The 55841-nt window shown below is 45.6% G+C and overlaps 1 protein-coding gene across 2 annotated transcripts; it reads left to right on the top strand.

Annotated features, from left to right (window-relative positions):
* Window positions 1-7940: 7940 nt before the first annotated feature.
* ADORA2A (adenosine A2a receptor) lies at window positions 7941-32385 on the top strand. 2 transcript variants are annotated; one of them, XM_057373846.1, is made up of 3 exons: window positions 7941-8189; window positions 22170-23024; window positions 30328-32385. In XM_057373846.1, exons 2-3 carry the CDS (start codon window positions 22675-22677, stop codon window positions 31286-31288), a joined length of 1311 nt encoding a protein of 436 aa, XP_057229829.1. In that variant the 5' UTR covers window positions 7941-8189; window positions 22170-22674; the 3' UTR covers window positions 31289-32385. The 2 variants fall into 2 exon arrangements, with proteins under 2 accessions (XP_057229829.1, XP_057229828.1); XM_057373845.1 differs by lacking the exon at window positions 7941-8189 and adding an exon at window positions 8573-8645.
* Window positions 32386-55841: the final 23456 nt, after the last annotated feature.

The following is a 55841-nucleotide window of genomic DNA, read 5'->3' as shown; positions in this document are numbered from 1 at the left end:
GTTGAAATTTCTCTGGAGGCTTTTAATAGTTTCCAATTATTGGATATGCTCAATTAGGATGGTTACTTGGGAATCAGTTCAGCTAGGAGGGCACAAATACATGTAATATACTCAAGTAATTAATCCTTGTAWCTTACAACATTTCAGTTTGATAGAAACTTTTGGTTTTATGTGTATTGTAACATTATTTTTTCTTTAAGTAGCACTTTTATATATATCTGAAGGTTTTTTTTGAACAGAAATGTGCTTTTTTTTCCTCTATATTATCTAATGGGAAGAAAGTATAACACTACTAAACAAGGCATAGACTAGTTTGCCTCCAGACTGTAAGTTCACTTTAGGTCAGTAATGATCAAGAGTTGTTCAGTGTATGTGAAATAAATCAGTGATCCCCTTCAATATTGAACAACTCTGCCGATCAAACCCAGAAGGGCATTAATTGGTACCCTCTGCCTCTGGGATGAGGGTACATCCAGTTCAGCTGTGAGGCAGAACTGACAGAACAGTGGGGTGATTTTTGGACTTGGTGAAAGAACAGAATTTTATTGATGCCTCAGTCTGACTTCACAGCACTATACTGGATAAGGACTAACCTTGTTTGAGATGACACTGCAGCCAGTAATAATATCTCCTAAATAGCTAATTTAAAGCTCACTTTCCATGACCTTTGAAGATGATATAAAAACCAGTGATTCTRAAAGCTCTTCTCATCCATCCAGCTTTTCTGATTTGTATCGGTTTTACTCTTCCTTGAAACACAACTGTAGTATGTCAGTCTGTGTATGGGTTTAGTAGTTCTTCTAGACAAGTACAAGTACTTGGCTTTTTTTTCCAGAACCCTTTTGAATAGTTTACACATGTCTTACATAGAGAGAGGCTTTGCATAAATGTATAGATGTACCTATATGCACACATAAATGTGTGTGTACTCCTGCAGGTTCTGAGTCAAATGGAACATGTTTCAAGAAGTGCTTGTGTCTTGAATACTTAGGCTGGTGTATTAGTGTACATATTTAAATGGCAAGGAGGAAATAACATTTTGTTTGCTTCTGGTTATAGCTGAGAAATACAGGTTTGAGGAGAATTTGGATGAGTTTTCCAATTGTATTTCACACTGTTTCTGGTTTGAAAGGCACAAGTTGGTAATCATTGAAACTCTAAAAAGTCAGCAAGCCTATGTTAAGCTAAACCTTTTGGAGGACCCAATATGCCTTCAGTTTGCAAGGACCACTAAAGACCTGGGCATTTACTTTCTCCATAATGTATTCTGTATGAGTATTTAGTATGTATGCCTTCAATTTGCCAATGTTGCCATGTTTTCTTCTTAATTATTCATGAAATAAAGGTTGCAAATAGCAGAATGTGTGTTTGTTTCCTTGAGTGAAGCTGCTACAAAAGGGGCTGTTTTAAGCTGTTCCTGGCACTGTGTTTTGTCAGGAGTGTTGCAGGAAGTGCTTGTGGAGGTTCCTCTGCTGTGGACAAGGAGTGTGTGAAGGGCTTGTGTGCACATCAGCTCAGGATTTTTTTGGAAGTCCTATCTCTCTTGGGATACTAGCAGCCTTTACAGAATCTACCCCTAAAGGGGTTTAAGTGATAAGACAGTGAATASCCCAGATAAGAGGGGCATGTTCAAGGCATCTGCTTAGCCTGTATTGTCCTAGAGAAGGAAATTGAAGAGAATATGTTCCATTTAGGCAACTTCTGTAACACATTGCAGAATTAGAATTACTTAAATGTTACTTAACCCAACCCAAGTCAGGCAATTGTGTGCTCACTCACCCTTTGTCTCTGAACTGTGCTGGAGAGAGATTGGGGATTTAATCTTTAGAMAGTTCATACTATTTAAAGCAGATGCCTGAAAATAAAATTTTCAGGTGAAATTAAGATTAGAATGCCTTAAATCTGGTTTGGTCTCAATCATCCTGGATGGTGACTGTTTTCAAATGCTGTATTAAATCACAAAAGCTAATATTGGAGTMATGGTTTTTCTGCAGTTAAATTCTGTGGAGGAGCTAGGTTAACAGTACAGAACTTCCTGCTAAAATTGTCATAAAGAGTTTCACAATTGCTTTGATTGACAGAAGAGACTTGGACTAAAGCACAGATGTTGCAGAGAGCTGGGTGTAGTTCTACAAAGGGCAGAGGGGCTCATGAAGACGTGTTATTACCACACAAAATCACTTTAAAAGRGACCCTTATCATTGAAAGTTAACTACTTTCTTACCTTTCCTTATTAACTGGGAAGTTATTTACAGCCAGTAGCCACTGGTAGAACTTAAAAACCAAACAAAAAGGGAGCTGAATTCTGTGCCCTTCATGTTGTTCACATTCCCTCAACTCCCTCACTTAATCATTTGTCTATGTTGCTTTTTCAGCTCTGTCTTTCCTTGAGCCCAGCATTCCGTATGTTCTCATATCTCAAACTGCTTTGTTTTCTTTTTTATGCTCAATACAAAGGTTGAGAGAATTCTTCTTTGAATTTGCTCAGAAAGTTGTGATGGCATTGAGGAAGCTCCAGTACCTTCTCTATGAATTACTGCTTGGTGCTGCAGCCTAGCACCTTGAATGGGGAAGTTGGCTACTTATTGTCTCTGTTCCTGGCAGCTGCAGATTAGAAGAGTATTTATTTCTAATTAAATATTTTTATTAGTTTCATTTCTATTAGAAGAGTTGATTTGAAACTTCTCTCATGCAAGCCTTTGTTCAGAAGAAAAAATTTGTCTATGAATTTTTAAAGAAGCAGATGAGAGACTGGTGCCACCAGTTGTAATCCAAGTGAAGATTTTTATTAGTCTTTGCTATTGCCCTCTGTGTCGCCATTGTTTAACCCTTCTTGTAAAACTGAATTTCTATGTATGAAATGCCCTATTTGAAAAATATTATGTCGACTTCTCTTAAATGGTTTTTGTCCTTCAGGATTTTTCTGTTCTTTGGAACTTCTTAATCCCATTATGCAAATAGGGTTGGACACAGTAGTGTTTTTTCCCAGTATTTTTGCTYTCAGACATTTGCATTGATTCTATAGTGTGGGACACTATTTGTGCTTCTCTCTGGGGCTGTGCATAGCTCACTCCCTTGTTTATGTCCTTTTCTTAAACCATTTTAGGCTCTTTCCTCACGCCAGAAGCCTAAAAGTTAAGCTCTTAAAAATGAAAGAAACTTGAGAAGGAGACATAACAGTCTGGAGACAACTTCACTGAGCTGTTGACAATATCATATTTTTCAAAAATAAATATCCCACAGAGCACCAAAATGCCACTGTGTTGAGTTAAGGCTGTATCTCCTTGGGGCCACACTCAGAGTCCCTGGGCTGCACAGGGGCACAGCCTGTGTGGGCATAGCCAGGGCTGTCTCTGCAAAATCACAGCTTTGCAGGGGCAGCTTTGCAGTTCGGGAGCTGCAAAAAATCCCCCCTTGAAACAGCTGCTCTAAGAGATGAATTGAGCTGGACTTTCATCTCTGCACAGAAGAAGAGTAAAGGGAAGGTTTGCTGCCGTTTTCCCCTTGGCCCGAGGTACAGCTGGYATTGGAATGGGGTGCTAAAACACAACCTCAACTTTACAAAACTCTGAAGTTGTGTCATTTTGTACCAACGCTTCCAGCGCACACTATTCCCTAGCAGGGAGTGGTGGGGAGCAGGGTCAGCAGCTACTTTTTGTCTCCAATTTGTATTGTGACAAAAGTGGGTGATACACAATGTGTGTTTTGTCAAGTTAAATAAGGGTTGCCCTCTCATTGCTCCTCAGAATAAAAGGAGAATAGTTCAAGTGAAGAAGAATTAAGTGACTTCTGCTGGGCCTTTCAACTCCAACAGTTCATTTATTGTGTAAAGGTAAGTTATATTTTAGCTGTTGCTCTGCAGCTCCCACATGATGATTCATGCTACCAGTTTTTCTTCTATTAATAGTTTACAGAGAGTGCTTAAATTTAGATTGAATTCCATCTCATAGTCTGTCATGCTGAATAGCAGTGAGAGAAATAAAGCCACAGTCTGTTTGGGCAGTGCCTTTTACGGAGAGTAGTCAACTCCTGACATGAAATTACTGAAAATCCTTCCTTTGTTCTTGACCCAAACTTAATTCWGACTGTTGGGGATATGGTTTGCATTTCTCTGAGAAGGCAAATCTTACCTTGACTTCAGCTTCTTTTCCTTAAGCCTGTGGTAAAAGCTGAACGCCTCCTATGCTGGAATTGAACAGTTTGTGCCAAGGCATCAGTCTTTGACACAAGAGTGTCCTTCATTATGATTTTAGCCACAGGCATTTCCAGCAAAATTTTGCATRTGTAACATTGTTAAAGGAAACACTCTTCAGATAATCTAGATTTTCCCAGTGTTGATTTTAAAAATGCAATCAAATATTTAATGTTGAACAATGTGAGTGAAATAATTGCATATATWCAGACACAGATACTGATTTTATATATATATATAAATTATCTACCTGTCTTTAATGTTGAAGGATTTGCTGGTGTATCCAAAGGACCTCAAGTAACTGTAYCTCATCCCTTCTCTTAGACTAGCAYGGGTGTCTTCCATTGCTTTTGAGGAGATTCAGGCAGAATAATTCAGTCTGGTTAGAAAGAAAAAGTCTCTCAACAGAGAAGAGTCCCCAAACTGATAAGGCATTAATCTCTTTCTAAAGACAGAAATTATAATAATTCTTCCAGATTCTGTTCTAGGCAAACTGATCATTTCCAGTCCTCCACATGGAGACCTCAGTAGCTGGGTATGGTTTTCTGTTTCCCAGGGTGGCAGGCTGGGTTTGGTTCTGAGTCTGTTCTGTGTCTCAGGGGCATCTCTGACATGCCCAAGGTGTCATTCATGYAGTGCCAGCAAAGAGAAGGGTGAGTTTCAGTAGGTATCAAGCGTGAGGTTTTTATTTACTTTGCTCTCACCTTTCTGAAGGAAGTACTTCAAGGATTGTTCTACACAGGCCTTCTAGAGTTTAGTGCTTGAGCTCACTTGCTAAATCTGAGAAGTGCAAATAGTCTTATCACTACCTTACAGCTGYCCAAAACTCAGGAATCTGGCTTGTTCAGTTAGACAGTGAACAGGATATTACTGCAGCTCTGCTTTCCAGGAATGAGAAAGCCCTTCTTGGCTCTATACAGGAGAATCAGAAAATTTCATTTCTGTCCTTGCAGTCTTGGACTCYTTTCAACTCCGAGCCAGCTCTGAACGGGTGGCAGTACCTTCCCATGGCTGCGGAGGCTGTGGAAGCTGTTTGGTTTCCAGGTGGTTTCAGCCTGTCTTTTCATGTCATCCCTTCTCAAAGCGTGCTTGGGCACAGCAGTTGGAGTAATGCTGGTTTATTCTCCAGTGACCAAGGGAAGCTGAACTCTCTGGTGCTGCCACCCCTGCATGTATTATCAAAATGAAGGAAAAATATAAAAGMTGCTTGTATTCCTCAGTGTCAATTTACTGTCATTGGCCACTGGTGAGGGAGGGCATTAAGGAGAAATACCCAGAGGTGAGGACAATGCACGTGGAATATGCACAAGAACTGTGGGCTGAYACTTGACAGAGACAATGGCATAAAACCAATAGAAAACCAATTAATTTCTTAGTTCAAAAGAAAAGCAACAGATCTACTCAGATCTTATTATAGTAATGGCAGTTRCCCTATCCAACTGCTGAATAGGACATAAAACAGCAGCTGCTCATTATAAACACAGTTACTGGTGCAGAAGTGAGAAATGAGCGTKCAGAAGTCATAGAGGGTCTGGCCCAGTTGCTCTGGGAGGTGTAAATAATGATTTTTAACATCTTGGATCACTGAACTCCCAGCTGCACAGATAAAATCAGTAGGTGACAATGTGGTTGTGATATGCCATCAAACTGGAACGGCCAGTGAGGGAAAGAACCAGTGGCTGGTGCTTCTGGTAACAGAATGCTTTTATGGARGGAAAGTAGCTTCTATGAAACATTGGAAGCTGGTCAGGGAGCCGTTATCAGCCAGTAATTGGACATTTGCTTTGGATCTTTTATGACTTGCTAATTTAAAAGAAAATCAACGTAGTCTATGTCAAATAATCTTAAAATTGGTTAGCTTCAAAAATCAAAAAATTGCAACTGGGATAAGAAACATCCACTGGTGCATTTCTGGAGWCCTTCAAAGGTATGGTGATCAACCTTTGTGACTTGGGAAACTTGTGAGGTGATATATTGAGGATAGGATGGTTGGAGGACAGCCTGACAGTTCAGTGAAGGGGGTTGACTGCAACAAATTTGGKTTTAATGTGTTCAGGAATAAAATARTATTTAKAAACTGCATCCCTGCTCCTTTAAAGTGTTTTGATTTCCAGCTTTCATTGATTTCAGTGGGAGAGAGTAATTTGGATGGCYTTGAGGATCTGGGCCAAAGAGTGAGGCAGCCTCTACATTACAGGAAACACTGCCCTGGAAAGGAGCAACACTGAGCAGACGCAGCACAGCCTGGCAGGCAGCTGATTCTGATTTGTCCCTCTAGTTCAAAAACCATGCACAGCATAAAATCTCGTGGAGTATCCACTAGGAGTGGGAAAAYACTACCACTTGGACAGGGAAAATGTGAGGCCATTACATGAGCAGTGTCCCATTCCTAGTGTCAGTATTTTTCAAAAAGCTCTGGTAAACATCGTGTAGGCAGGTGGCATTTCTGAATCTATCATTTATGCAGCATGTTTTGATSAGGCTCCTAATTTTCTCATCTCCCACTTTTGCTTTTTCTCTTGGCTAGTCAGTGTATGTGTTCCATTAAAATAATTTTATATTACTGTGGTAAGTTATTCCAGCCTTTTCTGTAACTTCCTGGGAAAAATGACTTTTTTTTCTCCCCAGAGGATTCCCATTGTGTTTGGAGCAGCCTTCACTTTGCTCTGTAGTTGCCAGCTGTGTGGCTGAGACAGCCCATGAACTGGCCTGGCTTCCTGACTGGGGTAAGAATGGAGGGGAGGGCAGCTCAGGTGCCGGCTRCTGCTGCCAGTGCTGAATTTTTAATGCTTAGATGCTCATAGGTTTTGAGGTTGTCTCTGAAGGGGCTGGTGCCACTTGGCTGCTACTTCCTTCCTACTGTCTTGTTACACCAAAAAAAATGTAAAGCGTCGTTCATGCTGTTGCTGCTGGGGAAGGCAGGGTGAGCRGTGCTGTGGGTCAGTGGTGTGGGAAGGTTTCTGGCCAAGGTAGCAGGAGCAAAGCSTCTCTGGAGTGGGGGATCCTGGAATAAAAACTCACTGCACGGCACAAGCACCAAACCTGTGGCAGTCCCTGCACGGAGAAGGCCAGGCAGGCAGTCACTGAGATGGATCAGTCTGTCATAAGCTATGGAGTTGGTGGGCAGTGTGGAGTCACGCTGGTGGTTTTTCCTGTTTGCAATGTCCACCCAATAGGAGCACGTACATTAATTATTTGCTAAGAGGTAAACTCGGGAAATAGAAATTAAAAAAAAAAAAAAAAAACTTAGAAAAGAGCCACAAAGAGCAGGAGATCAAATTCTTGAGAGGTTCTTTCCCTGCTTCAGAATTGCTYCGAGATGAGTCATGGCTGTCCCCAAGTCCTTCGGAGGACCCGGAGCTGGCTGGGGACAGGCACAGCCCCGGGGACACCGCGGGTGGGAAATGTGCTGTGTGCTGGTGGGATCCACAAGGACCTACCCGGTGGGAATGTGAAACTGCTCTCAAATAGTCAATACCTCTGCAGAAAACTCTTAAACACTTCCAGAGTAGCAATGCACGGGAGCTCCTTTCCGTAGGCAGTAATGGCAGCTAGGCAGAGAAGGGGGTGAAGTTTCTCTGTGTGCAGTCTGGCCCGGTGTCCCCGCAGCWCTGCACGGTGCCACCACAGCCCTGTGTGGTACGGCTGCAGGCTTCGACTCGCTGGGTGGGTTTTCCAGCCTGGAAAGAAGTAGATGCTTAAAATAATGCAGTGAGAAAGCCCTCCTCTCCTCCCCTCCCCTCTGCCCTCTCCTCTTTTCCCTCTCCCCTCTCCTTTTCCCTTCCCTTTCCCCTCTCCATTCTTCTTTCCTTCCTCCTTTCATTGTATGCAGATCAAGCCCAGTCAAAGCCCGCTTCTGTCACTTGCAGGTCCCTCACGACAAGCAAGGACTCTCAAGCAAGCACCTTCTCTCCTCCAGCCCAGCTGAGGGGATGCTGCTCCGGGCTCTCCGTGCTGGCACCGAGCCCCGCACCGCCGGATCACCGCCGGCCGCCAGGTAAAGATGCGGGACTGCCGGGCACCCATCCCGCCGGGGCTGGGAGCGGGGTCGGGGTCAGGAGTGAGAGTGGGAGCCGTTCCCGGTGCGGTTCCCGGGGCCGTTGCCGGTGCGGTTCCCGTTCCCGGTGAGGTTCCCGGGGCCGTTCCCGGTGCGGATCCCGGTGCGGTTCCCGGTGCCGTTCCCGGTGCCGTTCCCGTTCCCGGTGCCGTTGCCGGTGCTGTTCCCGTTCCCATTCCCGGTGCCGTTGCCGGTGCTGTTCCCGTTCCCATTCCCGGTGCCGTTGCCGTTGCCGTTCCCCCTGCCGTGCCCGCCCCGCGCAGCCCCAGCCGCCCTGCAGGGGGAGCCGCGGCAGCCGCGTCCTGCGCGGAGGCGGGAGCGGAGCGGAGCGGGGCAGCGCCGGCACCGGCACACGGCTCCGGGCGCGGCCGGAGCGGAGCGGAGCCCCGAGGCCAGGTGGGTGATGCCGGTGGGCCCGCGGGGAGGGGCGGCGGGGGCCCGGGGTGCAGCTCCCGGGGCGGAGCGGGATCTCCCGGCCGGGGCGGGTTGCGGGGCTCGTCCCGCTGGAGCATCCCGAGCGCGGCGGTCCCGACCCCGCCAGCCGCGCTGCGCTTCCCTCACGGCTCCGCTTCCCTCACGGCGTCCGCGGCAGCCTCGGTCCCTGTCCTGCCTGTCCCACCAATTTGGAAAGTGACCGCACGCTGCCGAGCCCCCAGCCCCAAGACGGGGCGATTTTGCCCTGCCACAGCTTTCTCCTGCCCGGCTCGGATGGTGTTTCTCCCCTGGAGCCGGTGCTTTTCACTCCGAGCTGATTCCCAACTGTCAGTCCCTCGACACACCCCCGCGCTCCAAGATGTTTGCTCCGCGGATCTTCCCTCAAACATCAGGTGCTGGACTTTGCCTCCCTGCACCCAGCCCTCCGCCGGCCCTTCAGCAGATATTTGTGCTTAATCATAGARTAGTGATTCCATAGGAGCACCCCTCATCCTTCAAACTTCTCTGTAGTGCTTTCAAAGGAGATTTCTATGCACTTCCCAGCCGTGTTAGGGGGAAGAGGGCAGGGACTGAGGGGACGGCTTCAAACCAGTGTGGTCTTGTCCCATTCCTTGCCCCCACAAGTCCCAACTCTGCCTCATCTCTGCCGAATGGCTGAAAAGAGCTCTCAGCGGAGTCCCTTTGCTGTGGCCGGGAGAGCTCAGCCTCGGTACCCTGTGAGTGTGTCCATGGAGCTGCCCCTCACAGAGGGGCCTGCACCCCTGTACAGGACAGGGAAATGGGCTGCACGGTGTGCGGTGTCTGCAGAGCTGCTGGCAGGATGAGGATGAAGGCTTTTGGCCCTGGCGGACAGGGCTCCGGAGCCGTCTGGAGKGAGCAGCCCTGACGGAGTGCCTGAGGCAGCAGGTGCGGTCCCATTCCCGCTGTGTCAGTGCTGCTGTGTGCTGCCCTCGCCGGGGATGCTCCTGGCAGATTTTCTGCATGGTGGTTTGTGTGGTCTAAGAGTCACGGTTGCTTTACTGCTCTTTTGTGCCCTGGTTCAATGTAAGTTTGGGGRGTCTCGAGTCCACGGGATTTGCTGTCGCCTGAAAGGAGGAAATGTGGTTCAGCACCTTCTTCAAAACCGCCTGGGGCACTGAGCCCACAGAGAGACRGGAAGGGTTAACTTAAAGAGAACAACATGACTCACTTGGTAAATAGTTAATAGAATTGCTGTAACTACTTAAAATTATTTTACTAAGCAGATGGCCGACTATTAGATAACTCAGTCTTTGGATGTATTTGTTTTCAGGTTTCTTATCAGGCTTGTAAGTCTCAGACACGTGTAACTCAAGAACTAGAGTAATTGATAATTCGTTCTCCTGCATTAGAGAAAAAACTAACAGAGAGAGAGAGAGAAAGCATGGTCAGCCCCTGCTGTTGCAGACACCCCCGGAGCATATTGCCCAAGTAGAAAAAGATTAGATAAAGTGACCAGCAGGACTGTGAGAAATATTTCAATTAAATTAGGACTGTGGAGGAAATACCTTATTTTGAATCTCAATAAAAGAAGTCAATATAAAYGCAATCACGTATCACAAAAACCTATGGAAATGAAATCCTGTCTAATGTGGCAAATGGATTAAATTCTGAATTAACYAGCAAAGCTGTGAACCTCTGAATTTGTAGGGAAAACATGGGTACAAACTGCAAACCTGTATGTGTGTACGTAAAATTACAATTACCTATTCCAGGGTGTGAAAAAAAATTTTAAAAAGGCAATCAGGTCCCCTTTTTAATGCTACCCGTGTAGTACATTTGTAATTTTCAYAATCTGTGTGTTTCCCTATGTATTTTTATGCATAAAAGAATAGAATCAGCATCACCCTGTACCAGGTCATGGGCTGTTGGCCCAGTAATGATGTTTTTAGCCTCTGTCCTACCAGTGAATGCAAAAGGCACTAAAGGTCTGAGCTGGAAAGCCTCCTGCTTTCCATGTTTGCATTTCTGTATTTACTGGTATTTTAATAGGATGTTTCCATAAGGGCTGCTGGTGCTATTGCGTTTGGGTATAATCAACTTTTGGAAGCTATTCATCTTTCTTGTTTAATCTTCAATAATGGACCTCATGTAGAATGATGTGGTTAAATTCTCTTAAGAACTACTGGGAAAAGCTCAGCCCAGCAGAAGGTTTAGGGAGACTGCTTTGAATCTTCACTCTTCCTTTCAGTCCTGTCCCAGAAGGGTCTGGTTCCCCTCTGCTTTTGAGCCTGGCTGCTTTTCCATCTTGTGTGGAGGGAAAGCCTCCCCCTTCACCACTTCCTTTCTGCTGGCTGACTGATGGCTGTATGATTTCTTGTCTGTACAGGATGTTTAAGGTTTCACAGATTTCCCACCGTTTTCACTATACTTCAGCTCTYCACTTTGGTTTGACACTTCCACCCACTGCAGATGGGACGAGGCAGAGTGTGGGGAAGGTCTCTGAGTTCTGCACAGCTGGGAGTGAGGTGTTCTCCATCCAAACACTGCTACCAGCATCACTCTTGRTGTCCTGCAAAGTTTGTCCTTGTCCTCAGCTTGAACAGATTCCAGCTCTGCTCGTTCATTTCCTCATTTGATCTGCATTGTGATTAACTCCCAAGGTTGTTCTTTCTTGTGTGATTTCCATCTGAAAATGGAGATGGGCTATTAAACCTTCAATTTTTGTTGGACTCTAAARTAAAAACCAGGAAAGAGATCTTGAGCTGTGAGTCAAGGAATCAGGGCAGATTCTCACACATCAAGGGAGGGTTATTCCCTTTCATCAGGTCTGGTATTTGGGACCAAAATGCTTGGTTGCTTAATGGACCATCTTCAGGTTTTGCATCAGCACACCTGAACAGCCTTGGTAAAGCTCCTTGAACAAAACAGCACCAGTTCCTTGCCTCTCTGCTCATTTAAAAARTGCTGAGGAAGCTGCCTACTTAATAAGATGCTTTTGTAGCTAAATATTRAGAGCTGGTCTGTTGGGGTTGAGAACTGGCAGCATTTTGCCTTGGGAGGGCAGGAAGGTCTGGGCAGATGCACAGAAGGTGATTTAACCTCTGAAGRCTTCAGTTCCTTCTGTAGAGTCACAAGATGCCCCTCCCTTCACAAAGGTTGTGTCTGTATCAGGAATTGGTTGTATTGCACTTTTTTTTTCCACAGTAAATCTCTGTAGATCAGAATGGACAGATGGCACACGGAATTCTCAATTATGAAAAATACCCTCAGGAGGCACTTGGAGGTCATCTAATCCAGGCCTGTGCCCAAGGCAGGATCTGCTATGGATTTGCCATTTCTGATATCTTTGTCCATCCTAAAGACCTGCAGTGGAGAATCCTCCCTTTCCTGGGGTGCAGAAACACCCCAATGTCCAGCTTAAGCCTCCTTTGTGTTCATTCTTCATCCTGACCACAGTGGGCARCCCACAGGCAATCAGCAAAGAGCATTTCAAAGCACTTCAGCAAATGCAGGTATTTGGAAAATGTGAGTGGGTAAAGGTGTGAACTCTTTCACTCCTCAACCAGGGTCCTGTTGCTCTTGCTGATAAGGATATTTTTATTTTTATTTTTTGAAAAGGTACACATTTCAACCCCAAATTAAGTAATTTTGTTACCACACAAATGTAGCTGTGGAAGGCATGGTTTAAAAAAAAATGACAGCTACAAGACAAATTGTATTTATCTTAGATGGTAAGTCAGGGGTTGCATGCAGTAGGTTTATCACTATCTGACAGGTAACGAGATAAAGTCCAGGTGTTACACAGGGATRTGGAAAGACCTGAAACAGGAATAAAGAATACTTTACAAAGCATTTTTGGGGAACATTTGCAAACAATGCATCTGAGACAATGGAGAAGTTAGAAGGGAGGGAAACTTCTTGTTGGGATGGTTGAGCCAGGGACAAGGGGGAGGGAAAGGCACGCAGGGGATGAGGGAATCTTCCTGTCCCTCTCTGATACAGGGAGAGGAAAGGGGGGTTTTCCTGGAGCTTTGGAGACGTGCCGGGTGACATGCTGGGCTCCTGTCTGTGTGTTGATTAGCATTTGTGATTGCTCCCAGTTGCGGGGGGAAGGCACTCCGGCACTCTCCTSCTTGCAGATGGCTGGTTTATCTGGCGGCAGGCTGCCATACGGCATTCCCTGTCTCCCTGTGCCCGGTGTGTGGCTCCCAGCGACAGCCGTGGCCCTTGTTCAGCATCTCCTGGGGGTTTGGCTGCTTGAACCTCTCCGGGGTCACATCTGAGCATCCCCCGGCAGCCCCTCACCCAGCGGGGCAGGAGCGCTGCTGAACGGAGCCGAGTGCATCCCTTTGGGAATGGTGAGGCTTGCAGTTTTCCCTGATAGAAGTTTCTTTCCTCATTTAGTATTCAGACCTCAGAGTCTCCTCCGTTTTTCTCCTGGCTTGGTTGGAGATGTTTTGGTTTGGGTTTGTACTTTTGTGGTCTCCTCTTCCTTCTTGCCTCTCCTCCCCCCACCCTCCATCCTCTTATTTTTTCTTACTAGGGCCCCATAAGTGTTTCTGCTCTCTCTGCCTGTTCTGTAATGTTGGCCTCTTACCCAAATCCCCCTTCTTGTACTGGGAAARTCATCTACAAACAGCGCTATCATTTTGGTTATTGAGTTTTCCCCAGTAGAACAGGAGTGTCAGATCCTGGTATGAATCAGCTGTTGAGCTTAAGGACTTAAGGGAAGTAGGTGGTTAAATACCATATTGTGTGATAATAACAACTTTGGTTTCAGTATGAGGCCCATCTACTTGGGCACAGACTGGGATTTTCCATAGGAAATATTCCCCAGGATGAGAGACAGCTAAGAGGTATGTGGCTTTTTAATAAAATCTTCAGAAGAGAGACACGTGATTGAAATTGATTTGAATAATTACAGTTTCCACATACGTCCAATCCACAGATCAGTGCCCAGGTTCAATGGGATGGTGGAAAATCAGACTGACCTGGGCTGGCACCAGCACCCTTACAGCTCCTGGAGTGTGTGKGGAGATGTACACTGACTTTTAAAAAGTTGCTAAAATATTCTGCAGCCCAGATTTTGGCAAAAAATGGACTTGTGCTAATGGCTACCTAGTCAGGGGTAATCTGTGACTCTTTCTGACAATCCCAAAACCCAGGCCTTTATAGCTGAACCTTTTAAAACTGAGGAACCTAACTTTGTCAAGCACCTAAAAAAWTTATGTTTTCWTTTATGTCATCCTGTCTTATTCTTTTATGTCATCCTRTCTTATGAAATATTGATCCAAAGTCTGATTGACCATTATGATTTATTTAGGGTTTTTGTTAACTTTCCTACCCCACTGCTGAAGGGAAATCTTTCTTTTCCTCCATGTAGCCACCATAGAGCTGAGCTGTGTGATTACAGCAGGCAAGAGATGGACACAGTCCAGTTGGGAGGAACCATCCTCTTTAAGGGCTCAGGGGTCTCTGTTTTGAGCACCTCCCTGAGATCCATGCCTGCTTCACGAACATCTTTTGTGTTTGGAGTCAAATGTCACAGTCCCTAAGGAATTTGCCTTAGGGGTCGTTTTTGTTTATTGTTGTTTGGCAAGGTGTGAGGATTGTGATTGTCATGCATTTGAGAAACGATTGCAAGTTTCTTTACAGGTGGAGCTTTTCTATGATGTCTGCTTGTGCAGAGACTCTAAAATATCTAAAATTTTCAAAGGACAGAAGGGCCACTTCCTAAGGGTGGTGGAGGTGCCTGTTCTGCTCTCGTTGCCCTTCTTCTCCCTCTGGACAAGAACAGCAGCTCACCAACAGCCACCAAATGCAGTGAAATGTTTTCTGAAGTGATTTATGAATGGCTGCTGGTGCCCAGTGTGATGGTTTGATGGAGAAGGAAGAACCCTCTGGTGAGCAGTGTCATTTCCCAGCAGCTCCGTGCTCTCCAGCCCAGGCTGGAGCTGTCAGAGCAGGAAACGTGAGAGGTACGGGGCTGTCACTGGGRCGGATGTGCTCTGACCACAGCTCAGGGGCTTAGGAAATGAAGGAAGGACTTCAGAGTCCTCAGAACACCAGCTCAACACAGACACTCCAGGATCAGTAACAGTGACATTGGAAAGTTCTTAATAAGTCGGATTATAATCAAGGACTCGGGGAGAAAAAAAGTYCCTTTGAGCAGCCCTAGTGTGGCTGTGGCTGGCTGTGATAGTGGAAATGCAAGTCACCTCTCAAGGGTGGCAGCAGTGTGGTGCAATTCACAGCAAAGAGGAGAGGGAGTGACAAAGTGAGGGCATTTGGCCTCGRGGCATCATCAGAGCATCAACTCCTTATCCACAGAGGGTGGCAGAGTCCTAAAAATGTGTCAGATAGCTTTGAGGCTGCGACAGAAACACTGACAGGATGGTGAGGCTGACACTGAGCAAATAAGCATTAGCAGTCAGAAAAGTACCTTACAAAATGGRTGAGGGAAAGTTGCTGGAAGCAAAGGGGACAGCACATTTGTTCTTATGGCTTTTGCCTGCTTTTGGGATGAACAGTGTTGTACAGTGCTTTCCTCAGGATAGGGGGGACAGCTGGGGAAACATTTTAAGATGGAGAGAGATGGAAAGAGTTCTTTCTGGTGTAGACGGATGTTGGTTGTCCTGCTACAACAGCTCTCCGTGCACTGTGGTGAGTTTTTGTTTCACCATCAGAGTTCATGCAAACACTCCCAAATCCTGCAGGACAGTGCTGGAGGGAGCAGGGATCCCAGGGCATGGCAGAGAGGAAACCTGTACTTAGAGAAGGCAAATAGGATTTGGGAACAACTGGATAAAAACGCAGGAAAACGAACAGATGTACCCAATTCTCAACTGCCTGTCTGGAAACTGCGTATAGAAATGAGAGGCAAAGTCACATCTGGAGAGAAGCCTACTCCAGTATTTTAAAATAGACCAGAATGGATGCATTAGCAACATAATAAATATCTTCAGAGTAAATTCTCCTCTTGCCTGTATTCCTCAGTGGGTCACCTCTTCTTTATATTCTGCTTCCTCCTTTCTCTTATTTCGTCCTTGAAGGAAATGCTCCTCATGTGTGAGCACAGCTGGCTTTGGTAGGGCTGGGGGAGGCAGAGTTTGCCTTTGAGTTCTTCTCTCACACAGGAAARGAAAACTGGCTCCTCAGAGACACCGTGGATGATATTGGCAGTAGTAACTTGTTTCTGGCCRTGGTACATGGTTTTAATTATGCTTTTTTGCTTGTCTGCCTTATGAAAGCCTATGAAAATGCTCTATATTTTTTTTATTTTTAGAAATGCCGCCATAGATAAATGAACATCAGCCATCCTGGATAGAAATAGTTTTCTCAAAAATCCAACCTGTTTYGGTGTCTTTTGGCAATGTATCATGATGCCTGCTGCCCAGTGAGACTTTGCTGAGCACAGGGGAGCTTTTTCCSTTCTGTTTGTTTGATCTGGCTTATTTAACTGCTGGTCATTCAGCCTTACTTAGTTTCGCCCTCCCTGGCTTTTTGTGACCATTAGAATTGKAATAATTACTGTGAGGTTTTTCCCTTGCTTTTAAACATTTATAACATCCACTTAGGAAAAAAACTATGGTCAAATGTGTTCTGTTCTAATCTTCTCTTCCGTTACCACAATAAAAATTAATCCACTTCTAGCACTTGGTGGGCAGGAGGCARAGCTGCAATATTGGTTTGGGATTAGCCATTCCTGTCAGCCAGCCCATCTGTGTTATGACCTTTCCTTCTTGTCCAGTAGAATTTCACTTTTGGGGCAGTTTTGGTTTTGAATTTTTTTTCTAATGGGCATAAACAGGAGGAGAAGAGAAACACAGAMCAGGCTCACAGGGTGTGGTTTTGTCACGGTTTTTGTTACTGTCACTGATGCAGYGGTCTGGGTCTCTGGTGAATCAGTCCAGACTTTACACCCAGGTTTACCATGCTGGTTCCTGGAGTACAGCCTCCTCTTTTGGCCTGGACTGCACCAGGATGGAAATGTGAAACAGAATTGTTGCCCCTCTTTCCCATTTTTAAACTGAAATACAAAGTTCACCAACAGTGCAGGTCTCTGAAGAGCCATTCTTCTGCCTTTCCCAAATACGTGGAGGGAAGGTTTTAAGTCTTGGAGGGCTGTTGCTTTCCTGTAAGAGGGGATTACACCAAGTTTAGCAAAGCTGAAGCTCTCATTTTACYCAGTATTTCAGGAGAATTTGCAAAGCCTATCCATAAAGCTTGTTAGCCCACTGTAGGGTTTATATTACAGCAGACTTTACTTCCCAAGAGGAGAAAAAGTCTGTGCTTCCAAAAATCCTTGGCGCTGCATTTTTGCAGTCAGAGCATCAGTGGCTCAGCTGATATTTTGGATAAAGTCTGAAATGGTGCTCTGGAAGGGTCACACTGGCAYGTGGAGCCCCTTGATAGAATAAGAATTTCCACAGCTCCCTGTGTTGTGCCCTTGCAGGGATGTCCACACAGGCGTGTGGAAGGCTGAGGGAGTGCTCCAGGTACCTGAAAACCACCACCATGGTGTGCTGATAATATTGCCTGCTTTGTTTCACTCGTATCCTTTGTTAACAARGAGCAGTCTAGAGGGAAATAGTCTATTATTAATATTTAATTTCCTCCTATTACTGTAAGCAGATGACCTAAAAGATCATTTAGCCAGCAGCCAATAATAAAGCAAATAGAGGGATCAGAAAATGTATGTCTTGGTTAGGTGGGTGATGCCTCCTTCCTCCTCTTTCCTGCCCCACCCAGGCATCTTTTCACGGGGTGACTGCTGTGTGTGAGCAGTCAGGGACCTGGGAAGCTGCTCTTTGTGAAATATTCATAAAATATCGAAGTTCAGAGAAGAAACCCTTGAGCAACACAGAGAAGAGCTCCTGCTGCCCTCTCTATCGTTCTCCCAAAAGGACACCTGTTTTCARTATGTTTTACAGCCCCAGTTGTTTTGCAAATTCGTGTAGTGCCTGTGAGCACATTGGTTTATTGTGACTTGAGCCTCTGAAGTGGTGGGGAGAGACAAGATTTCTCAGTCTTAGATTTAAAAGATAAGGAGATTCTCTTTGAGCTGAAAGGATTTCAAAGAGAGGATAAAAACTGACAAGCATCTCCCCCTCCAGGCTTTGGAAAGTAGGAAACAAATGATTTAGCRGCACCAATTTCTCTGCTTAGGGCCATGTGTGTATTCAAGGATTTTCCCTGAGGGAATGAGGTGATCTGCATGTGACTGGTACCTGGGAAGGGTCATGCTGTCAAAAGGAGATGCAAGATTGTGATCTGTGGAATGAGCCTTGATGAACACCCCTCCATGGCCCCTGAGCTGCCTCTGGTGCCCCATCCTGGAGCAGACACAGAAACCAACCCCTCTGGAGCCCGGGGAAGCTGCACTCTGTCACCTACAGCCCTAAGGGCTGCTGGTGGTCTGGAGGTTTTGCTAATACGTGAGAGGAGCTGTCAAACTGAAGTGTCCCAGGCACTGTGAGCCTGGCAGGCACAGAGGGTGATTCTGCTCTGAGCCACTGACAGCCTGGGCAGCCAGAACCTCCCAAACCCAGCCTGGAGGGACTACGAGACAGCCTGGGCAGCCAGAACCTCCCAAACCCAGCCTGGAGCTTGTTTGAGCTGGTGATTTGAACCAAGCACTGGCCACGGGCTCAGCTCGATGCTCTTGGCACTCAGCAGAGAGAAGGGGCACCACCTTGGTCCAAAGTCAACTGGAGATGCCAAACTAAAGCTTGCTTAGGCTCTGCTGGTGAATTGCTTCATGGGAACGTGCTGTGCAGATGCTTTATTGAATTTTCAAGGAGTTTCTCATTGGGRCTGAAATATGAGAGAGAACAGAGTGTTCCAAGTCACTACAAACGAACAGAGCACCAGCTTTACAGGTTTGTGAATGACAAAAAAGGTTTATTTAATAATGGGGAAAAGGCYGGAACATAGCCTGGGGTATCAAGAAGGAATTAACAAAATAAAACACGGGCTTATGAAGAAATACTAATTGTAGCTGTCCAGCCTGTTGGGTGTTACAGCTTATTTTCCTTAAGTTTCAACAAGCTTGCCATGCTGATCCCTCAAGGGCCTGAGATGTTAAATATACACTTCCCCAGTRAGTAAAGCAGATTGTTAATTAATTTTTTCTTATTAGACCTGGTTGCTAAGCCTTTGGGTCTTGCATTAAGTGGGCAATTCTACAATAAATTTCATTCTTGCCTCTGTATCTATGTCATCTTCTCTTGGTGGTCTCTATTTAATTTTGTCCCTGTGCAGTGAATTTCTAGCTTTTTAAGCAAAAAGACTGAGCTGTTCTTGTTTTAAAGCAAGTTGCAAACACTCCTAAAATTGAGATTTGTTATGTCAGGTGAGCACTGTGAGAGAGGAATGAGGAGAGGTGGGTGAGCTCAGGTTGAACATGAACCCTCCTGGGTTGTGGCACATTCTGTCAGCAGCAGGTGAGGCTGGGATTGTGTGGCCAATAATTGTTTTTTTCTGATGTCAGTGGCTACTCGGAGGCGCTGAAGCAGACACAAAATGTTGTTTGTCGTGGCTGGGACACCTGCTCAGCTCCAGCCATTTCTCCCCTGAGATGTGCTGGCTCTGCAGAACTCCAAGTGTTTTCTGGCCCATATGAGAGCAGAGGGTGGAAGGACACTCTGTCCTTTTCTGGACATAACATTCCGATTGCTTCGGAATAAATGACTGCGGCTTGGGATGAAGAATGAGGCCACTGTTTGTGTAGGGAGATGGGAAGCAAGGGATTAAACAAATTCAGAGACAAAAAATTCAAATTTAACATCCGGCCATGAAACCGTTAAAGCAGAAGGTTAAAAGCTCTGTTGTGTCAGAAAACACTGTGTGATGTCGTCATTAAACTTCAGATTCCAGCACTGTGCTTTTTCAGGATCGTGCAGAGGTGTAGGAAATTTTAGCTTTGTGCTGAGCCATTAATGTGTGCAGGACCTCCACAGTGAAGTTTSTAACTTTCCTCTTTGTCCTGTTGGAGTTTGAGATGAGCCATTGAAAGAGTCAAGTTAAACAAACTGCATCTAGGATTATTATGGGTTTGTGATTCTATTGAAGGAAGCTCTCAGATGGGGAAGAATATCCAAAACTTTGCTTTGATCCCCTTCACTGAGGTGGATGAGCTGTGAGCACSATGGGCAAGAGCTCCCGAGCAGGACTTCAGGAAAATCCTCTGAGCATCAGGATTAAGGTGTTCAGTTCTCWGGCAGCCTCCCTTCAAACAGGGGCTCCTTCAGCTCTTTTGACTCCATCTCAGAGGAGTTCGTGGGGAAGCTGTAGGGGTTTATTTTCTATAGCAGTTTTGGCTCAAGAATGCCACAGTAATTTGTTAATTTTTTTTCTAATTACCAGCACTGGAGTTTGGCCATGCTCTTGGCCTGCGTGGGGAGGTGTGAACCTGTGGGGCTCAAACCCAAACCCACCTCAGAGCCTCAGGCACAGAGGCAGCACCCCCATTCCTCTTAGGAGCATGTTTTGCCCATTATTTCCTTCGTTTTGGTGTTTTTTCCTCCTACCAGCTTTTTCCTGTCTTTTTTTTTCCTCCCTTCTTGCTCACACACACACGCACAAAACATTGTTTATCTCTCATCCTGTCCCTTCTGTTCTCTCTCCCTCCAGATCTTTATTTCCATCTTATATTACTTCTAATCCCCTTCCCTGGAAGTTGGGCTGGAGGGTGAGGTTTCAGTGTCTCTGCTTTGAAACAAACCTGCTGGGATTTGTAATGGACAAGCAGATGTTTGCAGAGTGATGCAGGGGCATATCACTGACATCCCTGAAATCCAAGAGAGTAGAAGCCATCCTGAGGAGGTCACTGAAAACCTGGAGGTTTTCCTGTAGGAGCACAGACAATAGAGAGACTTCTTGGGGTTTTTCTTCTTTAAAAAAGATTAAATGGATGATCTTTATCTTCCTCTTAATAGCTAGATYGCACACTAATTTCTTCTGTTGATTTTGTCCACTAAAACCAAACAAAACACAGAAACAAGATAGCTGAAGGTGGAGAAAAGCAAGGGTTTTGAAGCATGTCCAAACCACCAAAAATCATTCACTTTCCTTTCAAATGCAGCATTAGYAATAGAGCTCTAAATCAATGAAAGGTCTAAAATTAGATTATATTCCTGAGATCAGATGTGAATCACAAGTTAATCATATTTTCTTTTATTATCACTGTCTTTACCCTTTTATTTTATCCTGAGAAATTTGGTTGCTGTCTTGAAAACAGAGTGAACTGTAAAGGCATCAAACCCTGCTGGGTGAGACCACGCCRGATCACCTGTGGATGGGGCCCAAAAATCTTGTGTTTTGGAGGTTCATGTTGCATTCAGAACCGAGCTTGGTGATTTATCAGCTTGTGCTGTGTTTCTCTCTCTCCCAGCCCTCTGATGTTTCAAGCTGTTTCTTAAATTAATGAGAAAATATTACTGCTAAAGCTTGCTAAATAAGGTTTGCAACCCACTCTGGAAGTGACAGGCGAGGACAGCAAGCAATTATCTCTTGACAGTGGCACAAAGCTCAGGGAGCTGTGTTCTCCCCTGTGTATTTTTATCTGATGCTGTGGTGAACTGCACCCCTWCGAGGTGAGCTGCAAGGCTGTGCAGGTGATGTTTATCTGCTGGGATCAAGTGCAGCTCAGGGCTGTGTCCCCTTTAGTCCCAGAGCTGYGTGTGACACTGCAGGGACTCGACTGCAGCCCTGAGAGATGCCATTGGCCTCGTGCCTGTGTGTCATTTTGGGAGAGGTGTGTTTGGGCTGTCGGTGAGGAATGATGCTGTTCTGGATGTGACAGACACTGTGGACAGTGCAGGAAATGAATAAATGGTTTGCTTATAGGACACAGATTTACATGAACAATAATCATGGAGCTGCAGAGAGCCTTGCAAAGGTGTGCATGGGCAGCAGGAATGTCCTCAGAGATGTCCCTGTGTGGCACTCCTCAAACGATCCTCCCTGCTCTGGATATTGTCCACCAAGGCCAGACAGGGGGTGACCACTCACCCCAGCAGCACAACCCCCTGAATGAGGGCTCCTGTCCTTGCAGAGCGGGACATTGGTGCAGCAGCTCTGTGCACAGCACGTGAGGGTGGGCAGCACGTGATGGCTYAAATCTGGTGTTTGTGATCAGAGGGAGACAGGTGTGTGTGAAAGGCTYCTCCACCTTTCCTCTGTGCAGCCTCAGCACTTGCCAGGACATAATTAGTGGGGCTCTCGTGTTTCAGGGCGGGCTGTGGAGCAGCTGCTGAAGTGCCAGCTCAGTTGGTAGCCTCGAAAACAAAACGTCCCTTGTTTCTCATCACCACTGTGAAGCACTGCYTTCCTGAACTTGGGTTTGGCCCTGCAGCTTTCAGGATAGACAAAATGTGAGAATTTTGCCAATAATGTATTCTTCTAGGTCTGTTAAATATCCGTTATCAATTTAATGTGCCGCTTTAATGAGATTTTGCTTTCTCCATCTCCTCGGTAGAGCTGATTACTTAGTGTATGTGGTTGGTGTTTTTCTCYTTTTAGAGGAAACTGCAAGTGAAGAAGTTTAATGTTTGCTTCAGCCGAAGAAAGTATTTCCCAAGTCCTMGTGGGAAAAGGTGACAAGGAGGAGCGGAGGACGTTGCTAGTAGGTATGGAGATGACAGGAAGCCATGACTAGAACAGTGATTGTCAACAGGAAACAAAGCAGCGCAGCTGATGTGACCCTGCTGTACAGCACAGTCGCTGTGCTCTGCTGCCTGCTGGACTCTGTGGCCTGGGGAGCAGAGTCAGCCTCCCAGAGAAACTCTCCCGTCTGTTGGTCTGCTGGAGTTTGAATAATTCTGCACCTGGTTAATCCACTTTGCTGGAGCTGRCAAACCCTGGGCTTCTTTTCTCAAAATCCTCGAGCAGCTCTGGGGAGAGCCATGTGTGTGTGAGCAGCCATCCCAGCTGGCAGCTCCACGGAGCCCAGGCAGCTTTGAGGTGTCGTGGCTGTTGAGTGCTCTGCAGATATGAACGCTGAGCTTKGGGCCTGGCTGTTCTCACCATGCTAGTACATGGGAAGGACGACTTTCTGTCAGACATAGCCTACATCATCCTGGAGCTGATCATCGCMGTGCTGGCCATCCTGGGCAACATCCTGGTCTGCTGGGCCGTCTATCTCAACAGCAACTTGCAGAACGTCACCAACTATTTTGTGGTGTCCCTGGCTGCTGCTGACATTGCCGTGGGCGTGCTGGCAATCCCCTTTGCCATCACCATCAGCACTGGCTTCTGTGCCTTCTTCTATGGCTGCCTCTTCATTGCCTGCTTCGTCCTGGTCTTGACTCAGAGTTCCATCTTCAGCCTGCTCGCCATCGCCATCGACAGAATCATTGCCATCCGAATACCCCTCAGGTAAGCAAGGGCAGGGCTGGGGTGGTGAGGGCTGAGCATTCCTAAAAACCACAGGTCTGGAGATGAATCAAKGAAGGAAGAGTTAAATGAGGATCAGTGGTTTTTCTCTTGTATTTTGAAAAAAAAACTTTTCTAGGTCTTCAAGTCTGCCTTGGCTGTTGGGTTTTCTGGTTACTTCCTTTTCCTGTTCTCTGTTCTCCTGTGGTGTGTGTCCATGGCATCACCAAGGTGCTGCCTGGGAGCTGCCATTCCATCCCATTCCAGGATAGAATCCTGCAGCAGCATCAGTAACCTGTGCCTTCAGCCAGTGGCACCAGAGGTGTTAGTGGGAATGGAGGGGGCAGAAATGGGGTGAGGTCAGYTTGTTCCCTTTCCCTGTGGGCAGGGAGGGGCTCTGCCTGAAGCTGTAGCAGCAGGGCTGGGGGGATGGAGAAGGGGTTTTCTTTCAGGGATCCATTAAATGTGAAGAGAGAAGAAGCAGCAGCAGGCTACCAAGAAATGGGCTTTAGGAAAATTTGGGCTGGCTTGGGCACTGGCTCTGGAAGCACAGGATGAATTGCCTCAAGGTGGAGGCGTGACCCAACTGCAGATGGTYGTTTTGTGGTCTCTGCAGTTTAGAGAAAGAACAGGACATTTAATGACTGACACTGGCTGCTAGTTGGTGTTTGAGCAGGGAGGCTGGTGTGGGACGAGGGGAGGTTTTGCCACACACACGGGGGCTGCCCCTCAGCCCAGTTCCCCACAGCTGGTTGTGTGATGGGCTGTGATGGGCTGTGATGGGCTGTGTCTGCCATTGTGTGATGGGCTGTGATGGGCTGTGTCTGCTGTGGGCTCGAGGCAGCGCTGCATTTCTGTGACAATGCTCCGAGTCATTCACTGAGCTCCAGAGATGGAGAGGAAGCCCCTGGAGAGGCTGGGGCAGGAGAAGTGTGGGAGTCTCTTTCCTTCCTGTCTTGTCCTTAGGAGGATWCAGCCCACTCTCAGGAATGGAGAGACTGCCTTTCTCTCCTGAACAACAAATGTGCCTGCAAAAATGGAACAATCTGCTGGTTTTTGTGCTCTTGAACTTGGGGTTTTGGACATCCTCACAATCACTTGTGCTGATCGGTGCAATTCAGTTCTCTTCCAAATACTTTGGTCATGCAGCACTTATGTCAATTAACACAAACCTTCTGTTCAGACCAGAATAGGAGCCATGGAGAGTGGAAATTGCCTTTCCATGTGGACCAGGGCAGCCAAGTCTTTCCTGAAGCCTCRCCTCAGCAAGTTTGTGCTGCTGTAAAATCACCTTTAATGTAATGTATAACATTACCATTAATGGGTGGGTTCCAAACCCTACTGATCATACCTGTTACAGCTCTTAGTTCTGATGGAGTTGGAAGGAATAMCTGCTCCATTCCATTGCAGAGAAAACTCTGTCAAAATTAGGTAGCTTGAAACTGGCCTGTCTCCACTTTTCTACAGTTCTGCTATAGAGGATTTCAGTTTATAAACCAAAACAATGATAAATGGTACAAGAAAACATGTAGGGCCCTGGGAGCTGCCTCTGAAATGATTTTGAGAAGGGCTAATGTCTTGATTTCATCTCTCATGAGCTAACTCTGAAGACTTTTGCTGACAGTTTAAGTACTCTTAYTGCTAGAGGATGACTTGCCAGGAAAGGGATTTTAAAAATCTGGATTTCTGCCCATTTTGGGGCTATCACTGTAACTATATTGTCTTGAAAATGTAATTTCCTGGAACAGCCAAGGTAAAGAGTCTTTTAGAAAAACCAAACTACATCATGCTGGGCATGACACTGGTTTCACTATCTTGTTTTGGAAAAAACAGAGCACACCCTCTTCCGYCCCAGGAACAGAGGGATTGATTGGATGCAGAAACCCACAGGTAAATAAATGGGTTCCTCCTCCTCCCTGTCCTCTGCTGGTTTGTCCTTTCACAGCAGCAGTGATGAACTTGTCAACTGTGTTTCCCCTTAAGAATTTATGGGTGAATAAGCATTAGATTTATAGTCTCAGACACATGAGAAAGTGAAAGCTGATTATGTGAAGAGGGAAATGTGGTATAATTTAGATTGCCCACATCCTCATGGTTTTTTTTCTTTTTCTAATACCTGTCTATCTCACAAATGGGTCAAACAATTTGAAGGGAAGTTCTGCCACTAACCACGTGTTGTTTTCATTCCATCCTTTAATACCTGGGAAAGCCCCTTCTCCTGTTCACAGGACATGAAAGGYAACACCAGGTTTTGCTAATATTCATTAGCTCTTTAATAAGTCACACTTCCTTCACTCTGGTGAAACAAATAAGAGCCAAAMCTTTTTATTCTTTTGTTTCTCTTTAAATATTTCATGTCTGATTTGTCCTAATTAAGGTAACTGCATATGTGGATGTGTATTCCTTCAGAAATAAACTGTCAGTGTTAAGAWGGCAGAAGAGTGGGTTTTCTGCTACTGCTTGGTTTTGTACCCCTCAATATATTATTAGAGTTACCTTTGAAATTATTTTTCCATGAAGAAAAGACCCTCCTCCTAAAAACTGCAGTGAGAAAAGACATTTATAGRTGAAATTTTAAAATGGCTAAAATTAATTTGTAAATATCTTATGGATTCTGCCTTACAAACCACTAAAATGTTGTGTAGAATTTGGTAAACTTTCCACAAGTTCTCTAGCAGTTTGTTTAATTCTGCCAGRTCTTACACAAGTGTAACACTCTGCAAGTGGCAGAAAGGCACTCCCCAGGCAGGGAGCCCCAGGCATTGTTCACTTCAGGACAAAATGAGGTTTCTCCCATGSCAGGTACCTGAAAACCTGCACCGGCTGATATCGAACCCCCGGGTGCTCTGAACAAAATTGGCTGTGAGTCTGAGCCCCAGGATAGAGCCCTGGGCCAAGAACAATTGCTGCTTTCCAGGCTCCGTGGTGCCAGCAAAGGCTCTGCGGGCACCGTGCCCAGCCACGTGCTGCTGTGCAGGCATTTGGGTAAAGACATTCCCAGGGAAGGACAGGTAGCTCTGCAAAGAAAGGGGCAATTTTCCTTCCTGCARCCGGACTGAAAAGTTTTCTGAGGTTGCTGAGGTTGTTGCTTGCTCTGTGTGCTGGATTCAGGCACGAAGCACACGGGTCACACAGTGCCAACTGCAGCCTTCTCCTCTGATRAAAGCTGCTTTTGCTGCTGCCATGCTCCTCTGGGAAAACATTATTAAGGTGCAGCTCCCTGACGTTTGGAACTCTGGGGCTGATTTATCCCATGTGGTGGTGATTTAAACTGCAGCTCTGAGGTGGCACTGGGATGTTTTTCTGCCAGAGGACATGAAGAGCTGGCTTCTCAAAGTCTGGAGCAGGAAAAATAGGGAAGGTGAGCACCAAYCCTGAATGAAGTATAGATGTGCAAGGGACCTTTGTGCTGAGCTGAGAACATTCTGTTTCAGTGGTTGCTTTAATTCTCTAGGATTGCCTTCTGAAATGCTCATAGGTAAGCATGTGAACCAGTGAATCAGGGATTTAATGTTTTATTGTCACTTTGAGCCATATGTGGACTTATTTTTGTCTCTGCTCGCCATAAACCTTTTGACTTTATGGCAGGCATTTCCWACATGTGCTCATGTTAAATAGGTTTAGGGCAGGTTCACTCTTGTATGAGAAAAGTGTAATTCCTCCTCCTTTGAACGTGGGCACAGCTTTGAAAGCAGTGGCTTCATGGGCTGCACACAACTCACTGTTACCAAGGTTTTGTTCTGCAAGCTGATTGTGTTGTGAGCAGAACTGTGTCTGCCCATCATTCCTGCTTCTGCTGCTTGGAGAAGAAATGATGGGSACCACCTGTGGGATCCCACTTGCTCTGCCTCCCTAGCACGGGCAAGCACTATGATCAGTTTGTACCTGGGAACAGGGGAGAAAGGTTCCTGGGTCCCAGGGTTTTGGGAAAGGTTGTTTAGTTGGTGCATGATTTGGCGCTTTGATTTCTTGCCCTGCCAAATCATCCAGATTTCCTGAATGATGTGGGATTGCCAGTGTCTCTCATTTCCGGGTACAGGTAATAGGGATTGAACTCCTCCTCGCTCCAGTCCCCGATGGCTGCAGCTGCCTGRGGTGTGGGCTGTTGAGTGCACGTGCTCAGGGAGCAGCGTTTTGTAGTGATTTGTCAAACACCTTTGAGCACTGCTGGAACTCAGCTCAAAGCCCTCAGCTGAGCACAGGCTTTCTGGGGGATGCAGTAAAAGGTCTGCAGAATGCTCCATTCCTGGCAGAGGATGTGCAGTGCTGTCCAGAGGAGGGTTGGGAAGGCAAGCAGCAGGATGCTGTGATGGTGAGTTAGGCCAGCCACRTATCACACAATGTATGCAAAGATTTTACCTCCTCCCTGAAGACTCTGTGGTTCTTATACCAGCTCTGTCTTCCACCCAGTCTCACAGACTCTGCACAGGAATCATTGCCTCCATGACACACAGTTAGTCCAAGGACCCAGAAGTGTCACATCCCCAGCCAAGTTACTCTCAGCAGCCCAGGGGAGCTGTACATTCACCAAGGGCAGCTGTTCTCCTRCAGTCATTTTGCCAGCTGGGTGGCTGGGAGAGCAGCACGACAGGTGAAACTATTTTGGAGAAAACATTCACATTTTCATGTGTTTGCAAAAGCTGGTTTCACTTTCTAGGGGAGGCAGGTGACCCTATCCTTGAACCCAGTGCCACCATGAGCATCCCTAATGTCCTTTATGTCTTGAATTTCAGGAGTAGAAATGGTAGTTAGTGTAGCAAGTGCATTATCTCCAGGAATCAGARCTGCTGGAGCACAGACAATCCAGTGCTGTCTGGACACATCAGGCATGCTGTAAAGTCACCTCCAGCTGTGCAGAACGTGGGCTGCAGGCGTGGCCAGCTCCTTTCAGCAGGTTGTGTCTCCTGCACTCACATGATGGGAATGTGTCTGGGAAGCCCTGAAATTACCCTGTGGAGCTCTGCAGCACTGGGGAAAGGGAGAGTGGCTTTGGCCTGGCTGCTGTGAGCCTGGAAAGATACTGAGACMAAGTACACAGAGATGTACACAGTGTCTTCAGTGACATCTCTAAGTGGATAAAAGGAAAGAGTCCAGGAAAGCCCATCTGGACTATAACCCTACCACAGCCAAGTCAGTCAGAGGTGCCTCACGTGCATCCTAGAAATTAAGCTCTCCTAAACAAATTAACACTTCTCAGTGGCCAACACAAGACYATKGACTGTGTCATGAGATKCTTCCTTTCTTAACACCTGGAGATMCTGAGMAAGGTGCTGTGGACAWGCACTGCAGCACAGCACACTGCAGCTGGAAAGCTGTTTGGGYTGAGTGCTGCTCCAAAGCCTTGTAAAGCTTCTTGCATGGGAATCCCCAGAGGGTGAGAGGGAGGGGGAAGTGTGGGGAGGTGTTTGTCTGGAGCAGTAATGGATATATTTTTAGTGGAGGGGAAGGGACATCTCTAGTCGTGGGATAACAGCTGCAGGATTTCAAAATTCCTCTGACAAGATGTAGCTAATTCCAGRGCTGCAGGGTTTTGGTGAGGTGGTTTTTTTGGTTTAGTATTCTTTTTGTTTTGTTTTGKTTTTTGCTTTTCCAAGTTTCAAGGGGCCTTCAGCCACTTTCTTGCTCCCTGAGTGTACATTTCAAAGCACAGATGCTGTTTTGATGTGTTGATGAGGCCTGAATGTGAGCAGCTCTCTGCTACCATCCAGGCTGTGCCCTTTGCATCCCTTAAGCACTGGGCAGGATCCACTAATTGCTGGAAAAAACCTTTTYCTCCCCCAGAATCAGCAGAATTCCTCTTTCATTTCTGGAAGGACAATTTATGTGTGTTTTGGGTGCTGGGAATTGTGTGGTTGGCTCCCTTATCCACTCACTCTTTTCTGATTCTGAAATACAGTGAGAAAGGGAGAGTCAAGGCTGATGGGTCTTGTTTTTTCCAAGGCACACCAGCAGGGATTTAAGCATGTGCAGGATCTCCATTCTTTACAAAAGCAGCCTCTCTCATCCCCTGTCCTGARCTTGAGTTGAGATAGGAGCATGAACCTGTGGGAGCGATTATTTCATTAGGGCATGGAAAGATTTCTGGGGCTTGTTGTATTATTTCTTTTAATGTTTGTTTTCTGAGAGAATTCTGGGGACAGAAGGAGAAGGAGCACTGGGTAAACACTGGGAGCCCAGMGCTACCGTCCGATCACAGACTCATGGGGTCAAGTGCAGTGTGGGACCTATGCTGGACAATGTGGGAATCCAGCCATCTACTTTCCATGCTGAGCATTACCCAGGGAAGGAAATTGCATTGAAATGCTAAACTGCTGCCCTGATTTACATTTTCAGAGGGAAGAACTGGCAGAGTCAGCTCAGGACTCGCAGTAACCTGTGAGGCCTTGGGAACTGGCTGATATTTCAAACAAGCCAAGGTCTCTGCAGCGCTGTCAGATTCTTACCAGGTTGCTTTTTGTTTATTTCAACAGATCTTGGAGAGTTTACTGTTAAAAGCACTGGCATCAGCCAGGCATATCAATAGCTCCACCACTGAGGTCCCTTTGGTGTGTGCAGTGCAGCCGTGGCACAGCTGCAGTCAGAGCATTGTYCTCAGCTTCATTCCTCCTTTCTGAGAAAGACATGGGCTCAGCTTAGCTGGGCTGGTGAGGAAAGCTGCTGACTTGTCTCTGTTATTTCAGGAGGAGTGGTGGTGCTGGCATTCCTGCAAGTGCCATGGTGGAACAGGGTGAGGTGCTCTGCAAGGCCAACCTGGCTGCTGCTGCTGAGCCTGTAGGGTTTCCTGGAGGGCACCAGAAYRTGGACTCAGGGCTAGCAGCACTGTRCCWCCAGSTTCTTTTGTGTTATTTGGTTTAMARATCTGCTGCAAGACAGCCCTAACAATTCCATGCTAAAAGGCTGCTCCTTTGCYAGGAAGGAGACACTGCCTCAGCTTTCAGCAAGAGACCCACWGTGATCTTCATCACCAGGGTCAGAGCAGTGCTGTTGGTTATCCAGGCTGCAAGACCTTTGTGCATGCCCAAGAGCACTGGTGGAGTGAAGGAGCACAGATGAAAAGTGAATTAATTTCCCTGCCTTTCTCTCAACTACTCATTCCCTGAAGGAAAGGGTAGGGAAATAGGTGGCTSTCAGTGTCACCATGGAGCTCTTGCTGTGCTGCATGGGTTCTGCACAGCAGTTCAAAGGCCCCTCTGATGCAGCAGGTACCTTTCTCACTGTCTTTGGAATATGCACCCATTGGGAGGTTGTGGGTGCCAGGAGCTTGTTGAATGACACTGATAAAGATCCCATCTCCTCCTCTTTACAGGTACAATGGSTTGGTGACAGGCTCTCGAGCCAAAGGCATCATTGCCATCTGCTGGGTGTTGTCCTTCATCATCGGCCTGACCCCAATGCTGGGGTGGCACAAACGCACCCCGATCGAAGAGCTGGGCTCCAACAGGTCCTCTCCCATCAACTGCAGCGACAGCATGGTGGCCTGTCTCTTYGAGGCCGTGGTCACCATGGAGTACATGGTCTACTACAACTTCTTTGCCTGTGTGCTCCTGCCCCTCCTTCTCATGTTCGGTATCTACTTGAAAATCTTCATGGCAGCCCGGCGCCAGCTCAAGCAGATGGAGAACAACATGGTACACGGGGAGCGTTCCCGCTCCACGCTGCAGAAGGAAGTCCATGCAGCCAAGTCTTTAGCCATCATTGTTGGACTGTTTGCATTTTGCTGGCTTCCACTGCACATTATCAACTGCTTTACCCTTTTCTGCCCAAATTGTGCCCACGCTCCCCTGTGGCTGATGTATCTGGCCATTATCCTGTCTCACGCTAACTCGGTTGTAAACCCCCTAATTTATGCCTACCGGATCAGGGAGTTCCGATACACCTTCCGTAAAATCATCAGCCAGCACATCCTGGGCCGCAAGGAGCCCTTCAAGGCAGGAACAGCCAGCTCCAGGACTTCCACCCACGGGGGGGACGCGGAGAACGCCAGCATCCGGATCAGTGAGTACGCGCTAGAGSTGTACACCAACGGGGAGATCCACAGGGATCCCGAAAAGCAGGACTTGAACAAATGCAAAGCTGGCTTGGAGTGGCACCAGAATGGAAATGCTCTGGACCGGGAGACAAATGGGCATCTCCCACATTCCTGCAAAAATGGGATTCTCTCAGACGCACGCCTGAACAGGGAGCTTCACAGTGAAGAGCTAATTGATGCCCAGGTGTCTTACTCAGATCTGGAAAGAGCAGCCTTCGCCGCAGCTGATGTTTCCTGATGAGACTCTCAAAGTCTTCCTGGTAGAATTATTTTCTTTCCATTGGTGACCTCTGCCATGGCAKAAAGGGAAGTTGGGGGGCGGGGGGAGAGCAGTGTATTCAGATTGCTGTGAAGAAAGGGGTCCATATCCAGGACTATTGGATGATCCTGAATACCAGACTGGAGAAAAGCCAAGAGACCACTGAGGTGGACTAAGGAAGGAGGGACACGTTACCTGTCARTGACCTGTCACCAAGAGCAGTGTCAAGGTCGAGGATGGCATTCCACGTTCAGCACTGGGAGACTGCTGTTGCAGGGATTTCGTGACATTGTGCTGTACTGTGCCTGTGGTTGTATGTTGGTTTTGCTGTCTTTACCAATGGAAATAGAAGCATGGCTGGAAGCATTCCCTGAATAACCCAGGGCAGCTGGGAAGGGCCCTCTCGGTACTGTGGCCCTGCAACAAGCAGAAAGGGAATAGCAAAATCTATTGTCAGGAAAGATGCTGGGAGCTGCTTGGAGAGGGAAGGAATTTACCTGATGGGAGCTCTGGATACTTTCAACCATGGCATTTTGCCTTTCAGTTCATGTTTTTAGAGCTTATACTGCAACAGGTTGCTCAGGTTTTTTTCCATGTGATAGGGTTACTTTATGTTAAATTATAAGAGATGGGCAAGAACTCATATCCATTCCCTGAGCACTCARTGTTCCAGATGCACAAGGCAAATATAAGCTCTTAGCTCTCCACTTTGTCCAAAAATCCACCAAAGCAGCCCCTGTAACACAGATTTCCCTTGGCTGTTAGCAGGACATGGTGCTGCAGGCCAGGGCTGTGGGTGTGTGAGCTGTCTGTAGGTTGGTGCCACCCTCTGCTTTCCCCTGTCTCTGTGCTTGTCCTCCTGAGCTCCTAGAATGCAAATTCTTTCCATGGCCCCCAATGTGTATGAGGGGAGGTAATATTCCATATTTCAGTCATTTTTAACCTCACTCAAAAGGCTGTGGGATCTTTTTCTTATTTCTTGGCATAGGGRGCAGCCCACACACATACCTTCCACTTAATTTTGGCATTCCAGCTCTATTTAAACACCTGATCTCCTGTGATTTCAGTTGTTTCCTGTGATGTGTCCCTGTTGTGCAGAGGCCAACAGAGATGGGCCTCTCTGGTTACAAGATACTCATTCTCTGATAAACTTAAAGGTGTCAGTAGTATTGCAACTTATCTTAGAAACTGCAGTTTCTTTTTTCTGTAGAAGAGAACAGGCGAGTTCATGCTGCAGCAAGTGTATGTGCTGATGTGGTTTGCTGCAGAGGTGTTTCACAGCAGTTGGATAATTTTCTGTGTCACAGGAACTCTGGCAGCTCAAGGACAGCAGAAACACACATCAGCTTAAATTCCACCTGAAGACTGTCTGGTTTGGGTTTTTTTCCTGACAAATAATACATTCCAAWACTACCAGCCTTATGGAGAGACAGGCAGTAGTGGTCCTACTGGAAACTAAAGGTCTGGTAATTCCAGGGATCTGAAGCTCATTCCCTAGCTGAAGACTTTAGAAATTTCATCCCTCAAATCTGACTCCTTCTTGTATTTGTCCACTAACATTTCAGAAGCCAAGGGAAACTGGATTTTGATATTTGCGGAAGAGCAGGTTAGGTGTGTTCTTATTCCATGTTTATTTTATATATTGTGAAGTATTAAAATGGAAAATCTGTTTTATTTTGAGGATAATTTTCTTTTTGCCAGTGTCCCTACCGAAGGTGGGGAGAAGTTTGTCATGCTGAATGTGTTTGAATGCATGGCTGCTCTGGGCTAGCACAAAACTTGCCGTGAGATGGATAAAAAGATGTGGCTGCCACAATGGTGCTCAGGAGAAAGATGGGCCAGTTTGTAACACATAGACTTCATGGTTTAATTGAACTGCTGCTTTCTTGGCACAGCTCTTGCCCATAGTCTGACATCAGAGGAGAGGATTATCACCCCAGCACCATTAAGGAACGTCATTTCCCTGTGACTGACGTCATAGGAGCTCCTCTGTAGGGTGACTCGGGATCTTGTTACCCTTGATCTTTCTTGATGGAATATTTCTGTAGGTTATTTGTGTGATGGCTTCTCTGACCTCCTGTAACAGTGGCAGAGGAACTCAGGAAAATGGGGGGCAGTTCTCTTCAGGCCTCAGCTGGGAGCTGAAATGTTTCTAAGAATAACACAAGATTACATCCGGCACTCATGTCAATAACAATTAGGTCCACAAAGAAGCAGAGCAGGGAAGGAAGTGTGGGAAAATACCAGCACTGCTCATGTGCTGGAACACACACGAGTGCAGAACGTCTCCTACTGAGCTTTAGCTGCCATTGTCAAGGGATGGTTTGGACCACATTGTATCACACTTTCAGCAGCTGCTGTGGGCTGGTTGCTTTCTATTGTTTCCTGAGCATCTCCACGCTCACTTTTGGCAGTTTCTTGCTTGGTTGCCACAAGRATCAAGTTGATCTGTGTTGATGGACAAACTTAGGATTGTAGCTTTGGAAAAATTTCCTATCCAACCAGATCACCAAGCGAGCTTAATGACTTTCCAGATATCTTGAATTTAGCTTTCGTGTTGTAGCTTGAGCTGCCCCTAAGTGTGTCCAGTCCCTTTCAATATTAGTGATCCAGGCTGGAAGTGAGAAGGGTGTGTGRAGGGGGTGGGCTGTGTGCAGGAGGAAGTGCAGGGTACAGAGAGCGTGGTTTGTGGAGCTGTCTGCAGTCACAGGAAGGAAGGGATGGCAGCTGCACATCATGCTGGGCCTTCTGGCAAACATATGGCTGAGATGGACCCTCAGAGGAGGTTTCTGAAGCAGTTGTTGGGGAGAGCAGGAACCTTTTGAACAGAATTTTGGAATTCTTCTTTCATGTTTCCTATGGATCATAATTTCAGGGCTTACTGCTTTTTGGTTTGTTTTACTTTAAAAAAAAAAAAAGCAGCAATAGGTCCCCTCAATGAAGTGTGCTCTTCCTTTCTCCTGGCACCCCTTCAGTCTAGAGAYGTACCTGCCTTCCAGACTCCATAGGACCACTCATGTCCCCCCTGTTCTTCCAGCTGGAGAATGTGGAGCCAATCCAGCTCCTCTGCATAAACACAAATGGTACCAAGACAAAGGCAAGAATGAGGAGACCATCAGGACAGGCTSGAGAAGACCTTGGCAATCCAAGGTGCAGGGGGTCCAGAGAGTAGGAGCTGGGGTCAGAAGAGACTAATTTCACTGAATGAGAGCTTCTTGCTAAAAAAGTCTGAAGATGCATAGAGATGTGGTGCCTCATTTGGTGTGAAGCCATTCCATGAATTTCACYATTCCCTGAAGACTCTTAGGCTCCAGGGTTTATTTGCTTTATAAGAGTTTTGGAGAAAGCAAAATTTGATCAGTTGCCAGGAGTAATTTTATCATGAGTTCTTGGGGCCCTCTCCTCAACAGGGCACTGYTTTTTGTGTGTGCAAATCAATGCACTTACAGCTGTGTCCTGCAGAGTGCCTTTTGGATCAGCGATATTTCAAAGTTCTGTGCAAGCYTGAGCTGCAGCTCTTGATCTGAGAAGCAATTTGGCATGGTGGGACAGCTGGGAATGCTGCAGACAGAAAGGGTTTCTCACGGATCCCAGTTGGTGCTAAGGTGCAGGTGGACTTGGAGTGACATGGAATAGTCTGAACCTTTGATCATGTTTTGAAAAGARGTCTCAGAGGATGCTGGTGGGTACAGAGAAGTCTCTAAGGTGTGGGACACTCTTAGGGAGAGTCGGGATGGACAGGAAATCTTGCTGGTGAAGGAGGATTTGTAGGGAAGGTGYTTGGGAGGATTTCAGGGGAATAGGAATGTGCTGGGAGGTGTTGTGGGATGTAAAGATGATGCTGGCTTGAGACCAAGTTGTAACTTGCTGAGGAAGGACACTGGAAGGAATGTACAGCCCTACAGCTCTCCTGGGGTCACTGCAAGGATCAGCCCTGCTGGGAGTGTGCAGAAGGTTGATTTGTATGGTCTGYATTGACCAAGGCAGGGATGGTTCTCACAGATTCTGTCCTTCAGGTACATTGTCCCATTTCATGAGCACATTCAGGAATTGCCAATCCCCTTCTGCTTCATGAGCATGGTGCCTGCCTTTAACCAAATCCATCCAGCCAAGTTCTGTRGAAGGACAAACAGGTTGCAGTGGTGCTGCGATGCATTAAACCTGCATGCAATACTCTCTAGTGGTGTTTGCTAAATTCAGCTGCCTCTAAAAGTCAGTTCTCTCCCAATGTTTTGGGCATCAAATTGCACTGAGTCATTTCAGAGTTTTTTCTTTCCAGCCCTGAGCTTCTGGTTGTCTTCATGGTAAAACACATCAAGAGTAACAAATATCAGCAGTTCCTCATTTGCATGAGAGGTGACTAACCCTGACAGATGAGAATCCCCAAACTGGGGCAATGCTGTGTGTAACTCCCCATYTTGCCTGCTGGGACTGTTCACACAAGGATGTGTTAAAATCAAGACTGGAACCTGTTGCTCTGAGAACATCCTTCACTCCCCCACTGTCTCAGGAGTTGGTGTTCCTGCCCTGCCCTGTGGAGAGGTTCTCTGTGGTCTGCAAACCAAGACACTATGAACAACCTGCTGCACATGCTGTCAGTATGAAACAATTACTCTTTTAATTTAAATGTTTTATGATATAGGTGTTGTTTTCCCTCTGTCAGTTACCACTGGGGGGGGAGGGGGGAAGGGGGTGGGAGAACCTGTGCATGCAAATGTATTTAAAGTGCATTGACCAAAGGTTTTTTTGAATCTGTGAAGTTTTCATATCTGTGAAGTCATCAGACTGCTGGGCAGTGAGGAGCCGCTGGTGCTGCGGAGTCTGTCTTGGTTACATTTCTTAATAAGCATTAAAATAATAAAATATATTTGTAAAAGASAGTGTGAGTGCCTTTGTCCCAGGAAGATCCGGCTGGCTGGATCTTGTGTGCAAGTATTTTCTTATTCTATTATTAGCTTTCTCCATAGATTGATCCTTCTGGAGAGCTCTCTCCCTGTGCCTGTGCTCTTGCAAAAGAGATTAGCTTGGACAAAGGGGCAGACCCAAATGGACAAGAAGACTCCTCTGTGCCATCTCTGCCATGCTGGGATGTGTCATGGTGGCAGTAGAAATCATTCACAGCCATGTATGGAACATGAGGTAGGGCTGAATTCAGAGCTGTATTCCTGGCAGGAAGGGGCTGTTCACAGCAGGACCGAGGCTCCATGGCTGCACCATGAACAGCTTTGCCTGCTGTGCCTGGGCCATCCCACCCTGCTGGCTCTCCTTCCACATGGCCCTGTGCTGCACCTCACACTGTCACCCTCCCAGACTTGTGCCCAGTTCTTGCCAGCCAAATTAGTCTGGAAATGGAGGCAGGGAATCTAGATGCTACTGTGGTGTTTCTCCAGTCAAATCTGAGCAATGCTGAAGCAGGACTAATTTCCAGCTTCTTCCAGCTGGCAGCTACTAAATGTGTGTCTAAGGAGGTTAGTGAAAGTCTGTACAATCCAGGAGCACTTGGAACTGGGAGGTCCTGGAATGAACATTCACCAGATAACCATCAGCCACCACTAATTCCCTCTGCTGGGTCACTTTGCAGCTGGGCTCGAGGCCTCCTCACTGCAGGTCCCAGTTTKTGGAGAGGTGCTGGCAGCCTGGTGCTCTGCAGCCAGCTGTGCCCGAGCTGTTCAACCAAGTGTGTGATTGAAAAGCTTTTTGATTTTCCCTCCTTTCGCAAACACTGTGCGTTTTGTTCCACAGCATCAAAGGCYGGGAGCTGGGGAACAATGGGCGTCTGCAGGAGCCCAGAGGAACAATGCTTGTACCTAAGAAAGAGAACTTGGAAGAACAGAGAGAGCTCCCAGCTTAACAACACAATTGGCCTGATCTGGAAATCTCTGCTCAGAGATCCACACCTTGGCTCAGTCACCCACAGCAATTAGACTTTGCAGGACTTCTGCTGGAGAAAAGAGCTGACTGCAGCATTGGGAAAGTGCTGACATATCTGAATGGTGAAGTAGTATGGGATTGTGGTGGATTAGTAGGTTTTCCCTGCTAATGATTTTTGCTAAAGAGCTTTTCACAGTATTTAAAGCAGCAGGATCTTCCTTGTCACTTCTGCCCCCAAACAGGAAGCCTGAATGTGTTTCAGGAAGTTTCAGGAAGTTAAAAAGCTCCGAGCACCTTTTCTGAGGCCCTGTGGACATCACAATTTCTTTCACAGGAAAGGTTCCCCCAGTCTTGTGTTTGACTGAAGTGACCAAGTGARGAGTGAGATTCCTGGAGACAGATTTCTGCCAGCTCAGAGTGATCCTCGAGGAAATCCTCTCTGATCCCACAAATGAGCATCTCAGGTTAGATGATGTGACTCAGAGCAGGTTGAAGTCTTGCTGAATAGTAAGTGGAGCTCTGTTCCTCCTTGACTTCCCAATCTCCTCTTTAATGCCATTCTGATAAGAAAGGGGGGCACTTCTGGATATTGGAGATGTTTCCTCARAAATGACCCAGTGGGTGGAGTTGTTGAAGGAGTTTTGGCTGTAGGATGCAGTCATTTCTCTGCTTTGGGACTGTGGTGGTCACTGCAAAGATCCTGCAGTCAGGAAAGTGCTGTCCAGATCAGAGAAAATCAGAATTTCATTTCAAGAACTGGAGTTCTTGCAGGATGTCAAAGAAAGCAATCTAAGCCAAGCTTGAGTCTGAGAGTAGCATGGTGATTTTTCAGCAAGTGAAAGGCAAGGAGTGGAAAAAGAACTTTCCATCTGCAAGTTCAGAGTACRCTGTCTGAAGATGAGGTTATGTGGAGTGCAGATCCATACTGTGTGGTCCGAGATTGTTACTCTGAACTCCAAAGCAGGGACTGTGGTTTTKGGGAGTGTTCTGCAATCCAGAGAGGTGACTGCAACTTCTCCAGGTCCCAGGGAAGCCTTTGAACATGCTAGCTTGGACACTGACAGCACTGGAGCTGCAATTGCTTGGGTTTTGCCAAGGATTTACCCAGCGCCTGAGGCAGCTCCAATCTTCTGCCTTTCCTAGGTAACAGCTCATAATGACAATAAGGAAATCTCTGTGCCTGGGGTATCTTGCTGCCTCAGCTGTTGATGAGGTCACAGGGATATCTTTTGGGCTGGTGTTGGTCCAGGATCTGAATTTTAAATGGGAATTAAGCATATCTTGGGTACTTTGTATTGCTGGAGTATCATTTGGGTATTTGGCATCATCTGAGTTGTGAAAGCTTGTGCAGGTTCTTTGGGATTCCCATGGAATGCGGGGCTCTTGTGCAGTGTGGTGACTGCATCCAGGAAAAAAAACCACCTCCTAATAAAGAGAATTGAGCAGCCTGCATCAGAARAATGCAAAACAAGCCTGGGCCATCTCAGGGTAAGCTGCACTCATGGTGCCTCTTGAACCCATGTCCTGTTATTGTTGGTGTGGAACGTGAGGGTCTGGGCCAATGAAAATAAGGAAGGTGGCTTGACAGACACAGATTTTATCTTTTGAGATTCRTCATGACCTTTCTAGTGTATAATAAATAAAGTTGATTCAGGAATTGGCAAGTGCCCTATTACATGCAGTCCYGTTGTTGGGACTCGGCAGAATGTTCTGCTTAGCAATGCACTCTGCTGGCTTTGTTTGCCAAGTTCCTATTTTGGAGGTGCTGCAGGGCTGAGCAGTGGCAGATGCTGAAGCCTCCTGCAGGGCAGGTGCTCTGGGCCCGGCACCTCTGACCACGCTAATCCTGGCTGGGTCAAGGTCCTTKTGAATCCATGCTGATACAACATTTTACCACTGGGCCATGGCAAGAAGCGTCCAGCCAAGGAGAAATGCTGTTTGCAGGGGTGTGAGTCTTGGGCTCAAGTAAGCTCCCAACCTTCCACGTTACTGTAGAACCTGCCAGGCAGTGAAGATGACATTTAACAATATTGCTTCCTGTGTTTAATGTCTTGAGCAGCCCTGCCACACACGCTGGATCCTGTGATATTAAACTGTTCCATCATCCAGAGAATGTGACCAGTTTCACAGGTGACAGGAATGGTAGCTCTGAGACTTGCCTGCTGCCGAGTGACTCCCTGACATCCTGTCTTCTCTGTTAATGTGATTGTGAGCAATCACAGGTTTCCTGGTCCAGCCCTGTGATACACAAGGCTCCTTTGCAGGCAACTGAAGATTGTGTTGCTGACTTGAAGCTGTTCTCTGCTGGCAACACACCGGCCTGTGTAGTTACTCTGCAGATCCATAAGACACTGGGGAGAAGAGGGCTAATGCTTGCATTCCTGGGCCAAGAGAGGCTGCCCAGGGACAGCTGCAGTGAATTCACAAGGATTGTGGCTCATTCAAAGGTAGAGTCCCAAAAGGAGAGCAGCCAGCACCTTAAAGGACAAGTGACTGCCTCCTTTCTGAGGTGCCTGCCATTTGGGAGCAGTCCAGTGTTCCAAGTGTTTCCTGCCTTTCTTTAAATCCATGCCAAAAGAACTAACAGAATAGGGTGGAGACAAAAAAACTCTCAGACCCTCCTCAAGATCCTCCTCTAATTCCAGAAGGATCAAAATGCTAAAGGTTGCATTGGAAAAACAGAAATAGTCTTTTCTCCCACCATCAGTAATTCAATGCCACAAGTAARGCTGAGACTCAGCTGCTTGCTCTACAGCTGCGTCCTTTCTGAAGCCATGAGAAACAGCATTTTGATTTCCTTCCAGAGGAAATACACAACAATATCCCTCACTTACATTGAGGCCTTCCAGTCCACAGAACTAACCCCACTAGCATTCATCTGCAACAAAATTATACCAAGATCCCCCATTCCTTATGGATTGAGCCAATGCATGGGAATCAAGGCTTTTAATCAGAAACACTTCTGRTCTGCTATCTCTGAGCACTTGCTTCCCAAGCAATTTCTCTCCCATCCTGAATTCTCTATTTGCACAGAAGGACTGTAGCWATCGTGTTCCTGTAGATTTTCTCTGTGTGGCTGGAGGAACGGATGTGCTCTCTGTGTTAACAGCAGTCTCTGATTCCCTTGCAGGAGGATCTTTCCATCAGCGTTTGATTTGGAAACACTGCGTGGGACATACGATCCTCCCAGGGAGAATTTAATGCTTTCTTCCCGTCAAAAGCATGAGGCTGCGTCCTGGGGTCGGTGACACGGCAGTGACGTGGCTGACACTGAATCCTGTGTGTCAGTCAGGTCCTGGAAGAGCTGTGCTCTGTCTGTGCACAGACACGTTCACACTCTCCAAAGGGAGGTGCTTTAGGACAGGGCCATGAATTCCMTGTTTTCCAGGTGGCTGTTTTCTCTCCGAGCCAGATGAATCCCAGTRCCATGAAACATCCCTGTCCTGCTTCCTAAAGAGATGCATCTGCTGATGTCATCTCCCAGGTAAGGACACACAGGACCCTGCTSTCCCTCAGCATCTGTGGCCTTTGGCCTCTGCTGGTGGTCAGGCATCCTAAGGAAACTAGAAGTGACCTAAAACTGTTTTTTGCTAACCCTTGGCCAGTGTTGCAGATAGAGAAGTAATGGCATCTTTCCAGCAGGTGAGACCCTCCAGGCCAGCTGAGCAGACAAGAAAAATAAATACAGGAAATAGCATCCGTGCAGTAAGAGAACAGAGAGAGGAGAGGCTGGGAGAGCTTTCTGCTGCTTGTGTGTCAGAGGCAAACCCAGAGCTTGGATCTTTCTCCAACAGGAGCAACAGATGTCAAATCTCAGCAAAAGGGAAGGGGTTACTGCCTCAGCAGAGAGAAGAGGAGAGAAAAGGAGCTTTCTGCTTTGCCCAGACAGAGCGGGAATTGCTCTCTAGGGCATGGGGTCTGTGGAATGAAGATCTTGGGTCTAGATGTGGGGTGAGTTAATGCTTTGCTCAGGGCAGAGACTCATCAGCTCTGCTCTGTTTACCTGTCTCAAAAGCAGTTGTCAGAGTCTCAGAGTGTTGATGGAAATTCTGCTCTGTCTCATCTGGGACATCCATTCCCTGAACTCTTCCCTTTGTGTCCTGTTCCCCCGATCCAATGGGTTTATCAGAGCATTCACACTGCTCAGTTTGTCCCCGGTGGAATGGCTGAGCAGGGTTGTGGTGAGGCATCTGCTGGCTCCATCCCTGTGCTCAGTGAGATGGAGAAGCCACCTGTGGTGCCCAAAATAGCCCGTGCCTGGGCAATCCAATCCAAATGGTGTTGATAGTGCTGGGGGATTCCCATGCCTCATAAAGAGGCTTTTGTTGAGAGGATCTAAACTGAGCTCCAGGCCTTGCCAGCTGTGGAGAGCAGCAGATGGATCTGCAGTATAAAAATAGATGGAAGCAGACTTGCTCTGCCTCTTTTCTTCACCAGCTCAAAGTACAATCCCAAAGGTGCCTGGTCAGCAGAACCAGAGCAGGGARCTGGGTGCTTTGCAGCTGCCAGTCTGCCTGGAGCCCATTAGCTATTGTCAGAGACAGAAATTTATCTCTCCTCAGTCCCATTGCCTTACAGCTGCTGTGTGGACAATCCTGTTTGCTCACAGCTGTTGGCAGCTGTTACATCCCATTTCCCTGGGGCACCACAAACAGGAGAATGGGACATTTCTGTGAGACACCATGTCCCTAAAAGAGGCATTACTCTGTGGYTATGTCCTCTGAGATCTCTATGTCCTTTCCTCACTTTAGGAAATGTGCTGAAGGCTTGTACCAGTGTGTCAGGGGCTGTTTCAATAGCTGACTGGTAGATTTTGCAGCATCTAGAGCCTCTGTGTATTGCACATGGAAATCTCACCTTTTCCCARCCCCAGCTGGAGGGGGAACATTTTGGACTGGTATTATCTTTGTTGTTGCTCCAAGTGGCTTGGCTGCTTGTTTCAATGTCATTAGTTCATACCAAAACTCTGAGGTTAAAACACCTCCCAAAGGCATCTGAGGCTCATTAGCCTTGGTCTCTCATGTAGATTAAAAGAGGATGTCCCCTGTGGGTATCTCCAGGCCTAGCTGTTCATCCCAGCACTTTCCACCTAAGATTACATTTTTTTCAACTCTAAAATATGATGGGTTTTATGCACAAAAGCAGTTGTGAGGCTGCACCAATATTCAGAGTAGACAGGACATGTCCCTGTCAGTCCATCAGTCCTGTGTTTGCATAAAACCTCCCTBTGAGCTGGCATCCCCAGTCCATCCCTTCCTGCTAACTGAATAAGGAGCACGTAGATGTTTCCTGAATGGGCTTTCTTAAGGCACTAATTTGATACACACAGGGCATCTTCCTGTAAKGAATGTTCCTGAGGTAAGGTAATTGAAGCTGACTTTGCATGGGTGGGTGGGAGAACAGGACAGCACTGCTGGCAGAGATCATGGGAAGAAGAGAAGAAAACCCTTCTATTCCAATTAATTCAGTGTTGTGTCTGCTTATGCTCCCCAGCTTCTACCTGTGCTGTGTTTTGAAGGTGGCTGCACTCTTCCACTCCTCCTCACTTTTGGGGGTGTTTTTTTAATTTCATCTTGTTAATCTGTTCCATATTTTTTCCCATTTTTTACTTTTTGTTTCTTTGCTTGTTTTTTCTCCTCTGCCCCATGTTCTCCTGCTTCCTGAAGAGCTGCATGCTGTGGTGTGTCAAGCAGAGCCCTGAGGCTGGCCATACTTCTTTACACTGGCATCCAAGGATACACTAGCTGATTCCCTGATATTTCTTTGGGCCAAATAGCTGCAGGAGGGAAAGAGGGAGCAAAGAATAGCATCATAGGGGAGAAAACAGGTCAGAAGCGGAGGTGGGTGTGCAGGCAMGCGGGCCATTTTGATAAGAAATTTTCAAGAGCCTGCAGATAGTTTCTCCTCAGGAATATTCTCCTTGATCACAGACCCCTGCRCTCTCATTTGGTGCAGGAGTCAGGAAATAGTGGCAGCATTGAGCCTTTCCACTYATTTACAGCATTTCCTTTTGCTTGCTGGGGGAGCAGAAAGGGTTGTCTAAAGATGTGTTTTCATCTGAATAAGTCTGATTTGCAGAGTAGAARCAATTACTGTTCCTGTTCCTTGGGAAGCACATGATGGGGAAAAGGTGACTTCTGGAGCCCAGGGATTTGTTTCTTTTCTCACAGACCTAGAAACCCTGGGTTGACACAACTGCTGACAACAACCCACTGGTAACGTGCCAGTAAACAGACCAGGAAGAATCTGCCCTGCATTTCAATAGTGTAAACTTGACATTTCACCTGACTTTTTATTTGCTTAAYGTTTGGTACTTACTGGAATTTTCAGCCCCTAAATGGATAGGATTCAGCTCACAAAATGGGTATTTTATCTCTAGTGACTGCCATGAGAAGTGTCCACACTTTATGGGGGAGCTCAGCGTTGCCTCCATGTTCAACAGTGGAGCCTGGGATGTTGTGGGATGGAGCCTTCACAGGGATTTCCAGCAGCACTGCAGCAAAGTGGGAGCAAAATTGGTGACTCCATCAGTCCAGTCCAGACCTCTTTTCCATCTCCACATCTCCAGTGATACTCCAGACACAAACCAGAATCTGGACTAAATGTGTGCTGTGATCGCTTGTGCTTGGGGCAGTGCAGCAGGGGAAACATCCTCCAAAACACAGCTCTTCTTAAGCACCACATTTGGACATTACCTTGCTCTAATAATTCAGCAGCATTTGAACTGCAAGTGCAGCACTGTGTACAGTGGTACCTCCATTTTTTCAGGTGGCCACAGAGGGCCATTTTTACTTTTTTGGTTGATGAACTCGGACAGGATGCTCGAGCYGAGGACAGGAGCAGTGAGTGCTCCCTCTGGTGTCTGTGGGCTCTCAGGTTCTAATCTTGTCCCCGCTCGGATTAAATRTTTTGCCAATCTGAAGGTGACACTGGAAGCTGTTTGGTCTACAGATGGCTCTGTAAGGACTCATCAAATACATTTATTGCTGTTCATATGCAAGGCCCAGTGTGAGTCACAACCTGTGGGTGACTGTGAATTCAGGCTTGCACCAAGTGTAATATCCCAGTGAGAAGGGATGGATGTGTCAGTTCTGGATTCAGCTGAGGATGGACTGGACTGGGGGACACTCATGCAAGTGGTCTTTCCTGAGGAGTGGCACCTGTGATGTGTCATCCTATGGGAGGCAAGAGGAAATAAAGTCCTGTTCAATTCTGGGGAGAAATCTCAGGTCTGTAAAGCAGCCTGYTCTGTGGACTTCTCTGGTGGTTCCCTTCAGGCTGGTTTCTCCACTCTYAAAGGAGAGAATGATGGAGACTCAGACCAGGACACACGATTYGACTCAGCATCAAGACAAAGGCCCTCAGGGAGGGGTCAGGGAGAAGTCCAGGGGGAATGAGACAACCACAAAGGATTTTTAAAAGCAATTAAGCAATTTAAGAGCAAAAGTGCCTCTAAATGACTTTGAATATTGGGTTTATTAAGCTTATTAACCCAGGTCCTTATTTGTTCGGGTGTAGACAGAAAACATTCTGGCTAGTTGAASTGGACAGTGCCTTGCCAGAGTGCAGCAGCAAGATGGGTGGCAGCTCTTCCCTTTGCCTTGTGGCTTCTCATCTCATGTTTATGAGATCTCTTTTCTTTTGGAGAGTCTTCCCCTTTGTTTGCTTGCTTTGTGGGGTTTTTTCCTCTCAGCACTCTCTTTGCAAACCACATTCTGGAATTGTGCTCAGGAGGACATTCCTGGGTTTCTCAGCTGTAACATAATCGATCCTTTGTTATGGTATTTCAGTTAGTTCAGGTGCTGGTGAAGGATGAGCAACTGTGGTCAGGCGCAACAAGGATTTTTGGCTGTAATTGTTCACTGGTCTGGCAACTCATAAAGGTGCTRTTTTTCTTCACCTTGGTTAAACTGCAAACATGTCCCTGCATGCACAAGCCATGGAGTTCAATAAACCCAAAGGGCTCATTGTTACGCAAGGTAAGTCATCCTGAGAGACTTGGCATTAGCTGGTTTTCTACATTTTAGAAGGGAAATTATCTTAAATACATTTTTTATTGTTGTTGTTAAATTTGACCCTTGCTTTATTAGCAGCTGTACACATTAAACAAACTAAAATAAAATACAGTATTAAAAAAAGTTAGATACAGAAATATGACAAAGGAATAGCAGAAACAAACATCAATTTTATCGTATGTCTGAGTTCATCCAGACCATATGGAACCTGTGAATTTTAACCAGGCAGCTGAGAGACCAAATGGTAGTAATTTAAGAAGTTTTGTTTGAGTTTATGGAAGTGAGGACATACTTACAGGCYAAGTATATGGATGAGGGAAGCTAAATCACTGGCAARTCAGAGGCAGGAAGAAAGAGGTGGRTGCTGAGGTCTGAACTGGRAAGGGTTATTGCCTGGAATATGAATATTTTSTCTAATGCATAAGGAGATGGAAAGGTGAAGAAAGGCCACAGGCATATTAGTTATTTGCAAATTGCACTATGTCTTCCCTCCCTCTGCCCAATTTCAGACATTGTGTGGAGCAGGCAGCAATACAAATGCATGCTGCATCCATCCATCTTCATAAGAGCTGGGTTAAATTGCACAATCTTTAGGAATATCATTTGCAGGCAGCTCTTATTGCTGCTCCCAGCCTCTGTCCAGTAATCTCTGGCTCCAGGGGCTGGGCACATTTTGAAACTGGTMAGACAGAAGGTATTTGTATGCTGCTGCTTCTCTCACCTTTATATACTATTATTCTGCTAAATCACTTCTTTGCAAGCAAGCAATCCTCTAGGACTGGTAAYTGAAGTTCTTGTGATTCAACATGACTAGAGCAGGATTCTTTGTACCTGTAGGAAATGAGGAATCTTTCCACTGAGAGTTTTCTTATAGCCTTGGGAAGAACTTCTACTCTGAAAACTACAGCTTTGTGTACATGAGTCTTCCCCGGTAGTCAGGTATTGGTTTGGTTTCTGAAGAGATCTTGCTTACAGTGAAAAGTTACATTATGCTAGAAGGAAGCTTTGAAGATCTGCAATAGTTAACAAGAAATTAAGCACATGAGGTGACCAGAGAAGCACARACCAGCAGATGTGATAGTGTATCATTTTTTGTACACTGAATGCAAGGTCCAAGTGAATCTCTGAAGGGTTGCAATTCATCAGGACCACAGCCTAACTGGATGTTGTTTTGCAATGTTGAGCAGCCCTTCAGCATAATTGCTTCTTCCCTCCCAAAGCCTGAACATCTGTATTTATGGTGACAAAAGCAATCCAGTGAGAAAGGGCATGAGAAATGGTACCCCTGTGGATTAGAAGAGATACAAGATATGGTCTGAGTTACAGGACATGTAAGACTCTCTGGCAGCTCCCAGCTGTCCCATCCCAYAGTAACAGTTCCACTGCTGCTCTCCTCTGTTGGAAATGGCTGCTCACAAGGACGGCTCCTCAGCCAGAACATCTCTCAGAGCTCCTCTGCCATCATCTAAATGGTGACCCATCAACCACTCTCAGTAGGAACTGTTCATAACAGCCTCTATCCTTTTGCCCTATATCAGTTTATTAATTACTTTTCTGTGYTTGAGGTGCATGTCTGTTAATCTTCACCTTCACTGCCCACATCTCTGGGGAGAATGTGCAACCTGTGTTACCGAGTCATAAAAACTCTATAGCTGGAGGGGCTGCAACAGTAATAGAGGAGAACACTGTCTCTTCCTGGGACAATTATGAATTTTGGTGCTTCTTGAAGGAGCTATGTACACTGTACTCACACATCTTCACCTCTGCTTGAAGTGCCTGCTAAAGCTTTGTGGAGTGGGGGTGAACAGTGTGGGTGTGTGGGTAAGCAGGTATGTGCTCTTCACTGCTCTTTGGATTAGCACAGCCTTAGCTTGATGAAGGCTTTAAAAAACACCTAATTTTATTCAGTTCCTGAGCTGATGCTGGTGACTGTCATTATGCTGAGACCAGGAGTAACAATATGTTTGTGAATGTCAATATGTTTGTGAGTGACACTCTTGTTACTGCTTCCCATTAAGGAACAGGGGATGTAAAGGATGAGTAAGCAGATAGTAAAAATCTCCAGACATGGAAATGAAGGGGGGGTATCCATTTTTTCTGAAAATGTTTACTTTTGGTATGTAAAAAGAAGGGTCCTTTGTTCACGGTATTTCTCACCCAGACTTACATCTTGGAGAAAAGCAAGAGCTAGTGCTCATATTGTCGCTAATGATTAAGTATTCCCACAGGAGATCTTGTGTATCTTTGATGTAGGCTCATTCTTTTCTGTGCTGGCTGCCYCCACCCCCATCAGTGGGGGTTTCTCTGCCTCTGTCTCTCTCCCATCCCCTTCTACCCCTACCAACTTGAAACAGCATCTTTTGAATAATCTTTGTTGACATAAGCTGTCTTAGTTGTAGATGCTGCAGGGGTTGGGAAGGCTCCTTAAGCAAAGAATGTTCAGTCCTTGGGGTCATGGAAACCAGCCAGGAATTTCTGCTCTCCCATTCCCAGGGGCATGAGTAGCCCACAGAGGAAAACCAAAGGTGACCATTTCCTCAGTTTAAATGTCATTGACCTGAATTGCAGATGTTTTGCAAGACTTCATAAGATCAAGAGAGAAGTTTTGGAAATATGACTGGTATCTTKATGGAGGATCATTTCAAATTATAGAGTTCTATAAAACAATATAGGAAATCGTTTTGTGAAAAAAAGAAAGCATCACCACTGTCTTCATCAAGCCTTGAGAGCTTTTTATTTTATCACACCTGATAGATGTGTGCAGTTTATTCAGTGTGGAAGCTGATATTAAATGGCCAGATATTATTTCTTGACAGTATGAACAGAATATCAAGATAGACTAGAATGTTCTCTATGTGCTATAGAATCACTGAGGATAGTGTGTTACTCAGAAGGAGAAAGGAGGTGACAGTGAGACTAAAGCTGCCTCTTTTCTGTAAGGGTGATATCTTAACAGCTCTCACGGGAGGAAGGACATGTTCAACGTAATAGGATAATGGAATAATATGTTGAACATACCAGCTTTGACACAGACCATCTGGTGGCTGTAGACACAAATAACCTAAGGAAAACAAATTTGAAATGTTTCAGGAAATGGCTATATGCATGCAGCACAGTGAGGGGGCAGGAGGGTGCCTGTGTGTAGAAGGAAATAGATAAAAGCCCCTCTCTTTGGCTGTGGGAAGAGTGTCTCACTCGTTCTTGGAAAGGACTACATTCCATCCTTAATGATATTTGGGCAATAAATTTAGTACTGTCATCTCCTCTGGACCCACAGAACTCTGCACTWTGAGGTTGGACCAAAGGTCTCATATGGAGTCTAGCTGGTAAACAGAAAAATCCCCAAAGTCAGACAAAGAACCTTCCTGTAGTTACTGTTGGAAATTTGCTCAGAAATTGTTGGTATGGGAACTATTGCTCAGCAGGGAAATTATCTCCACCAGTAGGTTATCCACGATCTCTTTCTTCCTTCTTTCTACTGACTTTGTGTCTCTAATCCACTCTGTCTTCTCATCTCTGTCCAACTGGTGTAAATTCCAGTGACTTGTGTGTTGCTCAAGTSGTTATGTGTTTGTGTCTTGAGGCTGTTTGGTGTGTACAGTCCGACTGGCCACATTTCAGTGTGTTGTAAAGTGATGACCCAGTCGTCACTCTGGGTTCCCTCTGCTGTGACTGGGAACAACATGACACCAGTGACAATATCAACGATGTAAACTGCTAACGAGCCTTTAAAAGATGCTGAAAATACCCAGCATCTTGAAGAGCCAAATGAATCCTTGCAGATCCCCTCCTGCCTTGGTGGACAGGTGCTCTCTCTCATTTGKAAGTTTTCAGTTCGTGCCATTACAAGTCTGCAGACACTCACAGGGATTCAGGAAGGACAGYAGAACGTGTTCCAGTCTTCATAAACACACCTTCCCTCTTCCTCATTTGCCAGCAGCACGTCAGCAGCAAGTATCACTTTCCTGTGCAGGAAYGGCTTTGATAAAAGGTACACTAATAAGATATACTCCATTGACAAGTTATTTCTGGCACAGACAGAGCTGGAAGGAAGTCAGCATTACACACAGACACTCTCTGGCCTGGGAAGGTCTGAGAACCCTTTAAACACTTGGCTCAGAAGTGGCTCTTTTCCTTTTATCTAGGAGATTTTTCCTTTCCTGTTAAGTTAATTAAACTTCTATTTTGTCTTCCTCACGCCCTTTTGCCAGCATCTAGGCTGTTAATGAAGACACTAGTTCAATAACCATCATCTGGAGTGTCAGGCTTAGGTTACTACTKTTTGTTTGCCAAGTGCAGCTGCAGCCGCCTGTCCAAGTTCACATGTTGTTGCTGTGAGCCAGAGATTTTGGTCTTTACTACACAAATGTACCATTGAGGCCCCACAGCATCCCTTCCATGAGTTGTCCTTAAAAGATGGCAAGCTTTGTTCTCTTCCCACTTCTCAGAAAAAAGGGCTTGTTTACGCTCAGCAGCTGATTTGGGTTGCAGTGGAGTCTGCAGTTGAAATGAGATATTGCTTCTGGTTAGCACCCTGTAAGGATATTCTCACTGGGAATAAGTGTATGTTACTCAGAAATAAATTCTACAGCCATCAGGTTATTCTCAAGCAGAAGTTTCCAGGCTGGGTGTCAGTGTAAGTCCCAGTGTATAAAAGCCCTGGATGCCTGAAATCCTCAGAGACTATTCCCAAGTGTCAGGGCTATGGATCAATCATTGGGTAGATTCACTTGAAGGGCCGAAGATCCTTTTCCACTTCTTAGCACAAAACTGTGTTCCCATATCATGCTGCAGCAGATGGAYCCCACAGAGGCTTTCTTTTCTCTTCCCCTTCCTGCCACTGCAATCACTCTGCAGCTCTATTTCCTTCTGGTCAGTGGSAGTTGTGAGTTGAATGGCTTTGGTGAGATTAATGAGAAAGTATTTTAATAYGGAGAGTGTACTGTCTTTGGGCCAGCCTGTGCAATCTGCACTGGAGGTCCTTTTATACAGTGCCTGCATGAGAGATCTGGCAGGTTTTCACTAATAGCTCTAGTGGTGGGAAGGGTCTCATCCTCTGCGAAAGAGAGCCKTAATATAATTTCCTCAATCTCAGCTTGAATGCCTTCTCAGGAAAGCAAAGTGTTGACTGTTGCTGGATATTGCTGCTCCTTTTGTGCTGTCAAGTGTAAAACTAAAGATTAATGTAGCCCTTTATTGACTGCTCTATGCAGGTTTTGGCCTGCCTGAAGAATATACAGTGCCTATCCTAAAAGTAACCCATTAGGTGTCCAGTTCAAGCTATGGAAACAAACCTCTTCAAGGTCTTTGCTGAGTTGCCTTGAATACCATTAAACACCAACCCATACAACTGAGAGCCAGGGTGGTGTATTCAATCATTTAACACCACTTTGCCACTGGCCAAGGTATTAACCAAAGCTTTCACCTAGAAAATAATGGGTCTTGGGGCCATCTAATAAGCTCACCTGGAAAAATTTGCAGCTTTTTGCATAAAATAATTTTTCAGTGATTTTTTTCCCCTTAAGGGCAATGTAAGGCTCCTGTATTCTGCATTTGGTTTTAACTTGGRTAGTTCTGAGGTAGCTGTTTGAGATTACTTTACAATCAGATCCTTTATACAGGGTTAAATGACTGAAAAWTATCCTTTTCAGAATTTCAAACAAGCTTCCATTAGTTTCTATATGATATACTATCAAACACTTTTCCAAAGTTCATACAATTCATGTAAAGCTTCCACTCAGAGGGGAACTCCTTGAGGATTTGGAAGTTAGCCCTGTGATAAATTTAAGTCCATCTTTCTCAAAATCAGATAATTCAATTCCAAATTAGATTTTGCTCATTCCATTCTTTAACAATACTCTTGCCAGGAATCTGGCAGTATAGAAATGTCATGTTCCAGACTTCCTCATCTCTCCGCTCTTACACTTTGAAATGCCTAATTTCTGCAAGGATTGAAACAAAAGATCTTTTTCCTACTATGAGGGGAGGGACATCTCTTCCCAGATTATACCTAAAATTCATTCATTTTGGTATAGACTACTACCCGCTTTGATGAAGGATTAGAACACTATTTATAGTAGGTGCTTAAAGACCGGGCTTCCTGAACCCGTGGAAAACAAATGCGCCAGATTTTATTCTTTTGTTCTTTTAATAAACTGTCCGTGAGATTCTTCCCCTCCCCTCCTTTCCTGCTGGTTTACTTGCATTCTTATATGTTCAGTGTTTTTCTCTTCTGTCTTTGTTCCAGTTTATCAGCAATTTACACACAGTTGTTTCCCAGACTCCATGATTTCAACAGCAAAAATAACACTGACCTTTTGAGCCCATGAGAAATCTTGTTGGTGGTAATTTAGCAGAAAGTTACAGTAATGAACAAGAACTCTGCTCTTAAATGTTAGATCACTAAATGTGTTTTATGAGTGTTTATTACTTCTTTAATGCACTTCCTGTGCACCACCGAGATAGCCATATTCCAGGGAAGGATGAAGTTTTTAATTGGTGAAAGTGGCCAATTCTGCTTTAAGGATACATTTTCAGGTGTGATTTAGTCATAGCAATCAAGGAAAATGTTTCTAGCTAGAAAGACAACAGCACTAACAACAGAAGGGATCTTCCAAAGATACATTAACTCTGAAWACTGTGAGCAGGGCTTTTCCTGTGGGAGGGAAGGCAGAGTGGCTGAAAACTTAGATTTCACTTCGCAGATTTGGGGCTGCYTGGGGACTGGTTTGGTCCCAGGCATGCCTGAGAGCAGGCAAAATGTATTGTCAACAATAAACTTCCTCAGTTTTTAGCCACTTCCCCTCACCCAGCCTTCAGAACAGCAGGAAGCCAAAAGCAGATGACACAAAGCCARCTGGATGAGGTGTATAATTTAGCTCTCCTGCTCTCTAGGTGCACCTGTGGCTTTTGCAGAAACCTTTTGCTTTTATTTCACAGGTAAGACAAGGAATCTAAATGCAGGCCAGAATATTCCATCCGTATCAAAATCCTCAACTTCACTTTGGTTTAAGTTTACACGCAGACCCATTTATAAAACTGRGAACAGTGCTTGTAAGGATATAAGTAGAATTAGGAAGAGAGTTTTGTCTGCAACCAGTGTAAAGTCAAAAAAACCTCCAAAACCCCCAAMCCCCCCACCAAAGTTAAGTGTTRTTAGCAAGAGGTCATGGTACAAAAAAGTGATTTTTAAACAGAGAATCTTGGTTTTCCTGCATCATAGCAGCCTTAAACCAAAGCAGGACAGACAGGAAGGTTACCAACTCCCTTCTTTTAGCTGTGTATTAAGGAGYCTGAAGCTAGTGTTTTATCTTCTGCCTGTATTTTAGACCTTCTCCTCTCCTACACTTCAATTATGCTAATTTCCCCTCACTGCCTGTCTCTTACACTTGAAATGTTTTCAATTAGGTGTGATTCAAGATAATAGTTTTATATTTCCCCATGAAATAAGGGAATTTGTATTTGAGGTGAAGCAATGTAAAGACCTGACTGCAGTACCATTTGGTGATGTTTATTTTGTGGCCACTGCAAAAGGGCATTGTAGAAGATAATTTTAAAAGGAAGCTTAGACAGAGCACCAACATCATGTGCCCTTGCAGGACACATCTGTGTCCGTCCAAATCTCTCGATAGGTGTTAATGACCAGCAGCATGACACTGGGGGTATCTGAGGCAAGTTATTGGATTAGGGACATGAGATATTAATCTGCTTAGCTGCTGTGGGGAGCTATGTGTGACCCATTTCAAGGACTGACAGGAGAAGAAAGTGTCAGAAACATGATTCACATGATGATAGTAACAGTGTTTGTAAGAAGCTGTGTGTTTCAGAGGGAGTATAAATACATGCTACTAACTTAGGAAGGACAGACAGCAATGCTGCCTATAATCCTGCCTACGAGCACTGATTTGTGATGCTGTTCAGCCTTTCCTCCTATCTTGGGCTACAGTGGAAAGACTTTGTTTGTTTGTTTAAATCTTTTCTTGGATATTTTCCAATTTTAGCCTGGACTCCAGATATTTGGCTCTTAAATTCATTCTCCAGGGTGCTTCTGACTAATGCCAGGGTGCTATTGTGGGGTTTTACAGGAACTCTTGGGAAGAGTCTTGCAGTGCAGAGCTGTGGAGCAGTGCTACCAAAGGCCAGCTTCAGCTCTGCGATGGGATATGTGCAAGGCAGGGTTTCAGCACAGAAGCACACAAGAACTGTTTCTGTACAGATTACACTGTGTGGTCCTGACTTCTACACCCAGCTTCATGGACCACCCTGACTGAGGGCAATAGAGATGAAAAGCATGTGAACTTCAGAACCATTTTKTAGGAATTTCCCCTCATTTTGAAGAGCTTTAGTTCCATAAAATACTTATTTTCCTCTAAATCAGTTTTTACAGTTTGGGCTCATACCAAAAGGTTCAGCTGTTTCCGAAAACAATTATTTGGTCCAGGTAATGCAGAACTGGGAAGTTTAAATACAGAGGTTTGAAGAAGTCAGAATCAGAACTGGGATCTGGATTTGAGCATCCTACTTAACAGATAATTGCAATGACTGAGGTGGAACATTCAGACTTAAATCCAAGCCCTCTAATATGCTTTGTCTGGGATATGGAAGGCATCTTCCTTTATTAGGTTACTTTCCTGCTCAACATTAACATTTCGTGCTTTGAAGGTTTATTGTGTTGGCTGGAGTTATACCTTTATATACACGCAGTCCCTATGGAATAGCCTGATCTCCTTTCATCATTATTAATAATTCTAGGTTTGTCATTTCCTATTCATGCAGTCTGGACCTCACCGCGTTGTTGCAGGATGGTTGATACGGTGCACAGGAAATGTTCTGTTTTTTCAGGTCTCCACTGCTCCTAAGTATTCTTTTCAGGGGCTCCAGTTTTATTGCCATGAAGTCCATTTCCTACATGTAGTACAATTTACTAAATTACAAATAAACAAGGCACCAATAGAGAAGTCAGTGAAAGTTCACACTAAGAATAGAACTTGAAGAGAAAAGTTCAGTTATGTGACCTTCTTCAGGAGCTGGATACAAAATAGACCTGCTGTTTTTCCCTTTAATTTGCAGACCAGGCAGAAAAGAACTCAAACGGTTCCCAGAGAAACCCAGGCCCTTCTGTTTGTTTATAYGAATCCTCCAGAAATGCTTTATCTGTTGACATCCTGGGTATGCCAATATRGAAATGAACTCACTTGGCCTCCTCATTCCCCCCACTGTATTGTCAGCTGATTTTTGCATTGATCTCCCTTGCTGTGATGTATAAAGACCTGCCAGCCATGAAAGGAACAAAATGTTACTGATAGCTACCTTTAAAATCGGCCATTAAAGGAAATTACAATCATCAGATGAAAAATCTGATGTATGCATAAGTCACTGCTTATTATTGCCCTTCAGAAATATGTTTGGRAAAGAAAAATAAYTSCTAAAGACAGGTTTTTAGGCCCTTGGTCATCAGCAGGGAGATGCAGCATGGTTGAGTACAGGCCAAATACTGACTCAAAGTAGTAGCTATTCACTTTTAAAAAGTTCCTTCCTTGCAGATGGTGGAGGGTTTTTATTCCTTATTATTCAAAATTCTTTCATTTATAGCATACTATAATCTGTATTTTCAGTTTATCTCAAAAATTCCCCCAAAGATTAAAGGGGTGGGGGATTTTCTGTCTAAAGGAGTCCTAAACTGCCCTTTAGGAGTTATTCCAAAGAACCCCTTCCCTTAAAAAAAGCCCCAGAAYAGCACATCTGCTCTGGTGCACTTGGCAGGCAGAGTGTCACTGCAACTTTTTGGGTTAAAAGGAGTGAATTAGAGAGAACCAAGTATCTCCAAATGCCTTGATGAAACCAGACTATCCCTGGACACTTTCTGCTTGAAGTTAAATATTAGACACTTGCTCCCTGACATTCTTTTTTTTTTTTTTTATTTAATCTAAAAGGCTTAATATTTAACTCAAAATACCTAACAACTGCAAATGTTAAGTGCTGGAAGTTGTTACATCCCTCAGCAGATACATAAAGCAGTGCTTAAACTTGGTGGGATATATTTAGACATGTAGCCATCTCTGGACTTTGGGCTCCACTTGAATGAGAAAACCAATTGCTATGCTGTGAATTTCTGTGTGTTTTGAAGCAGAAGGCAGAGTCCGTGGCTCAGTGGGAATAACTAGTTTAAACAGGGTGTCTGCCTGGTACCTGCAGAGAGAAATGTCCTTTATTWGATGCACTTTTATTTTGTCCCAGATGAAGGTCTTAATTGGTTCAATCCTTTGTCTGACATTAACTCTGTTTTTGGGATGGATTTCCAATTATAATGAGCCTCAAATCCATGTTAAAGTCAAAGTTAATTATTACTGGCTCATGTTCAGTTTTACTGCAACTTAAATGGACACACACATATCCATGAGAACTACTGCCATTTTATGACCTATTTCCAAGCCTTTTTGTTGGAACTCTATTAGATAAAGCTCCTAAAGATTTTAGGAGCTTTTAGATGAGTTATGTCTGAAGCACAAGAGTTSGTCCAGAAGTGGTAAGTTGCCAGAAACAGCCACATCCCCAGGACCCTGGGCATCCCATCAGCTGGACCAATGCTGGAACCAGGGCCGGTGATATTTTTCCTTTCCCTTTTCCCCTTTTTCTTTCCTTCTTTC

This window comes from Malurus melanocephalus, unplaced genomic scaffold (assembly GCF_030028575.1).
Source record: "Malurus melanocephalus ecotype Western Australia unplaced genomic scaffold, MMel_1.1 scaffold_208, whole genome shotgun sequence".
NCBI classification, from domain to species: Eukaryota; Metazoa; Chordata; class Aves; order Passeriformes; family Maluridae; genus Malurus; species Malurus melanocephalus.
Note: the sequence above shows the minus strand (reverse complement) of the source record. Positions and strands in the feature narration are given on the sequence as shown.